We start from the raw sequence: 72,089 nt of genomic DNA on the forward strand, positions 1-72,089 counted from the left end.
GGGATCTGGAAGGCCATGCATCTGGAAACTGCCTAGAGATGATGCGATCATTAGTGAAGGTTTCACGCAGCATATCTTTCACGTGGCGAGCGTCATGTGGTGTTGCCCCATCTTGCATGAAAATGTATTGTGTGTTCACAGTTCCGTTCTTGCAAAGCTGTAATCAAGTGTTGCACAAGGAGGTCCCTATAACGTGCAGATGTCACTGTACACCTAACAGGCCCCCGAGGTGTCATCTCCTCAAACAAAAAAGGACCAAGAATGAAGGAGCTAGTGAACCCACACCAAGCAGTCACGTAAACTGAGTGCAATGGTTGTTCCTGCACAACATGTGGACGAGTGGAACCCCATATGCGACAGTTCTGAGTATTCACTGCACCGTCCAGAGTAAAATGCACCTCGTCAGTCCACAGAATATTGTCCGGCCACATGTCATCTACTTCCATGCGTGCCAAAAACCGATGGGCAAACTCACGGCGTTGGAATATCTTGGGGTTTCAATTGGTGCACAGTTTGAATCTTGTAGGGATACCAGTGTAAAATGCACGCCAAAACCTTGCGAACTGTTGACCAGGGGAGTGACATTTCACGTGCCACAGCTCTAGCACTGGTTGCAGAAGTTGAGGCATGTGCTGAACGGTCAGCTATAGCTACAGCAACATCGTCCACAACTTCCACGGGGATGGGCCGCCTTACTCTCCCTGGTGCAACACCCAATTCACATGTTTCCTCGAATTTCTTCATCATCTTCTTCAGCTCATTAATTGACATGGACCCTCTTCTCAGCCCTTTCTGTTGGCGATATTTCCGCAGTGCAGCGTTGCTATTGCTCCCATTCTGGTAAAACAACTTCACTAGCAGTGCACGGTCTTTCTTCGCAATAGCCATTGCTTTTTGCACGGAAAAAATCGAACTTTTTAATGTTCGGCGAACATTCACATCACTAAAGGAAAAAATACAACAAGCGTCACCAACAACAACCAGGGAGATCACACAATGGTTAGACAATGTCACCGACTTTGACGTCAGAGTTATGGAAAATTCCACGTTTTGACTGCTAAAAGTGGCATTTTTTTTACTCTGGTGGCGAGAATTGGAACTATTTTTTTTTTTTGCATAATTCGCGAGCGCATTGCTTCATTATCATATCTACGAAGTTTTAGACTGCTACTTTCATTACAGCCCGTGCTGTACCACTCTGAACACCGTCTCATTTAATTATAACCACCTGGTACAAGGGCCACCAGGTTATCATTAGAAAAAGCTTGTGAGAGCTATTTTCCCAGACACTTATACCCCCCCCCCAATTAGAATCATGGGCAATGTTTGCCAACCATTTGTTACACTCATGGGAGGGGTAGAAGTGCTTTATTTATAAAGAAACAACAATATTTAGGCTGACAGTAGCCATCTTGAATACCAAAAACCATGTGCTTCAAATCACATATTTATTAAATGTTTTATCTTTCATTGAAAATCAAAGATAACACTTACCCATAGGTAAAATAATGCCTAATTTACGAAAAGTAAATTCATTTGCAATTATCTGGCATAATTAATCCAGAAATGGTAAAAAAAAAAACACTTTTTGTTTACACTTTGCAAGCAATTGATAACTCTGCCATCTGGTGGGAGAAAGTGGAACTCCCACAGACAAGGAAAAGTCTCAGAGGACTCCAGCTGGCCAATGAGAAGCCTTCAACTCCGTGACGTCACAGAGGGGACTTTCAGATGGCCTATTGTGTGTTGAGCTTGGTGTGCAAGCTCACTTGGATTCCAGACCCACCTGAGAGCAGGTCAGATGTGAAGTTGCTGGTAAAATTCAGTGCGTTAACGGCCGCGTGTGCCAGTAACAAAGGATTCAGAAGGGAAACAGGGATCTAAGGTCCAGATATAGTAAATATGGACCTAAGTGTGTGTGACCAAGTGGGATATTGTGTCCAAGACAGCATCTAAGGATCCCAGTGCAAATTTCGGCAATGTATCGAGTTATGTGTCTCTCATCAAAAGTGAAAGTCCAGACCACATGGCGGCAAAACTGACGCCATAGCAGCATCCATGGAATATCAGTTAATATCCATGTTGTTTTCAGCCATCAATGCCAGAAAAGCCAGGAAAGCTCACCCATCACTCCCCAACTGCCTTTATCACTTCAAGGAAGTATGAATTTCCTATTTTGTAGTGGTGTATACCCCAAACTTGCCCATGTGTGGCTATTGAGTGTGAAATAGTGTGTGCGTGTGGCCCCCAGGTATGAAAGGTATATTATCCAGCATGGCTGGTATGTAAGTACAGAATCCTTTTGTATATCTCTTTTGTGTGTTGTATGTACAGTGAAATGTTCATGTTTGGTGGTGACTATGCCACAAGCGGTGTTCTTTATGAATAAATGTGTCGTTCAAAGGTGCCTGACCTGTTATCATTGCAGTGAATCATAAGACTATCAAAGACTCCTCTAGCTACCGTTTCTGAGATTTAGACTAAAGTTCGTCTGTTGCTTAACAGGTCTCTCAAGGGATACCTGTTATTATACGGAACACCACACCTGGAATAGGGTCTGCGTGTGGCCACGTACAGCGTGGCTATCTCTTTCTTTTCTCTTTCCTACTAAGTGTTGTTTTTGGTTAGTTTTAATGAAGTCTCCCTTCAACTAAGCAAAACCAACCAACCCATCAATAAGATAGTATAAAGTAAAAGAGAAAAGAACTTATATAAAGTAAAGTCAAAGTACACACAAAAAACAGTATATTTATATTGGATATATTATATATTCAAAACCACCCCCTTATACTGGATTGGCCGCTTTCCCGCTCCCCAGCATTAGGATTGGCCGCCGTAACAGTAAAAAATACCTTTAGGGGGAACGAATTTCAACAGTGGAATATGCTCACCCTTGGAAAAATTGGAAATATCTTAGAAGGGGGAACGAATACCTCACTGCAAAATACGGTCCTCCCTGGGAAACTAAAAGAAACATTTAGCATGGGGGAACGAATTTAACCAGTGAAATAAAGTCCTCCTTGGATATAAATTTGAAAAAGAACTTTGAAGAGCAGATTAATATCACACCGTGAAATATGGTCCCACTTGGGAATAAAGTAGAAAAATCTTAGAAGGGAATCGAATATGACACGGAAATATGGTCCTCTTCGAAACAAAATTACGCATTTAATATGGTAAACGAGTTACATCAGTGAAAAATGGTCCCCCTTGGAAAGATGTCGAAATATCTTGGAAGGAGGATCGAATATCACACCGTGAAACATGGTCCCCTGCGAATCGTAATGGAACAGTTTACAAGGGGAACAAATGTCAACAGGTCAACAGTGATATATGTATTTCCTTTCAAACAAAGTTGAAAGATCTTAGAAGTGGAAACAAATATCACACCTTGAAACATGGTCCACCTGTGAAATGTAATTAGACAGAAATTAAATCAGTAGATAAGGTTGCAATTTTTCGGTAACGTCCAGGTTATTTCTTGGAATTCGCAGTATGAACGTAAACACAGGATCTGCCATAAATTAACGTGCATCGAGGTGATACTAGTTTTCCCCGAGAAGCTCTTTCGAAGTTTGATTGTCAAGAGGAACCATATTTTACAGTGTGATATCCGTTTCTCCTTCTAAGTTTTTCTAATTTATTTCCAAGGGGGACCATATTTCAATTGGTGAAATTTGTTCCTCCTTGGAAACGGTATAATTACGTATCGCAGGGGGACCACTTTCGCAGTGTAATATTTGTTCCTCTTCTAAGATTTTTGACTTCTTTCGAAGGGGATCATATTTCACAGGTGAAATTCGTTCCCCCTAGTGAATTCTTAATTTTGTTTCGCAGGGGGACCATATTTTACAGTGTGATATTCGTTACCCCTTAGGTCTATCGACTTTATTATTTCGATGGTTGACCATATTTCAGGCGGTAATATTAGTTCCCGCCGATAAACTCTTTCCAAATTTGTCTTGCACGGGGGTTATATTTCACGGTGTAATTAGTTTTTTTTTTTTTTTATATAATTCCAAGGGAACCTTATTTCACTGGTTAAATTCGTTCCCCCTGCTATATATTTATTTTAGTTTCCCAGGGAGGACCATGTTTAGCAGTAAGGTATTCGTCCCCCTTCTAAGATATTTCGAATTTTTGCAAGGAGATCTTATTTCATGGTGTGATATTGAATTCGTTCCCCCATCTATCATCTTTCGACTTCTTTCCAAGGGGACCATAGTTCACTCGTGTAATTCTTTTTCCTCTCAGTAAATGCTGAATTTTGTTTTGCTGGGGACTATATTTCAAAGTGATATTCATTCCCCTACTAAGATCATTACCCTTTATTTCCAATTGAGACCATATTTTACGAGGTGATATTAGTTTGCTCTTGATAACTTCTTTCTAAGTTTAGTTTGCACGGGAGACCATATTCGATCTCCCATCTAAGTTTTTTCTTCAAATTTATTTCCAAAGGGAATCTTATTTCTCTGGTTATATTCGTTCCTCCCGTGTTAATGTTCATTTTTAATTCCCATGGGGATCCCAATCCACTGTGTGATATTCATTGCCCCCTAGTATGATTACTTTTGTTTCGCAGGTGGGACCATTCTCAATTGGTTGCTTAATGTCAATGATTTTCTTAGGGGACGGTATTTTCTGGGGGCCGACAAAATATTCGTTCCCCCTTGCGAATGAAAACAAGTCTCTGCCCAAGTAGTGAAAGTTTGAGAGGGTAAGTGAGTGCAAGGAGGGGTAACACAGCAGCAGGTTCCAACTGTTTGAAGCAGAGCAAATTTCGTTGCCCCTCCTACTCACTTTCTTCCTATCTCTTTCGTTATGTGTGACATTGAATTCACAGAATCCTGAAGCAGATTGTACAAACAACGGTGTCGTTAAGAACGCATTGTATTTTGTAAACGTTTTTCACAAATGTCAACTTACTTGGTACCTGCAATGAAAATGGTTGTAGAAGCACTGGTGCTAGCTGCATAGAGAATGTTCACTCAAAAATCTAAAAAAAGAGGCAGGCTCTAGACGTTTGCAGTTTGCAACATTGAATTTTAGTTTTATTAACATTGATAGAAAGTTACCATCATTTTTGGTTTTAGCTCACTTTAAACATTTTCTCTATTTAAATAATCATTGTTAATACGTATCATTAAAGTTATAAATATATTATTTTCCAAACATGTAGAATTATCATGGCTATTCAATGGTCCTGGTATAAGAAAATTAAACAAATTTGAAACCATTATTAATTTTCGAACACTGTAGTATTCGAATCCTTGTGAGAATTGAATGCACATAAGAACCAATCTGTCTCCTGTTTAACAGTGTTCGTCTATAAGTGACAGTGCCTTTGTCTGTCGGGAGATAGGGTCTACCGTGAGTTTATTTTTTCCCGTTACTTTAGGGTTTTAGACCATAATATTGGAACTCTACAATAGTACTTTTAGCTGTAGACGCAACACTACCATAGCATTGTTGGTTACATCTAATATCTCCTGTATTTCGCCGATTACGCGCCGGAGTGGTTATTACATCACGCTAAGACATCAGAGCTCCCGGGTTCAAATTCCGGTCTGTGCATGCGTAATCTATGTGAATGTCCCTACATCAATTTCATAATATCATCACTCTTCTTCATAGTCGCAATTAACCCAAAGTGGAAGAAAAGGAACCTAATTCAATCAATGCAACTGCATTTCGCACCCTCTCTGTTTTCCACATTTTCGGATGTGATCTTCACCTCAAAATATATCCTGGGTACGGGCCTGGAGCACACAGTATTGTCAAAGCCAACCTTTTATATAACCCTATCCCTACAACGATGTTGAGGCTACAAAGCTCCTACAAAGACGGAATATTTAGAAGTTGTTTGAAAGTTCTGTAATCTTGTTTGAAATTCTCGTCTTGCTGACTTGACCTTGGTATTTTGAAAATACTATTTTCCTTGTTGACCTGACCTGGCCAAGAATCTTCCTTTTCTTTCACCAGGCACAAATTATTGCATATTGCCTGTATTTAGAAGTACACACCTACTTACACACATTTCAAACCGCTTAGTTGGCTTATTAACCATTGAGCATAAATCGTATTAAAAGAGAAAATCCTACAGACCTACTATCTGACTGAAACATCAACTGAGGGGTGCGGCCGAATAAGGGCTGCCACGTCACAAATATGTATGCAGATGCTCGGGACTTGTTTGAATTTTCCATTATACGAGGCGGTGCAATTAAAAGTTGTGTTGAACTCAACTTAGCGACAACTCGGGTGAATTTTCTGAATCATTTCACTTGTCATTTTGCTGTTCTTAAATAGTTGTCCATGGGTACTGATTGGAACATGGAATGCCTATAGCACATCGTTTGTAGATTGTTTACGAACTACTAATGAGGAAAATATCATAATATATTAAAAACTGATGTAAGTTTTGTTATTCATTTTACAGTCCTAGTTCGATAGTAGTTCTATTTAGATAATTCATGTTCCACCAAATTTATATCTTATTGTTATTTCCTCAAATACGTTTGGTTTCCTGAGATAGGGACAGAATTAGGCCACTTAAATGCTGTTTGAAGAAGCGTAGTCATGCTCCTTGTCACCCGATAAAAGGACAGCCTCTTTTTTATTGCAGTTATACTTCTCATCGAGGCAGGTATATAGAAATATATTTCGGGATGGGTCCGAGCCAATTTTTTTATATGTAATAATAAAGTTTAATAAATCCGTTGTCAATGTGTCTAATACGGCAATTAAGGCAATTAAGTTTCAAATAAGAGTTTGTAAACCAAGTTACTACTTACATTTTGGATTTCTTCTTAAAATTATCAAATACGTGTAGTTTTAATGTTTTTCTATTCCTCGTTCTCCTTTCTCAGACCTGAGATCAACAACATCCAACCACTACAATTCACTGCTATATACTGAACACAGACGATTCATTCATTTTCTCATTCTCGCATTCTTCCTCCATTCTCGCAACTAATTATAAAAATAAACCACGCGTTTCCCATAACTGACTGTATATTTGGAAAACGAAATACTGAGATTGAGTAAAACGCCCATTTCAGAACAGAATTCTGCGTAATTTCCCACAGACTCCTCAAATAATTTATGAAATTTCCATCACACCAATAATATTTTGTTACAAATGAAATCGTGTTTAATGTTATACATCGGGCCTCTTATAAGGGAAGCACGACTTAGAAGGGGGAGCGGGTCCCCGGCTTTCTGCCTCAGCTTTGAGCAGAGAGTGGGTGAAATGTGATACTGACTGATCGATTTGCTGGGGTGTCTGAGGCCTATCATGAAGATCGAGAAGATAATTCACATTCCCTCTGAATTTATCCCAAAATTTGTCTCTTATATTAGAAGGGGTGTTACTAGTTGAGTAAGGGTACGTTTGGAGACTTGGAACATGAAAGGATCGTGGTCTTAATCCAAGGCAGATATTACGTACTGGTCTGTGAGGAGTGGCACCACTTTACTCATGACTACGTCTAGCACGTAAGGCCTGCCACCGGTCTTCGGATAGTGAGTGGGTTCCCGGTGTGCTTGTATAGTTAAGGTGGATCGAAGTATGTAGTCATGCAGTAGGTGACCTGCATTATTAGGATACCGTGAATGCCAGGATGTATGCTTAGCATTGAGATCTCCGGCAAGAACCACTTTATTGCCTAGTTTACTTATGTTGTCATAATCATCGGGTACAAGTCCATCAGCAGGATATCTATATCCAGCCAAGAGAATGAGTGAATCTCCGGGAGTTAGAATGCGCACAGCTTGCGCTTCTAGACCGTACAAAGGTTGTACAGTGTCTCTCAAAAGTTTTAGGACAACGACATTTTAAACTAGGCAACCCAATTTACACAAGGTGTTGGTGGGTTGCGAGTAGAGTTAGGCTCAATTTCAGGGTTGCCACATGCACAATAAATATTTATAAAATACGCGAAAGAAATAAAAACAAGTATTAGTGTATAAAAAGTATTAAAAATATCAATATTATATCGCAAGTGACAAAATTCTTTCTGAAAGAAAAATAATAGGTTTTATAACATTTCATCGCTGACGAGTCTACAGAAAGGAGAAGAGGTGAGAGATAACGAGAGGTGACAAATGACAGGAGAAAGAGAAAGCGAGAGGAGAAGAGGAAAAGTAGAGGAGAGAATAAAGAGAGGATAGACGAGGAGAGGAGATGTAGTGAGAAGAATGGAAAAATATTCTAGGAGAGATGAGGAAAATGGAGCAAAGAAGAGAAAAGAGAAGGAAAACGAGATGAGAGAAGAGTGGAGAGTAGAGTAAAGGAGAGAAAAAGAGAAGAACGAAAAGAAGAGGAGAAAAGTGCGTGGAGTCGGAAATCTAAGACAGGAAAGGAGATACGAGGAGTGGAGATGAGTGGGATGGAGGTAAGATGCGAGAAAAGTAGGGAAGGCGATATGAGATAAAAGCAGAGCAGAAGGAGGGGAGAGAAGAAGGAGAAGGAGAAGAGAAGAACAGAAGGGACTGAAGAGAAGAGGTAGTTGCAGAAAATATCGTCTCAGCGTCAAGAATTGATGCATTGGTCAAATTATCGACATGAAACATTCAATAACATTTTGAAATGTATTGGAGAATGTATTAAATCGGTGCGGAATGCCTTTTAGCTTAGTTCAGAGCAAGGTAAAATCTTCCATGTAAGATCTTTGATTTTACCTGCGATTATACCACTAAAAACATGAATGTAATTTTAATATTTATAAGAATTATCCAATTTTTGTCCAATTCTCGGTTCGTTGAAATGGAGATTTTGTAATCGTTAATTCCAAACTGAATCATTTCGTTTCACACGGGGTGAACAATGAACACAATGGAATAGGTCTAAAACTTACGAAAATTTTCTGTCACCGGAACGGTTTGAACCTACGACCATCAGATTGACACTCCTGAACGTTAAACACTACACTACAAGCTTTCGCTCCTGAAAGTAAGTAGAAGGAGCTGACCAATGTGAAATGTAGATGCAACTCTCCTCCTACATGTAATGTGCAAACAATACTTGTTTGTAAGAAAGAAAACGAAGATAGTACGACTCGGAGAAAATATTTAATGGAGAATTGCACATGATGAGAACTTTTCATTCGATATTTGCGGAGGTATCCTTGCATTGAACTCGAGTGGGAAAAGGGGTAAAATTAGTATGTCCTGAATTGCCACAAATATAAATAGTTATTTCATTAATATTTGTCAATGTCTTTGAAGCAGTACACAATTATCGTTAAAGTATTATAATTCACGATCTTATACTTGAAAATATCCCTTTGAACGTGTGTCAATTCATTTATTTGTTTATTTTTTTTTTAAATTCCATTTGCAGAACAATTTAGCTACTATACCCTGCTATTACAATTAATGTTACCATGCTCTTGTTTATAATAAAAGGAGAATTAAAAAAAGAACACCTCCTAAGGAGGATCGAACCTGGGACCACAATCAATGCTTTCAAGAACTCTAACCAATACACTACGCCCTTTGCTTCCCTTGGAGAAATAGTTCTTAATTATTCTGTCGCGTCAATATTGTAAACGTTATCCTGCAAAAAGAAGTTCAATACTCTGATATAGCTCTGTACTTCTAGAATTACTCTATACACATGCATTTGAAAATTAACTCTGAATTTATTTCTTCGTTGTTAGTATATCTAAGCTTGTGAATATATTTTATTTGTAATTTTGTAACGGTTACATGAACATCTAGGAAATAGTTCCTTATAATAACCTCAGGTTGACCAAGTTGCCAATACAAACAAATGGAATACAGATTGTCTTCGAGCTTACATTGTTAAAAAGGAGCGGGTACGCGTATTACTATCCCAATACTTATTCAATAAGGTTTCTTGGTTGTCAGAAATTATCACTTAAACTATTGCATGTTGAGCTAGTGCCCACCTAGCCGCCTCTGATGAACTCTATCATTCTTTAGATTCTCTTTAAAATTCGACTCTGGTCACTCGTAACTTGCTGGGTGCATCGAAGGACAATGTTTTGCGATAAGAAGCGGCCTTGAATAGCGTGAGTGAGTCACTTGAACGCGAGCAAGCTACGCTACCAAGGTTGTCTGCCTTTGAAAACCAAGTCATTTTTTTTTCACCGTTTCCGAACGCGATTGCTATTGTAGAAGTATATATTCTCACAAAAGAGCAAGAAAGAAAATTAGACCAATGTTCTCCCGTCGTTTGAAACCAAATATTATCTATTAAACGAAAAGTTCACGATTGTCAATAAACCTATCTGAGCATAAGGTGGACGTAAATTATAAATTTAATACAAAGATTCTCCAAAATTTCTCTCCCACTGTCTACGTCACTAACGTCAGGCCAGTATCCAGGGGGGCATGGGGGCCATGCCCCCTTCGAACCCATAAATATTTAAATGTGAACCTATTAGTGTTGCCCACGAGACGAGACTTTGGCCTGTCTTGTCTCGTGGAGCCTCGTGGAAATGCTGTCTCGTCTCGAAAATATTCGTTTGTCTTATGACACATGGTCAATCTCGTCTCGTCTCGAATTTTTAAAAGCCTGTCCCGTCTCGTCCCGTGGGCTACACTAGAACCTATCAATATCTACGAAAATAACATCGTCGATTTTAGAAATGTGTAAACATTTCAATTTTGTTCTTACATAAATGAATCTGTTTCTTGCGCAAAAGTCTTCAGGCTGCATATTGGATGGTTTTAGTTTTATAATGCAAGGCTAGCAGACGTCCGATTCACCGATTTAGTCAGGACAGTGCGCTACTTTCAATCCATGACCCGACTTTTTCGAACTGCAATCGTGAGATGCGAGAATGTCTCTTTGTTATTGTTGTTTTCTTAACTCACAATTAGACATGTTCTTTATTGTAATAATAATTCCTAGTACGCAACATTTAATTTATAAATATATTATTTTCTAAACATAGAATTATCATGACTTTTGAATCGCGCTCGCACTATTTGAACTATTTTGTAATATCTGTCTCTCTCTCTCTCTTATCTATATCTATACACACACACACACACACACACACACACACACACACATTAGGGTCTGGCCACTCCCTCAAAGAAATCCTGCCTACTGGCCTGGTCTACGTCAATGACAGAAACGCAAGCAATACTTTTATTTATATTTAACCCAATGAAAGGAATGTGGAAGAATTTAAAAGAAATAAGAAAGAGCGGAACAACTGTTGCTCTACTATAAAAATTGTTGTCCTTCGAGGAAGAAAAATAAGAAGGATTTACTCCAGCACCTTAACACAGTGTCCCACGAGTCTCTCTTGACTAATACTGTCAAGTGTGAGGAATAAAATTTTCCGCCTGTTTACGTCTAACGTTGCGCAGATTTGGTAGTTCGCAAACGGTGTAATTATTTCGTGTTACCTTACGCAACAGCAAATACAAGGGTCGTTCAAGGTTGACCGGGATTTTCGTACGTAAAAAATCGATGAATAGCCGGATCATGAAGAAACGTGCGGGTGACGTAATGTATTCCTTCGCGAGTAATTAGCGCCCGGCATGACGTATTTCGCGCATGCGCGGCAGTTGCAGCGAACATGACGGCAAGCAGTGTGTCTGTGGCTGTGGAGCAGCGGTTTGTAATCAAATTTCTCGTGAAGGAGGAAGTGAAACCAGCTGAGATTTTCAGACGATTGCAAGCACAGTATCGTGAACAAACGATGTCGCGGACAAGAGTGTACGAATGGTGTGAGCAGTTTCGCGAAGGACGGGAGCTGGTGACAAATGAAGCGCATGGACACATTCGCCCGACTGCAGTCACACCAGTGAATATCGCACGTGTTGAGCAAATGATTCTTGAGAACCGGCGAGTAACAGTGCGGGATATTGCTGCCGAGGTGAATATCAGTGTCGGGAGTGTTGAGACAATCATTCACGACCACTTACGCTTCCGCAAAATCTGTGCAAGGTGGGTTCCCCGCCAGGTGGACACGCAGGACGGTCTGTGAACAGCTTCTGAATCGGTTTCGAGCAGAAGGTGATGAATTGTTGCAATCCATCATCACGTGTGATGAAGCATGGTTGCACAATTCAACCCCAGAGACCAAAAGACGCAGCATGGAGTGGCGGCATAGAGGTTCCCCGCCCCCCAAGAAAAGCAAAACGCAGCCGTCCGCTGGAAAGATCATGGCAAGTGTCTTCTGGGACATGAAGGGCGTTATCCATGTGGATTTTCTGGACAAAGGGAGCACGATTAATGCCCAGTATTACTCCACATTGTTGAGTGGTGCTGTACGAAAGTCATTCGCAAGAAAAGACCTGGGATGTTGTCTGGAAATGTCATTCTTCTCCATGACAATGCCCGCCCTCACACGGCCAATGTGACAACAACAACAACTCTGGCCGACATGCGCTGGGAAGTTCTGCCCCATCCCCCCTACATTCCGGATTTAGCCCCCAGTGATTATCATTTGTTTGCACCCCTTAAAAACCATCTGGGAGGGAAGAAATTCACGACAGACGAAGCACTGCGGAGCGATGTCCTCCAGTGGCTACGACAACAACCAAGTTCTTTCTACGCCAAAGGAATTCGGGAGCTGCCAGAACGATGGCAACGGTGCCTCTGCGTGCACAGAGAATACTTTGAAAAACTGACATAGTTTGGTGTTTCTTCTGCTACCTATTTCCTCTGCAGAAATAAAAGTCCCGGTCAACCTTGAACGACCCTTGCACATTTCATAAGACTGTTCTCAACACCAGACTTGCGTCAGTAAACAAGCATTTCGTCTGTTGTAGTATCACAGGAAAAGAACATCGTCCTGCAATGTTCAAGCCTCTAGATATTTTTCATTAATAATGTCTAATCACAATAATAAGTTAGAAGAAATAACTCGCATTTTCACAACTACCAATATTCTAGTTTTTCTTCATCACTTCGAAAATTATTTCTCGAAGATATCTGCTATACTACAAAAAAGCAATCCAAAATTAAAGTAAAAGTTCAACCACATGTATACCCAACTTCATTTACAATATTGGAGAGACAGAATACTTAAAAATTGTTGTTTCAATCGAAAGTAAGGGCGTGATGTAGTGGTTAGAGTTCTTGAAAGCATTGATTGTGGTCCCAGGTTCGATCCTCCTTAGGAGGTGTTCTTTTTTTAATTCTCCTTTTATTATAAACAAGAGCATGGTAACATTAATTGTAATAGCAGGGTATAGTAGCTAAATTGTTCTGCAAATGGAATTTAAAAAAAAAAAGATAAATGAATTGACACACGTTCAAAGGGATATTTTCAAGTATAAGATCGTGAATTATAATACTTTAACGATAATTGTGTACTGCTTCAAAGACATTGACAAATATTAATGAAATAACTATTTATATTTGTGGCAATTCAGGACATACTAATTTTACCCCTTTTCCCACTCGAGTTCAATGCAAGGATACCTCCGCAAATATCGAATGAAAAGTTCTCATCATGTGCAATTCTCCATTAAATATTTTCTCCGAGTCGTACTACCTTCGTTTTCTTTCTTACAAACAAGTATTGTTTGCACATTACATGTAGGAGGAGAGTTGCATCTACATTTCACATTGGTCAGCTCCTTCTACTTACTTTCAGGAGCGAAAGCTTGTAGTGTAGTGTTTAACGTTCAGGAGTGTCAATCTGATGGTCGTAGGTTCAAACCCTTCCGGTGGCAGAAAATTTTCGTAAGTTTTAGACCTATCCCATTGTGTTCATTGTTCACCCCGTGTGAAACGAAATGATTCAGTTTGGAATTAACGATGGGGGAGGGGAAATATTAAATTACAAAATCTCCATTTCAACGAACCGAGAATTGGACAAAAATTGGATAATTCTTATAAATATTAAAATTACATTCATGTTTTTAGTGGTATAATCGCAGGTAAAATCAAAGATCTTACATGGAAGATTTTACCTTGCTCTGAACTAAGCTAAAAGGCATTCCGCACCGATTTAATACATTCTCCAATACATTTCAAAATGTTATTGAATGTTTCATGTCGATAATTTGACCAATGCATCAATTCTTGACGCTGAGACGATATTTTCTGCAACTACCTCTTCTCTTCAGTCCCTTCTGTTCTTCTCTTCTCCTTCTCCTTCTTCTCTCCCCTCCTTCTGCTCTGCTTTTATCTCATATCGCCTTCCCTACTTTTCTCGCATGTTATCTCCATCCCACTCATCTCCACTCCTCGTATCTCCTTTCCTGTCTTAGATTTCCGACTCCACGCACTTTTCTCCTCTTCTTTTCGTTCTTCTCTTTTTCTCTCCTTTACTCTACTCTCCACTCTTCTCTTTTCTCTTCTTTGCTCCATTTTCCTCATCTCTCCTAGAATATTTTTCCATTCTCCTCACTACATCTCCTCTCCTCGTCTATCCTCTCTTTATTCTCTCCTCTACTTTTCCTCCTCTCCTCTCGCTTTCTCTTTCTCCTGTCATTTGTCACCTCTCGTTTTCTCTCACCTCTTCTCCTTTCTGTAGACTCGTCAGCGATGAAATGTTATAAAACCTATTATTTTTCTTTCAGAAAGAATTTTGTCACTTGCGATATAATATTGATATTTTTAATACTTTTTATACACTAATACTTGTTTTTATTTCTTTCGCGTATTTTATAAATATTTATTGTGCATGTGGCAACCCTGAAATTGAGCCTAACTCTACACGCAACCCACCAACACCTTGTGTAAATTGGGTTGCCTAGTTTAAAATGTCGTTGTCCTAAAACTTTTGAGAGACACTGTACATGTACTTGCTGCGATGGAAAGTCCCTTTTTACTACTAATAATAATCCGCCCCTCAGCCATCCAATTCTATCCAGTCGTTATGAGATAGTTGGGCAATTTCCAGCCTTTGACTGTGTGGGAGAAGTGTGTTTCACTGATCAGTGCAACGTCTACTTTGTTATGTTGAAGAAAGTGGATGAGGGTATGTCTCTGCCCTCTTAACCCATCTGCGTTCCACGCCATGATGGTAAGTGAGTGGTGAATTTTCGACTGACTAGAAACAGCCATCGTCAATCATTTCTGCAATTGTATCGATATATGAGGCTGCTTTTGTGGCTGTGTCCGTAGCAGAGGTAAGACGAGCAATACATTATTTAACATGTGGTATTATTTTAATTAGATTCATTCCTTTGAAGAACTCAAAAATGAGTTTAATGTCTGAGGCTGATGTGTCATCCCGAGTGGATTCTGATATATTTGTTGTTTAGGGGGCCTCTTTGGTGATGGTTTTGGTTGGGGTGTGTCTGGACGGAGAGGCTGCCCCTGCGTATGTTGGCGAGGTTTGTTGTGAAGAAGTGGTTTCTGCAGAACTTGCCGGTGTTTGTTGAGAAGTGATGATTGAGGGAGATTTTTGGGTCTTTTTGTTGGTGGAAGTTTGAGCGTCTGTGTAGGCTTTGAACAATGGACATACTCTGAAGTTTGCTGGGTGATCACCCTGGCAGTTGGCACATTTGGATGGGGTAGTGTTGTCTGTTTTGAGACAAGCCGTTGTGAAGTGTCCCTGTCCGCATTTGAGGCAGCGGGGCAGTGCTTTACATTGGGTTTGGCCATGTTTCATTTGCTGACAACGATAACACTGTAGTGTGGTGGGTGGTTTGTATACCTGTACTTTAATTCTGTAGTCAAGAAGATATTTTTCTTTGTATATTTCGTGAGTAGTGGAGTTTCTTGAAAGCGACAGCAGAAAGAGTGGCATCAACACTCGTTCATTTGAGTCCTTCTTTCTGCGAGACATTTGGTGAACTGATATAGGTGTATAGTTCTTGTCTTTCAGGTCCTGCTCCAGGTCGCCCAGACAGGTATCGATGGGTAATTTTCGTATTACCACCTTCACAGGCCGTTCACTGCGAATGATGCCGGTGGCATATTCTAGTTTGGTCTGGTCGCAAAATGCATTTATTTTATCATAATCTGCCCTGGTTGATACTTGGAAGGTGACCTTCTCTCTATTGTGCTGTACGTGAGGAGTTTGACTAAGCGTCTTGCTTAAAGTAGAGGTGAAGGCGTAAGTTTCCTTAATTCCGAACACGGAAATAGGTGGAGGTCTAAGGACTTTCTTAGGTTGAGTTGTTTGAGATGGTTGCGTTACCTCTTCTTGGGGGATCTCCATGTAACCTGAGAGATCTTGTGCCAGGGGCACAAATGTGTTTGAAGTTGGGACGTCAGTTGATAACTGCATGTTTATTTGTAGTTTTGTTGGATGTCTCCCTTCATATAGTTGGGCGAGACTGTCCAAGTCCGTAAGTGACCTTTGGCGGCGATGCCGGCCAAAAAGTGTAAATTCTGCTGAAGGTTGGTTGGAAGATTCCCCGAATGTGAGGGCTGACTTATCTGTGGTGGGTGTAGGTTGCGATGATGCAACGCCTTGTTTTCTCAAGGGAACCAGAAAATTTTCTGGTCGGTAAGTGAAACGCGTACACTGTGTCATTTTGCCTGCTGAAGTGGCTTTGAGGTGCTCCATACCTCTAAAGGGAAAGTTCTTGTGTCTGGTTGACATTGCAGTAGTTCGTAGACGTTATAAAAGAGGTCTAGGAACCTGCGTTTCTATGTCTCCACTCCGAGGGGTGGGACAAGAAAGAACATTCAACGCCCTCCTATCTCTTATAGAGACCAGTTCGAATGAGTGCCACTGCAGAGCAAAAGTGTTTCCTTTGAAGATTATTTTTGGCGGTATCCAAGACTTCACCGCACTCGTAGAAAGGGTCGATTTGAACTATCAACCCAAAAATTGAAATGGTAGTCAGATATTCCTACAGTACCGCTACGTGCCTCTGATTGACCCTGAATGCCTTGAGCGTGCAAAGCCTGCCGATGTGTGTGCTACACCGTTCACAGTAATGAACCCCGATAAATCATAGCAGAGTTAGAATAATCTGTATCTCAAAAGTTGTAAAGCGGGGTAGGTGTGCAATGTGAATGAATAGTCTATAGAGACTCTGCGTGAGATCTTATGTGTGTGTAGGGATAGTGTCCGAATTGTGTATCCTGGTCCCTTTGTTGTTTGTGATTTTTGTAGTTTGTATTTTTGTACAATTTGTTCACTGTCTTTTAGTGTTTATGTTGTGTTCTGTGGGTAAATGTATGACATGTGGATGCGTTGGTGTAGTGCGGCCATCTATTGTTTTTGGAAAAAGTTTCTTACTAATGGTGTCCATATTGGTCTGATCTCTAGGCTGGTTTGGCTGATCGGTTCTGTTGTTGTTGTCATATGCGATGCTTCCTTGACTTTTCTGCTGTAGCCATTTTTTTTACCTGTTTATTATCTGTGTTTTATCCCATTGTATTCTGTGGCTGTTTTCCCAGGCGTGGGTCACTAGTTTGGATCTTTCAAAGTATCCCAGCCTGAGGTTTGTTTTGTGTTCCTCCACCCTCGCTTCAAGTGTTCTGCATGTTTCCCCAATGTATTCCCTCCCGCATTCACATCGGATGCTGTAGATTACGTTTTTTTTATATCGGGTGTGTGGGGTCTAGTGTGGACCAGGTTGGATCGGAGTGTGTTTCTGGAGTGGAATGTAGTTCTGGTGTTATATTTATTGGTTATTTCTTAGTTTCTTTCTGATATTCCTTTTATGTGTGGTGTCTGGATCATGGCCAGTGTTTTTTTTTTGGGGGGTAGTTGGTCTGTTGATTCTTCTGTCTATATTATGGGGTTTATTATTTTGTGTGGGTAGTTATTGGTTTTGAGGTCTTTGTAGAGTGATTTCGTTTCATTGGTAAGGTCCTGTTCGGTTTTACATATGGTTTTTGCTAGGTGCACGAGTGTTTTTACTATGCCGGTATTTATGGACTCGGGGTGGTTGGAGAGGAAGTTTAGATAATGTCATGTATGGGTAGCTTTTCTGTACACTTTTGTGGAAAGGGTGTGGTCTTGCCTTGTAACTAGTATATCTAGGTAGGGTATAGTTCTCTTTTCCCACTTCCATGGTGAATTGGATTGTGGGTCTTAGGCTGTTTAGGTGTTGCAGAAAGATGGGCAACGTGTGTTACCCATGTGACCAGACAACTAAACTGTATTCCAAGTACCTGAACCAGGTGGACGGTTTGAGGTGGTGTGTGGTTAAAGCTATTTCTTCGAAATGTTCCATATAGATAATGCTGACTATTGGAGATAGATGTGATCCCATGGCCATGCCTTCTTTCTGTTGATGGAATATGTCGTCTATTTGGAAGTATGTAGAGGTCAAGCAGAGGTTGAGCATTTCCATTATTTGATTGGGTTTTAGATTTCCTAGTGTGTTTCAATTCCCCCCCCGATTGTTTCAATATAAAATTTTGGGTGCTTCAGCACTATGGCTATTTTGCACCCGTCACATTATACGGGGTCCAGCCCCTTATCGTTACACATAACAACTGTAACGTTGCAGAACTAAAATCTTAAAACCTTCTGACTTTCGTTAAAAACTGAGGCTGTAAAGGGGCACTCAGCACACACACACAAAGACAAAAAACAGGACAACACAAACAAAATTATACTGGTCATGGGGCCAATCGTCAGAGCCTCGTTAGTCTGCAGTCCAGGGTGTACTACGTGGAAGTGAGGTTGACTATTGGGTGCACTACGTGGAAGGAGCACCCCTTACACCTAGATTTCCTAGTGTGATGTAATGTTCTAGGAGTCTCCCCTGTATGATTTGCAATGTTTCATTTATTGGTACGTTGGTGAACAGGCTATGTCAAAGCTGACCAGAATTTATTGTCCAGTGAGTTGTATAATAAACACAGAACATTTCATTCAACGTATCCAAGGTATGCAACTAGACGTAGACGTAGTCATGAGTAAAGTGTTGCCACTCCTCACAGACCCGTACGTAATCAATGCCTTGGATTAAGACCACGATCCTTTCATGTTCCAAGTCCCCAAAAGTACCCTTACTCAACTAGTACCATCCCTTCTAAGATACGAGACAAATTTTGGGATAAATTCAGAGGGAATGTGAACTCTCTTCTCGATCATCATGATAGGCCTCAGACACCCCAGCAAATCGATCAGTCAGCATCACATTTCACCCACTCTCTGCTCAAAGCTGAGGTAGGAAGCACAGACGAAACACAGCTACACCGATCGACACAAAAGACAGGCAGTATTCGTCTCCAAATGTACATCAGTTAAAACGGTGGGCGAGGCGAAGGTGGCAACACACATGGAGTCCCACATATAAAACTCTCTGGAACTCTCTTTGGTCCAAGGTGAAAACCCTTATTCAAAAAGTCTCATATATAAACTATCAGGGCAGGGTTTACCGGATTGTTATGTCCGACTCCTCCAATTTTACCTGAGCAAACGCAGTTTCTTTGTGTCCTTCTCAGGGGCAACGTCCCAAACCCGGCTTATATTAGCAGGTTTACCTCACGGAGCAGTACTTTTTCCACTTTTGCACTTTATATACAGCAGATGTCCCAACTTCAGAGAGATGTTTCCAAGCCACGTACGCTAACGATACCGCATTATTTTCAGCCAGTCGTCGAAGAGCCTTATGCTACCGCTATCTCCAACAACAATCGATGAGTTCCAAGCGTGGGGTCGCAAATGGCGTCTGAAGGTGAACGCCGCGAAAAATGTATGTGTAATTCACACAAAAAGAAGAAAGTATGAACTCAGACATCTTTCATACCACGGACAAGCAGTGCAACATGAAGACAAAGTCAAATTATGTAGGGTCACCCTAGATCGAGGACTCACGTTTGCCTCTCACATCCAAGATGTAGCCAACAAAGGACTACGAAAAGTCTTGGCACTTTTCGTTATGTTTACATGTCCGGAACTCACACTACAGACGAGGCTACATCTACTCCAGATGTACATCATTCCAACTTGGACTTACGCGGGCCCAGCCTGACAGCATGACGCCTATTAACATATTAAGCGTTTAGAACGGGTGCAAAGCAAAGCAGATCGGATCATCTCAAGCCATGACCAAGCACCCAAGGTTTAGAGGATCTGGAATTAACTCCAGTGATCCAGCAGCTTCGAGACGCTCACCAAAAATTCTGGCAAATACTTCCGAGACATACAAATCCGGAAATTGAACTTATGGGAACAGAGATCCCTTCAGACACACATATGCAATGTTATGGCCATGAAACACAATTTCCATATGAAGCATTCCTTGTGTTGCGACAGTTGCACACACAAGATACACGTATAGCCACAGGCACTTTTCATTAATTCCACACACACTTCATTTATACAATTATCATAGAGTCAAGGGCTAAAACAGCTCGACACTCAACTTCAAAACGTCAGATTTATGCCATGCCATGCCATGCCATCCCATGCCATGCCATGTCGCTTTACGTCAACATGCAATCCGGGGCGGTCCAGTCCCTGGAGATCAAAGTGGAAACCTAACGGTGCCACACGAAGCCTTGATCGTGATCTTTACAAAGTGGAGCCTGGTCCACTGATAATCTTTTTGTATGTGGAGTTCCCTGTGACCGAAAGACGTGGTGGAGCCTAAGCCACCAAGAATAATCCCCGAAGGCAACTATCTATGTGATATAAGAGACTACACGCTACCCTGTAGACGGAGGCAGATTCAGCCTCCGAAACGTAGGTAAATCTCTTTAAAAAATAACAGTGGTTAAAAGTTCAAAACTAGAATTAATGAGCACTAGTTCTGTATAAGAAATTTAAATATATAAATATTCCAACGGACCAAATTGTATCTGTCGTGTATTGATTAAATAATGTTCTAATAGCAAGATATATATCTGATAATAATAAATAATATAATTAAACTAATACATCCAATAAAGCTATTGTAATTAATATTAACTAACCAGCACAAAATTCTTTTCACCTTCTGTACTCAGCATTTGATTTTTTTCTTTGTATAGTTCCTTAAAAAGACAAGACAATTTATCTCAATCTTGTTTATTCCAAGTATTTAGGTGCATTGATCTTCTTAGTTCTTGCAGGTTTTTCCATCAGATGTATTCTCCAGAATCCAGTCAAGGTAATAAGGGACGCTCACGTAAATACCTGGATACTCTTCCTGAGCACAACCTTCACCCCACGATACAATTCCTGAGAAGAGAAAATGGCCTTTTATTTAAAGAATCCTTGTTCAATCCTTGACTTTTTATAATTAGGTAATTTAACTACATTATATAGAAACACGCACACAATCATTGAAAAACTTAATATGCTGAACAAGGCAGAAATTTATTTTATTTTAAAACAATACTGAAGTTAAGTTGAGTTGAGACCAGTTGAGACCAGTATCGGACTGCAGAAAAAATATTTTGGAACCCTTGGAAAATATATTAAAGAAAATTATTGAAATGTTAGTAACACAGCAAGAAAGAAGAGCAGTGAGGATCAGTGAACAAGTGGTGGACCTCATAAAAGGACTTAAGTTGAATGAGATGAAGACGACAATGTTTAGCTTAGACGTGAAAAGTATATGCCCAAGCATCAGGATGGGACAAGTTTTGGACATTGTTAAAAAGGGAATGGAACAAGAAATTATATGAGAATGGGATAGTGAAAGGGTAGTGAAGGCGCTGGAAACCATTCGGAATAACGGTTATAGTAAAATGGGGGATAAAATAATGTTCATGAGCGAAATACTGAATATAGGCTCTAGCCTAAGCCCAGCATTGGCTGAATTGGTTATGAATGAATGGGAAAAGAAAGTGGTCGAAAAAGGAGGTGACAAAAAAATTCTGTTTTGCAGATATGTGGACGATTGTTTTGGCATATGGAAGGGAACGAAGAGGCACCTCGACATATTTGCCAAAGAAATACGAGATGAAGAAAGAGGGATATTGTTGGAACTCGAAATAGAAGACGACCAAGATAAGCTCCCTACATATATTGATGAAAAGGAAGAGAGGACAAAAAATTGAAACCGTTTGGCATCAGAAGTAGTGTGTGCAGGGGTATTCTGCCACAAAAGAAGTGATGTAAGGGAGGTGACAAAAATAAAGTTTATAATGGAGGACAGAATAAAGAAAATATGAACGCAAGAATGTGAAAAAAGAAAGAAAAATAAATAGCCTATGGAAACAGCTGGAAAATAATGGCTACGAGAACGAGGATAGACTGAACATAAATAGAAGAAGGAAGAAAAGTGGCAGGAGAGAAGAGGAAAAGAAAGAAAAAGAGAAAAAAAAGATAGGTGATTTTGAATAAGGAGTATGGGTAAGACCACAGAAACGATATGCAAAGTGCTTAGGAAAACGGGCATTAAAACTTACAGGAAGGGAGGGCAAAGCATCTTTATTTTATTTTATTTTATTTTATTTATTCAAAGTTTCAGATACGGCACTTTTAAGGCCATTTTACACTGAAAACTCTAACAAATAACAAGAACAAGTCAAGATGGTTTAAGGTAAAAACAAGAAAAGTTAAATATAAACATAAGGCATAAACAAGGAAACAAACAAAGATTTACATATTCATTTTTAGGGAAGATCGGAAAATGCTTTCAAGGGCAAAAATGTCTATGTGTGTGGGTAGTTTATTGTAGAACTGGGGCAGCCTGTGGAATAGAGTGCGCTGTATAAGGGAAAGCCTAGCGGTGGAGGTGTGGAACAATTCAGTGTTTCGGGTGGATCGAGAGGGAACTCTGAAGTTGAATTCTGTAAGAAGAAATTCAGATCTTAATTTCCCATTGATGATTTTTTATAGAAAAATTTCATATCGGCCATATCGCGTCGGGTCTGCAGTAACTGAATGTTCAAAGTAGTCAGGATGTCAGGTTTCTGAAGATGTCGCAAAGAAGGAATTCTATGACGAACAATGGCGGTAAAGAAGCTGAGGACGGAATCCATGCTAGAAAGATTTGCATTGGAAGCCATGGCCCAGACTGGAGGACAGTATTCGAGAATCGGAGAAATGAATGACTTGAAAAACAGGCTAAGAGAAGTTGGAGTATCAATTTCAGTGAATCTGTAGAGGAGGCCTAAGAGGCGCATTGCACTTTTAGTTGTAGCTGCGGTGTGTTCCTTAAAGTTCAGTTTCATCTTAAGAATAGCGGAGAATGCAAACAAGGGAAAAGGAAAACAGAGAAGAGGAAGGGATTATCTACGAAGTGAAGTGTAAAAAATGTCAGTGTGTACATAGGAGAAACGGAAAAGAAGCTGAAAGACAGGTTGAAACAACATAGGGATGATGTACGACTTAAGAGAGAGAGAAATACGATATTCAAACACGAGAGGAACAGGACATGACATAGATTGGTATGAGGCTATTCATATAGGAAGAGAGAAGAGAGTAATAGTGAGAAAATAAAAGGAGGCCAAAGAAATAGAGAAGAAAGGAGAAGAAGGCACAATGAACTGGAATGGGGGACTGAAGATAAACAAAGAATGGACGAAGGTGTTAGAACGAGTGGATAGGACAAGAGCAAAAGAGAGAAGAGGGAAGAGGAATGAAGAAAGAAAAGGAAAAAGAGCGTGAGATAAAGGGTCCAACCACTTTCCAGATGAAAGGAAAAAATGTTTAGCTAAATCGCCTGACAGGTGAAAGTACAGTTAACAACGTCACCTGCTGGAATGTTCCAGATAAAACAACTTGTAATAATCTTGTGTCAGGAGGGGAGTAATTTTTGTGTATATAAACCTTCCTGTTTTGTACCTTGTTTTATTTGTACTTGGTACTGAGTTTTAAGAAGACCATGCTAGAATGTTGAAACGTTACGTTTAGTTTATGTTTTAAAGTAAAATAAATTTCCGCCTTCGTCAGCATATTGAGTTTTTGATATCAGGGAAACAAGGTTTAATAGTGTTATAATTACAGAATCATTGCACCCACCCACACTTATCATGACGTGTATGCATACACACACGCACGTGTCACATTTATTATACCCCAAAATACATTAAATTTATATTTTAGCTAAAAACTATTGTTTGCTTGTTTACTGCAGATTAGGTAAGCGAGGAAGACCGCTGAGACACATGTGCAACCTTACTGGCGTCTTCAATCCTCACAACTTACTAACGTAATTTTCAAGTACTGGTTTACTTTTTCTTCTTCTTCCTTTAACATAATCATTATTTTGGCATTTTGTTCGGACATTTTTGGATATGATTGAGACAGTTTGTAGTTGTAATCAGAATAGCATTTGATGTAATTGATTCGGCGGATTAGGAAATATAGAATACAAAATGGACAAATGTTTAGGCATGGAGAGCTTGTGATGTCATTTTACGAAATAAGGAATATTTCTTGAGTGTCGTGCACAAAAGTTTCGTTACGGTAAAAGGCTTTTGGAAATATATATAATACTTGAGAAATTCATTTTTACAATTTTCCAAATTATAAGAATCCCGAGTAAATTTAAGTATAATACATCACATTTTGCTCTTCATATTAAAATGTGAGCTGAATTTTCGTTCTAGATATAAACTGAGACAATAACAAAAATTGAAAAACTTCTTGTATTTATATGAGGACTAGAAAACTTGTACTTCATACAATTTCATTATATTTAAATGTGAATTTTTTGTTTAGATTATTACCCTTTATGTCATGGTAAAATTGCAATAACCGAGACAATATAACGAAATTCTTACCTACGACATACATTTCCTGGTCTTTTTTTAACATTGCCGGTCCTCCGCTATCACCCTGAAAAATTTAGAGAAGTGGCAAATATATATCTGCTGTGTCGATAATATTTAAGAACAATGAATTTCGAAAAGTTTTAGATAAAACAAATATGCCGAAGACCTTCCAGAGCGGCTTTTCTTTTGGTAAGCGCACTGAGTCCGGTCACTACTTTTAGTGCGTGGTAGCTAGAAGAAGTCACAGTTAAAATAGTTGTGAACACCATTATAAATATACCGATGTAACCCTACGTTGGTTGCGCACGGTCTCTAGTTCCGGGTGTGTGGTTTTTACTTCGCACTTTATTAATTGTTATTTTGTCAACTTTGTCTAGCTGAGTTTCTAACCTTCTTCTTTTACAGCACTATTCTGTTTTCAGTGTTAGCTCTTCGAGTCGCTAGAGGGGTTCGTTTAAGCCCCTTGCTGTCAGACAGCAAGTCTATGCTATATTATAGGCAGAGCGTATAGAAGAGAAAGTGTTCACACTTCGGTTTCTTCCCCAGTAGACCTAGTGCCCCGGTTCTAAGCCCTCATTTGGGGCTCGAATCATCATGTGGGGCTCGTCGTAGTTTTTTATGATGTATATTTTGAGGACAGAGTTGGCAACACTGTGGGCTCTTACTGTAGCTTTTTATGAGGGGGGTCTATTGCCCTCTGTTTACATCTGGTAATACTGCCGTAGATTTTTTGACAGTGTTGTTAATCTACTGGGTTTTTCACTGTAAATTTTTATTAAAGGACCTGAGAGGCCCATGTATCTTTTATGTTTGGCAATACTGTTGGGGGCACAGAGTTGGCAACACTGTGGGTTTTTACTGTAGCTTTTTATGAGGGGGGTCTATTGCCCTCTGTTTACATCTGGCAACACTGCCGTAGATTTTTTGACAGTGTTGTTAACCTACTGGGTTTTTCACTGTAAATTTTCATTAAAGGGCCTGAGGGTCCATGTACTTTTTATGTTTGGCAACACTGTTGGGGGCCTAGTGTTGGCGACCTGTGGGTTTTTACTGTAGCCTTTTATGAGGGGGACCTATTGTCCTTTTTTATATTTGGCAACTGTATTGGATGTTTTTTGTTTGAGGCTTGGGTTTTGCCAACCCATCCGAAGAAAATTCCACTATATGATTTTTCACTGGCTAAGCTAACCTACAAATAGGAATTGGCAACACCGACGAGCATCAAATGATGATTCGAGCCTCAAATAATAATTCGAGCCTCGTCGGTGTTGCCTACCCACTCTACAAAAATTCTACTATATGATCTTTCACAGGCTAAGCTAACCTACAAATAGGAGTTGGCAGCACTGACTTATAAACCCACTGGGTCCTCTTGGCATGTTTTTTCATGATGTGTTGCTAGGCTATTGAGCATCTTGGCGTATACAATGTATATATTTTGAGAGGGGGGTTATGGTTTTTTATTCTGTACGAATACTGGGAGCTTGACAGTGACAACCAACAGAGTAGGTAAACCTACATCCAGGAACTGGCAACACTAGTTTCTGACAGTGAATTTGAAATAAAATATTAAACAAAATACATGAGTAAACACTGTGGGTACAAATAGTACCAGTGTTGTGCCCCCAACTCCAACTGGGCAACTGGGGGAAATAATTGTACAACAATTTGTACCTAATTGTACAATACTTGTACCTAATTGTACAACATACATATACACAGACATAAAAGAGAGAGCCTTCCCGCAACTTACTTCATGTACAATTTATATGATTTTACAACTGTGAAAAGAAAGCATATGTGTTCTGTATGCACACATTTATTCTTATTTTTCGAAGTTGAATGAAAGCACATGTTTTTACGTTCTCGTAATACTAACCTTGCTCCACTGATTTTAAATTGCTTCCATCCGCTTTTTTTTTTCTGTGTTATTTCCGTATGCACGCAACATTCGCTTTCAATAGTATAATGAAACACAGAAGGAATGTTAGTATAGCAGGCTCCAAGTTTACAATTTATTAAATTAAACAATAATTTATGTAAGAATATACTTGTACTTACCAGACACAGAATAATAAAAGCACATGTGAATGTTTGCGTGTGTTTATGTTATATGACGACTGAGTAAAAAATAATGTTGACTCCCCGAAAGATAAAGTTCCTAGTTCGACATCAGATGCATGCAAATTTTATGTTTTGCTCTCCAAAATCTTGATTTTATGTTTGTGCTATTTGTCATACAGCAGAGGAGGAGGAGGAGGGAGAGGGAGGGGAGGGGGTACTATCAGCGCCATCTATTAGCAAACAATAGAAATAAAAAGTAGGTCAAACTTTTTCAACACCCAAACATTTTGAATGTTTTCGCTTAGTAATACGATCTAGCTGAAGACGTTTAAAAGAGTACTCTTAGTCGACGAAGCTAATTGCTAGGGCCCTTATATTACTAAAATATTCTTTAATTTACATATTTCTCATACCGCCATATGTTGTTCTATTTGACTTCTTCCAAAAAAATGCTAATTAGCGAGAGTTAATTAAGCAAGGCAAGTAAAAGAAGCAAAATAGGACAACATATGTGCCGGCGTGAAAATATGTAAAAAATTCGATTCAGAGGTGGATCGAATTAAAGTTAGGGGATATTTTGCATTTTTTCCCTATAATGTACAAAACATTTACCGTACATAATCTTTTCCATTTACAACAGTATAAAATAAGAGGAATGTGTGACAATATCCATATTAATTAGGAAGGTATGTTGTATGCTAGGTTAGCTAATTGTGTCTTCTACAGCTTCACTGTATAGAGGGAAGATGGAAAAAGAGAGCTCTACGGAAACTGACGCTCTTAACAATATTGTACGTCCGTGAAAATTATATATAAATAAGACTTAAGCGTATTATCTGCTTTCATGTGAAATTTTACCAACCTGTGAGCTGTAGTGTTTAGGTGACAAGCGACCTGCTCAAATATGATACTGTTGACAATATTGTACGTCCGTGAAAATTATATATAAATAAGACTTAAGCGTATTATCTGCTTTCATGTCAGATTTTGCCAACCTGTGAGCTGTAGTGTTTAGGTGACAAGCGACCTGCTCAAATATGATACTGTTGACAATATTGTACGCCCGTGAAAATTATATATAAATAAGACTTAAGCGTATTATCTGCTTTCATGTCAGATTTTGCCAACCTGTGAGCTGTAGTGTTTAGGTGACAAGCGACCTGCTCAAATATGATACTGTTGACAATATTGTACGCCCGTGAAAATTATATATAAATAAGACTTAAGCGTATTATCTGCTTTCATGTCAGATTTTGCCAACCTGTGAGCTGTAGTGTTTAGGTGACAAGCGACCTGCTCAAATATGATACTGTTGACAATATTGTACGCCCGTGAAAATTATATATAAATAAGTCTTAAGCGTATTATCTACTTTCATGTCAGATTTTGCCAACCTGTGAGCTGTAGTGTTTAGGTGACAAGCGACCTGCTCAAATATGATACTGTTGACAATATTGTTCGTATATTGTATTGTATAGGAGACTAGAAGCATATAATTTGGCGAAAAAAAAAACCCAAGTAAGGTCATAGAGAATAGTTAAAAAAAAAGTGAACAATTATATTTTGCATTGCACAGCATTGGATATTAAATAACATACCCCCAAAAAATCTCTGCATTATGCGTTCTGTAAAAAATTGCCCTACGTGCCAAACTGCTGTGTCAAGTAAACATTTTCAAAGGCACTGTCGTACTTGTGTGCCGGGAAAACAAATATGTGCGACCAAACTGTGCTCTAAGTGTGGAAAAAATATTTCTATTGCCAACTTCAAGCGACACCAGCTTACTTGCAAGAGCACTGGAACATCTCTACCGCAACCTTCCAAGCGAAAGGTAGAAGTAACCTCCCTCGATGCATCGCCACCTGCCAAACGCGTCAAGCTGGCGAAGAAAGCAGACCGATTTGCGTTTGAGCATTTATTAGAAGACTTTAACATAACATCAGACAGCTTCTGCGATGTGCGTAGTTTTCTGGAGAGCGAGCGAGCTAAGATAATATCCATCCTCAACGATGCATTGGCTACACACTCCACTAAATTCTATGCTGTGCTATGCTGCAAATATAAGAAACCGTCTGATGAAATATATAAATTCTTCCATGCCACAAAAGCAAAAACACTGCATCAGGCAGATGTCACTGACCTCGACAGCATCTACGACAAGTTTGTCGAGGAGCTTGTGGCAAAGCACGAGGAGCATCAGGCTGAAGGCTCGGGCGGTTCGCTGTGTGGCGACCCCCACAAACTTCGTCTGAAACTTAACAAATTCCTGCCACTGGCAGGGTCTAGCTATATTGCCCTGCCACCCGAGGTTGAAGCAAGAAAAGCTGTTCTCAATATTCAGAACAAAGACACCAAATGCTTCCTCTGGTCGGTGCTGGCAGCATTGCACCCTGTTCACTGGAAAAACCACTCGTACCGTGTTAACCACTACACGCAGTATGAGTCGGAACTGGAGGATGCAATGGCCGGGATTGCCTACCCTGTAGAAGTCTCGCATATTCGCAAGTTTGAGGTTCGTGTTCGTGACTTGTTGGGCCTACAATTAGCCATCAATGTTTACGGTCTCACCGAGAACAAAAATAAGGTCCACCCCATACGGGTGAGCAACGTGAGCAACAACAACGAGGTACGAGAAATCAACCTCCTGCTCATCAAGGACGAGACACAACACCACTACACCCTCATTCGCTCGCTCTCTCGGCTTGTTTCGACCCAACGGAGCAGTGATAGTCACCACGTCGAGGTGTGTCGCAGGTGCTTGTCTACATTTCATAATCGAGAACAGCAGGATTACCGGCGCATCAGAGGTCCCAACATTGCTGCTGAGAAGCTAGCTCGCCACATGTTCTACTGTGGTACCAACAAGCCTGCACGAACTATCCTGCCCGAACCTGGTGCAGTAGAGTGTTTTCGCATGCACAGTGCTGTGGTGAAGCATCCTGCCTATATTGTAGCAGACTTCGAGGCCTTTCTTCAACCTCTGTCTAACTGCCATCCCAACCCCGAAACATCCTCTACTATTCCTTTCCAAATCCACGAGGCCTCGAGTTACTCCTATGTTGTGGTGTGGCGAGACCAACATATTGCCTCCGAGCCCTATGTGTATCGCGGTCCCGACCCGGTCAAACACTTCCTGGTGAGAATGCAACAGGAAGGCATCAAGATAGGGAAGGTGCTGTTGGCCCCCAAGCCCATGCTGCCTCTGTCTCCGGAAGACAAGCATCAGCACGAAATGGCTCTAAATTGTCCTGTTTGCAACTCAGTCTTCAATGATGATAACAAAAAGGTCCACCACCATGACCATTATGGGACCGGAAGCTACATTGGCCCGTGGTGCAACAGGTGTAACTTGAGAGCCAGGGACCCGCGCTTCATACCGGTCTTTTTTCACAATGGCTCGGGATATGATTTCCATCACTTGGTCACACATCTAGGGTACGACAATGCGAGAATCAATGTCCTGGCACAGAACGAGGAGCGTTATATTAGCATCAGCAAGTGGGTGCCGATCCCCGACTCAAGCAGCAGCATCGAGCTTCGGTTCCTCGACTCTCTGAGGTTCCTCCAGGCAAGCCTCGATGCTCTTGCTGGGAAGCTCAGAGACGACCAACTAGCCATTACCACATCAAGTTTCCCGAACTTAGATGTCACACTCATCAGACGTAAAGGGGTCTACCCCTACGAATACGTCACAGACCCTTCCAAGTTCGAAGAAGAGTTGCTGCCTCCCCAGGATAAGTTCTACAGCCAGCTGAGAGGTTCAGGTATTACCGACGAGGAGTACAAGCATGCTCAGTCTATGTGGGTCGAGTTGGGTTGCCGAACTTTCGGTGATTAACACGATGCATACCTGAAGCTTGATGTGACGCTTCTTGCCGATGTGTTCCAGGCGTTTCGGGCGACTGCGTAAAACATTTACAACCTGGACCCTGTATATTTTTACAGCCTTCCTGGACTGGCATGGTCGGCCATGCTCCTGCTGACTAAAGTTAAACTTTCACTTATCTTCGATGTTGATATCATGCTTTTCATCGAGAGAGCTATCCGGGGCGGCATGGTCCAAGTGTCGCAACGCTTCGCACACGCCAACAATCACCACATGGCCACTGGTTACGACCCCTCCCAACCATCAAGCTACATCATGTACACTGATGTGAATAATCTTTACGGGAACTCCATGATGCAGCCACTCCCAACAGGACAGTTTGAGTGGGCTGATCCTTTATACCACGACATCGAAAAAGAGTGCGACGAGTTTGGGTTTTTTGCCGAGGTGGACCTTGACTTCCCCGAGAAGCTGCAGGATACATTCTGTGACCTTTCGCCTGCTCCGGAATTCAAGTGTCCACCTGGCTCGGATCAACCGAAGCTCGTCATGGACTTTTGAGCCCAAAAAGCGTTATGTGCTACACTACCGGAACCTCCAGTGGTTAATGAAGCAAGGGGTCTCGGTCAAAGCAGTTTACCGCGTGCTCTTGTTCAGGCAGTCTCCATGGTTGAAGCCGTACATCGAACTGAACACCAAACATCGCACTACTGCCACTTCGGAACTTGATCGCGATTTTTTCAAATTAATGAACAATGCGGTATTTGGGAAGACCATGGAGAATGTGCGAAATCGCGTTGATGTGAGGTTGGTGACGAAGAAAACACAGTGTCGTCGACTTGTTGCAAGCCCGCTGTTCAGGTCTCGAACAATTTACAACGAACAGATGTCTCTGATTCACATGAACCGGGGCGAGGTGCTACTCAACAAGCCCATCTATGTGGGAGCTGCAGTTTTGGATCTGAGCAAGTTGTGCATGTTCGAGACATATTACGACATACTACGTGCACACTACAACCACAATATCTCGCTCCTCTACACAGACACAGACAGCTTGGTGTACCATGTTCGCACGGCCGATGCGTATGGTGATATAGCCAAAGTTCCAGCTCTTGTCAAGCTCTTCGACACATCGGGCTATCCCCAGCTAAACCGGTATGGAATTCTGCCCCGGAACAAAAAAATACCCGGCAAACTCAAGGACGAGAAAGACGGGGATGTGATTGTGGAGTTTGCTTGACTTCGTGCCAAAGCCTATGCGATCCGGGCTGAGGGTTCTGTAACAAAAAAGGCAAAGGGTGTAAGCAGGCAAGTGGTTCGGGAGCACCTCAAGTTTGAGGATTACCTCGAGTGCCTCAGAACAAAATCGCCCATTCTACAAAAAGAGCATCGTATCCAAAGCGTCGATCATGTGCTTACAACTAATATTGTCAGGAAAGTTGCTCTGGATGCACACGACGACAAGAGGTGTATTCTTGAATGTGGGGTCCATACACTTCCGTGGGGCCACTATCGCCTCCAAACTAGTAAGGCCTGCCCAGAGTGTAACAAAAAGTAATAGGCAATGCGAAAAAAAACAATTTTAATTTACTTCCACTTCCTCGATTACATGCATGCATGGCACAGCAAAATTAAACTTCTGGAAACTGCTAATTGCAATTTGTACTTATATATATAAAATTCCACATTTCTTATTGTGTGCTATTTTTTTTTTATTTATTTAAAACTGTTCAGTCACTCTTTCATTCTTGACGTCATACACAAATGTTTTCTCTGCAATAAGAATGACACTGCACAGAGTATCTGCAGGCAAGGCATCGTGGAACTCGCATACAATCTTGATGTTGGTACGATCGTTGACCACCACCTGCTTTCTTTTCGTGGTGTTGATGACGAACATCGGCCTGCGTGTTTTGAATTCGCTGGGCGCGTAGTACACGTCCACGCTTCCCTCGGTCACGCTTTGTAAGCCGTGTAAGCTTCGTAAAGTTTGAGGTAATCGTCTTTGGTCATGTCGAGGTTGTAATTCTCGCGCGGGAACACTTCGTTCCTACCGTTCTTCAGATAAACATTCTTGATCTTGCAGTCGTCGAACTTGCTGGAATCTTTTTCCTGATTCTTATCGCACCCGGTCTGAAAAAGCACTACGACGAAATCTGGCATGTCGAACTGTATGTTGTTGAACTGTGTCGTCACGTCGAATTCCATGTGACTTCCCGACGCCATCTTCTGCACGCACTGGTAACCGTGAAAGTGAATCGGCACCTGCGGACTTTTCAAGATCTCCGCTTTGTACTTGAGGGCGTAGTTCGTTTCGTATTCCACCACCGGCATTCTCAATTCCCTGCTCCGGATGACGCATTTCGCTGCTTCGGGTAAAGTGTTGGCTATCGGCGTGGTGCCGTCCGGACCCAAAGTAGCGTATCGCATTAGTGCGTCGTTGTCGTTGGCCGCTCTTCGAAACGTGATCCTCAGTCCTCCCTTCCACATGATCTCCTTGTAGTCCGAGAAGAAACCGGGCAGCAGACGCATGGGAAAGAGCACCGTGTGACTTCTCGTCGATATTTTGGTCCCGGCTTCGAATCCTCCGGCCTGGTAGTACGCTGCGTCCGTTTTGGATAATTTCAATGTTCCCACTGCCGTCGACGTGATGCCTGGATAATCTATTCTGTCGATGACGGTGTTGTGTTTCCTCACCTCCACCTGCGAGAACAGGTGAGGCACGAAGTTGTCCACGAGTATCAAGTTTGCTGCTGCAGGAAACGCGTCTCCGCTTTCCTTCTTCACCACGTCGAATTGAAGGTAGAGGTCCGCTCTGTGAGGATGAATGAACCCGTCGCCTACGTCCACGTCGTATTCGATCTCCCTGTTCGCTTCGTTCAGATTGGCGAACGTGCGACGGTTGGGAGGGAAAGATTGCAATTCGTAACTTTCGATTTGCTCCATTCTCACTATGTATGGTTATTTATTATACGTTGATCTCCACGATGGCCGTCGTAGTGGCACCTGCGAAATCCACCACGTCTCCTTTCTCGTTCGTCACCACCAACTCTATGTCGTCTATGCGGTTGCGACATACTGGAAAATAGATCGGCGAAGAGGGCGTGTAGATGATCGGTTCCATGAACTCGGAACTTGGTTTGAAAGTGGCTATGATTCCCGTCTGCTTGTGACTTCCTAATAATCCGTCCGAAGATTTCGTGATCATACCTTCCGCCACGTTACAGTGTACGTTCAGAGTCTCTATGGCCAAGAATTTAGGAATGTTGGTTGCTACGTGCTTGATGCCAGCTTCGAGTTTGGTGTTGCTCTCGAAACCTAAAAGTTCTCCCATGGTGCCCAGGTCCACGGTCTCCGTCGCGGATAGGATTTCCACTCTGTGCGTGACCGAATTTTGAGAAAGGTATGTGCCTTTGGGTAATTGAGCTTGCAAAGTGGAAAGATTGTATTGTCCTGGCGTGACGACGATGTGTTCGCTTCCGACGTTAATTTTGTTGTTGTGCTGCGTGACGTTAGGTATGAGGTACATGCTGTAGAATGCACGCAGAGCCACGGATTTAGGATAGACGATGTCGTCGTGCAGCGTGAGTTTCAAGATCGAAGATTCGCTCGTGAGATGGAACACGCCCATTGTCGTGATGCTGTTTCAGGTTCCACAGTGCTTTCTGGAAATCTTCGACCGTAGGGTTATTTATTTTAGAGAGAAACGCGAGCACGGAGAGACAGAGATGACCGCAGTTCACGTCTCCGAAATCTTGAATGCGTTCGTCGTTGTAGTATATAGAGGTTTTGTTCGTTTTCAGGTAATGGACTAAATTTGTAGGTGCAACACCTCCGAAAGAATCGAAAACGAATGCTTTGTTATTGTCATCGTTTTTGTGGTAACATATCCAATGCGTGCCTGGATTTTTTTGATTGTCCAAGTTGACTACTCCACATTCTCTTCTTTTGACGGTTGAAGGTAACGAGTCGGACATGAAAACTCCTCTGAAGTGTTTGATTCGTAACGGTTCGATCAGAGATTCAATGTCTCGGTTGGTGAGTGCTGCTGTTTCTTTTTTTTAAACTTTCTCATCACGCCGTTTCCTCCTTTCTTCTCCATGGCCAGGTTGTGACGTTTCTGTTCTTCCAACTCGGCCTTGTTCTTCTTCGAGTCTATGACGGTTTTCGCGATGGCGGCACTTCCGCCGGCCAAACTTCCAACGGCCCCCAATGCTGCCAGGATGGCCGGGATGCTGAATATGAAACCTCCGATCTTTTGCTGTTTCCGCGAACGCTGCAATCTTTTCAATTGAGGTGTGCTGATCAGCAATTTCATTCCGTGTCCTTTCGACAAGCAAGAACGTTTCTTCTCACGTTGTTTCTTGGTGAGTAACCCATCGAGGGCACCTAGATTTTTTAGATTCGAATATGGTATCTGGTACACGACACCCTTGGGCTTCATGTTGATGCTCTATGTGTTATTTTTTCACGGTATGTTATTTATATATAAATGTTCTGAGATTTTTTTTCAATGGATGTTATTTTATATATACTCCGCGTAGCCCCGTTACACAAATTCTATTACATGCTTTGTTTTCTTACCAAGAAGTTCCTTTGTCCTCTTGTACACGATTCGAGTTTTGTTCTCGATTAAGATAGCTAGCTTCTCGTCGGATAACATGATAGCGTATCGATCTGGTAAAAATAGACTGTATTGTCCGTTGAGCAACAGACACACCTTGGGACCATACTGGGTAGAAACGATTGAACCGGAAGTTATTGTGTAAGGTTTGTCGACTTCCAATTCCTGAATTTTTACATACTCGACTGACAAATTTAGCATTTGTTTTAATGCTTGGAGGTCACTCATTTTTTCAGTTGTCATATCGAAGAAGAGAAATTTTCAGTGTGTGTGTTAGAGAAATTTAATTTTTTTTTCACGATGTGTGTTATTTATATATACCGAAGATTATTTTTTTTTCACGATGTGTGTTATTTGTATATATTTTTTTTCACGATTTGTATCGAAGATTTTTTTAACAGAGGAAGAAAGTTCGTGCTTCGGAGAACGCGATGATGTGCGTGATGATTTCTTCAGTTTCCTGTTTGGACTTACGCCAATCATCAGTATACCGTCTTCTCCCCTGCCTCGCCTCGTGCAGTTCGTCCAACCTCTCGTTCAATTTCTTCCCCGCGGCCGACAGAAGAGTGTCGAGATCACAGCACCTCATTCCACTGATCTCCCGAAGACGGTCCTTGAGAACTATTTCACAAGGGATGCGAAATGCCGGCATCGTTTTAGCTATGATCACAAGTTTATTAACATCTCCGTTAACTACCTTTTTGAATATTTTAGATAGTAGTTCGTGCGGCAAATCAGTTATGCAAGCCATGTTGTTTTTTTTACTGTATGTTATTTATATACCCCACCCCAATTTTTGTTTTGTGTTCATGGCGATGGTGGTACCCAGTGCGGCGACCCGTTCACCCAACGATGCGTCTCTGCTCACGAACCTTTCGAAAGCTGCGTGCTCTAACTTTCTGTCTGCTTCGTGACGTGCATCCAGATCCGTCTGCGTGGTGTTGTAGGCGATGTCGTGATCTTTGCATGTCGCGTCCAACGGATTCACACCCTTGTCTCCTCTCTCCAATCTTTTCTCGAGTTTGGTACCCGGTCCGCAGTACTGGTAGCCAGGTAGATGCATCTCGAAAGGTAACTTGTTGATGATGTCGTTCACGAGTCCCTTTCCTTCGGCCACGTTCCAGAATTTCGGAGGCAGCGTGTTGATGATTTTGATCAGGTAACCTATGCCCTTGTCGTCGTTCACGATGAAGTTGGAAAGTTTCGTGCTGATCATGTCCACGATGCCAACCTTCTCGTTGTAGAAATTACGATTGCCTGCATTCTCTTCACCGGCTATCACCAACAATCGGTCCACGAGTTTCCTAACGTCGTCCACCCAAACGAATTCTTTGGGTAACGTGTTGTAGCGTTTGACGCCGCTGCCTGTTTTGACCTGGTTCCAAATCGGTTTGATGAGATTCCTGTACTTCTCGCCGCTGCTCGATTTCACCCTATTCTGCGAGGCGTCGTTGTTCTGGTACAAGGCATCCGTCATGATCAGAATTTCCTTGTAACTTTGGTAATCTTCGTCGGTGTAATCTTTCGGCTGCTTTTTGGCGACGAGTTCCCACAGTCCCACCGTACCGGGATACCTGTTCCAACTATCCTTGTCGCCTAAATTGACTTTAATGTCGTTGCCTTCGAAGGTCACCTTCGATTTCCCAATCTTCCACACCACACCACCGCCTTCGTTGGTTTCCATGCTAGGATACAATCCGAACACTTCATCCTTGTCGAATTTCCCCGTACTTAGGTAGTCTCGTGCCAAAGGTCCCAACTCGATCTTATCCGAAGACGACGTGCTACCAATGGCTCGACGTCGTGCCGGTGCATTCTTCAGTTCGAACGGCGTCGAAGGAATGCTCGAAATGGGCGTGGGTACGGCATAACTTTTAGCTGCGAGCGGTACGAGTTCGTTGATCAAATTTTTATTTTGTTCCGTGACACTTTTAATTTCTTTACCTAGACCGCTGATGGCATCGATCACAGGTTGATCCTGACGTTTCTTCTCTTCGTAGAATCCGCGATTCTCGGATTTCCAACCTTTGAAGCGTTTCGCGAGGTAATCGCGGAGCTTGAGATTTTCCTCTTCGATTTTTCGTTTCGTCATGACGTTATTTATACACGTCGTTTCTCACAACGTTGCAACGTTTAGAAAGTCGTTGATTTTGTTTCTGTATTTTCCGTCGTTGGGTTTCCTCGTCATGTCGATCGTCGTGAATCCGAAATCGTCACCGTTCCAGCAAGTAGAGCAGCAGCGTTCCGAAAATTGATTGTAGTTCATGTCTCCGCCTACGTAGTCATCGTACGCGTGCTTGAGGTTGGTGTGATCTTGACGAAACAAACATATGAAATTAGCGTTGTCGCGTACTAACTGTTTTGGAATTTTGGAAAACGTTTGAGCTAGGTAGAAGCAATCCATTCCTTTGTGACGACCTTGCGTGAAAAAGTTGCGAATTTCATTTTGATTTTCCAGGATGGCGTCGTCGAACACAACGACTGAATTTTCACGGCAATCGTCGAGTGGTTTTATTTCCGAGGCAAACGTTGCAATGTCCAGACCATCGTACAGTTTCATCAGTTGCTGGTATTTGGGTTGCTCCAAACTTTTCGAGAACACGTACAGGTGCCTGTTCTTCCAATCTAACCAATTCGGTGCGAGGAGAAAATTGTCCACGAGCAGTGTCGTTTTCCCACACCCCGAAGGACCTACGATCAGACAGCGGATGCTGTCGGGAAGCAACTCACCGTTATTTTTTTTTCTCGTTTGACTTTCCGGATCCGGTAGACGGTTCACCACGTTCCACGTACTCACAAGATCACTTCGTTCGCGTCGATCCAACTCTTTTCCGGAAGTCCCAGCCATTTGACAAACAGTTTGTCACCTTTCCTACGCAATACTTTCTCGATGAGGTACGTGTCGGGGTGTTTCGTTTTAGAGAGTTCCTCTTCGTAAAATCTTCCTTTCAAAATCTCGCCGCTACTATCTTTTATTATATACGTGTGTCGGTTTCCAGGTAAAACTCGAACCACCGTAAAGAGTTCCGTGCTCCAATTTTTTGTGAATCCCTTCTCGAAGGTGCGTTTGAATTTGCTGATCCTCACCTGGTGTCCAATTTTGTATTTAGCTTTTTTTGTCGTGGGTGTGTACTTTGGACAGTAAACTGTAGAAATTAAACGCTGCTCGTCAGATTTCGTAACGTCAGCTGGCTTCATGCCTATCGTTCTGTGTACCGTATCATTATAGGTGTCGACGAGTTCCGACAGGATGTCGACCCATTTGTAATTTCCCCGAAGCGTGAATCGTTTCCACATGTGTGTTTTCAAGGTTCGATTGAATCTTTCCACGATGCTGGCTTTGATGTGACTGAAGGTCGAATAATGTTGAATCTTGTGTTTTTGAATAAACTTTTGGAATACGGCGTTGTAAAATTATTTACCGTTGTCTGTTTGCAGAAACCGTGGTTGTCTGCCGCCGCTTTCGCGAAAAATTAATTTGAATGCTTCCGTGACGCATGTTCCCGTTTTCGCCTTCAAAGGTAGAGCCCATGCGAATTTCGAAAACGTGTCTATGACGGTGAGGAGGTACTTGTTGCCCTTGTTCAATTTATGTACATTTTTCAAATTGCCACTGCTCATCTCCACGAGGTCACTTTGCCAGAGGTCGTCGATGCCCTTGGTTACCACAGCCAAACGTTCGTAGTTACGGCGTGCAGGTTTATGCAATTCTTCGACGATGGCTTGCCTAGACATTTTTTTAGAGATTACGTTTCAAAATAAGCACAAGCGTGATGGGATTCAAAGAGGGTGGCACTTCGCTCGTGTTTTGAATGATCAGCTTATCGCCCCACTCACGTCGAAAACGGTAAGATCTTCGTCTTCGTGTATTTCATATATGTTGCGCGTTTCGTTCCAACGTGCCAGAGGAATGTTTCCTGCTTTCTGGACACCACGATTCGATATTAAGGTCATGGTGGGAACGCTAGCTTTTCTGCCGTGAGACCAGTACGAAAATTCGTTTATCTCAATTGTGCCATCGAGGAGAAACTTGTAGTACGGATGATAAGGATGTAACATGTACAGTTTGTTACCTTCGACGAACGTGGAGATTCTCTGTTGATTGGGAACGCTGTTGATTTCGATGGCTTGCAAGGTGAACAATTTGGCGAATTTAGTGTCGACGCCGAGCAGATTACTGTGAACGTGTCCGAGTTTATTTTCGATGGGCAGCAAATGCTCGACTATGGTATCCGTTACGGCAGAAAACGACGGTTTGATTTTCACTTCCACGTTCAACTGCTTGTAGTTTTCGTTGAGTTCTTGCAACTTGGCACCGAAAGAGGCCAGCGTCGATTCCTGCGTGGATTCCAGTATTCCAATTTGATCTCTGATGTTGACGACAATGTTCTGAAGGTTCTCGACTTGATTCAATTTCGAGCTCTTCTCGGTAAGATCGTTCACGATGCTTCGCATCTCTGTAAACTGCGTGTGAAGGTCGGCGACGCTCTGCGAAGTGGGCAGCGTCGACACCAGCGAACTAATTTCGTCTCGAATCTGTTCCACGTTCGCCGTTTCCGTTTCCAGTCGTTTCAGCATTCGAGATATGTTTCTTTTCAAAGCGTGCAATTCTTTGGAGGTGGGGAGATTGGCCACCCTACTCTCGAGATCGCTCAATGAGCTTTTGATGTCGCTCGAATCGGATAGTGCCGTCACCGCCGTTTTCAATTTTTCCAAATCTTCGCTCGAAGGCACGCTCGTCCGTAACGATTCCAAGTCACCCTGTATGTTGTCGAGTACGTGATGAAAATGAGCGAGATTCGTTTCGACGTTCAAATTTTCTAAATATTCGATCTTCTGCTGAACCGTGCTTAACGTGTCTTGAATGCTCGTCAACGCTCTTGCTTCAGCGTGAATATTTTTAATTTCTTCGTTGATCAATTCCAAGGACGCCTGAAGCGTAGCGATGGTGGTTTGAATGTGTTCGAAATCTCGATACGCCTCCAATTGAATTTTTATGTTCGCGACGCTTTTACCGATGACCTGCAGTTCGTCCGACGATGGTAGGTTCGTCATTGTATCTTCCAAAGTCTGCAACTTGGATTTAATTTCTTCCAACGTGCTGGTGAATTCTTCTTGTAATTTGGAAACGACGACATATAAGCGTTCTGCGTCTATATCGTTCACGACGGTTTGAAGTTCGGAGAAATTCTTTTCTATTGCGGAAGTTCGTTCTTCGATTTCGAGTTTCAATTTTTCCAAATCTTCATTTTTCGATTGAAATTGCTGTAATTTGGCCAAATCATTTTGAAGCGAATCCACGCTCAACTGTATATTTTGAACGTTGTCGTAAGAAGGTACGTCGACATAATTTTTTATCAGCATCTTCAGTTCGGAATCGATTTTCAGAATGGGGTCGAGACATTGCGTTTGGAGCGTAGCGATTTCCGACTCTAAACTTTTGTTTAAGGTCTCCTGCAAAGCAATCAAATCGGTCCTCAACTTCTTAACTCGAATATCCAACATGAGAATCTCTTCTGCGTGGTCTACACGCTTGGTGTTGCCGAAAATGTCGTTAGGCATTTTTGGTTAACGGTTATTTATAATAGGATAAACGATTCGTAATTCTACAAAGAGAGGAATGAGTTTGTCGTAATCTCCGAGAAGTTCCATGTAAAAATAATCTCCTGCAGAAACATCGTACGTAATGTTAGAAAGCATCTTGTCGTGCTTGATTCGAAAAATATTCTTGCCGGTAGAAATTTTGATTTCGCCTGCGTTTTCCGGATTCACGGTGATTTGAAGTTTCCCGTCGATCGGAATTTCGTAGAAATGTAAATTGTTATTAAAAACATAAAACATCTTGCCCACATCGTCATTCAGTTTCGTCCAAATGCTGTTGAGATGAACAATCAGTAAACCATTGAGTTTAGATAACACGGAAGGTAAGAGGTTATTGAAATTTGGCGGTGCAGTCTCCATGTTGATCTGTTTGCGGAAGCCAAAAAGATTCATTGTCCTTGTTAGTTATTTAAGAATACGGTCAAATTTTTTTTTTTTTGTAATGACAGGCAAAGTTTTTTTTGTTTGCTTGCGTCACAATACAGGCGCGCGCGCGCGCGTGTGTGTGCGACACATTGTTCCCGAAAGAGGTTTACAAAAGTCACGATATATAAACATTTGGTCCCACAGTTGGAAAATTACGATAAGGTGCATTCATCCTTCAAGGATGAGAGAGTGCATTTGTTACAATACACGCGCGCGTACACTCACACACACACAAAAAGCTAAAAAAATTATACACCGTGAAAGGCTACAACGAGTTGGAAACACTGCTAGTAGGAAACACTGCTAGTAAAATTAACATACACCGTGAAAGGTTTTAAAATATTATATAGTAGAATTTTTGTAGAGTGGGTAGGCAACACCGACGAGGCTCGAATTATTATTTGAGGCTCGAATCATCATTTGATGCTCGTCGGTGTTGCCAATTCCTATTTGTAGGTTAGCTTAGCCAGTGAAAAATCATATGGTGGAATTTTCTTCGGATGGGTTGGCAAAACCCAAGCCTCAAACAAAAGACATCCAATACAGTTGCCAAATATAAAAAAAGGACAATAGGTCCCCCTCATAAAAGGCTACAATAAAAACCCACAGGTCGCCAACACTAGGCCCCCAACAGTGTTGCCAAACATAAAAAGTACATGGACCCCTCAGGCCCTTTAATGAAAATTTACAGTGAAAAACCCAGTAGGTTAACAACACTGTCAAAAAATCTACGGCAGTGTTGCCAGATGTAAACAGAGGGCAATAGACCCCCCTCATAAAAAGCTACAGTAAAAACCCACAGTGTTGCCAACTCTGTGCCCCCAACAGTATTGCCAAACATAAAAGATACATGGGCCTCTCAGGTCCTTTAATAAAAATTTACAGTGAAAAACCCAGTAGGTTAACAACACTGTCAAAAAATCTACGGCAGTGTTGCCAGATGTAAACAGAGGGCAATAGACCCCCCTCATAAAAAGCTACAGTAAGAGCCCACAGTGTTGCCAACTCTGTCCTCAAAATATACATCATAAAAGGCTACGACGAGCCCCACATGATGATTCGAGCCCCAAATGAGGGCTTAGAACCGGGGCACTAGGTCTACTTTCCCCTAAGCCAAGTGAATAGAGCGGTGCCCCACCGAAACACTGGCAGCACCTTCGCTTGCGACGAGCGTCTTCTGCTTGCAGTGCGGCCGCGCTTTATGTAGAGCGTTGTGTTTTGTTGTGCTAGAATAACATTGTGTACTTTTATTAATGACAACGTTGTTACGTTATTAAGTTTAGTGTCGTTAGATTTGTGTTTGATCCGTTGTGACTAGTTTGTGTTGTGTACAACGCATTATTATTGTGTTTGAGACAGCAGAGAGCGAAAACTACAAGATGTTTCGTACGCGGCTGTAGATCTGGATATGACCGCTGTTCTTCAGGTAGTAGGCATTTTTTTAGGCCACATAAAAACAATAATGGTTTCTCAAAATGGGAGAGTGCCATCCCTAGAAAAAATATAAAAACTAAGTCATAATTGCTATGTGTGTGATATTCATGTTTCCACTGACCTTTTAGTGAAAGTGGATTCGTTCATAGTGGATGGCGAGACAGTAGAAATTCCACGACAAAGGTGGAAATTAAAACCAGAAGCAGTTCCTCATGTATTTTCTAATCTGCCCAAATACCTCTCTAAGACAGTTAAGAAGCGAAAATCTCCCATGAGAAGGCAATCCTTGCGGACAGATGATAATGAAGTAAGTACTCGTGGCAATGTATCATTAAACTTATCAGTAGTAGAGGATGATTTGCTTCACACTGCATTGCTAAAGAAAAAACTTAAGAATCAGAATCGCAATTTAATTAGAACGCAGATTAGACTAAAGGTCGTACAGGCTAAAATAAATTTGCTTGAAAAAGGCGTTAAAGATGCTAAATTAAAGACAACGGTCACACAGTCAAAACAGTTCGCGTTTCTTAGCAAAAATAAAAAAATGTAATTGATACAATCTTAAAGAAATGCCAACTGAAAAGTAAGACAGGAATGAGATACAGTTCTAAGTTTATACTGGATTCTGTTCTTTTAAAAATTAAGTCACCAAGGGGTATATACACTCTTTGCATCACGATTTGCTACCTTTGCCTTCTGAAGCTCACTTGAGAAAATTGGTGAAGGGTCTTGAATGTCCTTATGGCGTAAATTCCCATGCCATCGACGCTATAACACATTTTTTTAGTGAAAAGAATGAGAATGAGCGTAGCGGAATGCTGATTTTTGATGAAGTTAAACTTAGGGAAGGAATTCAGTTTAACTCGAATTCCTTAAAAATAGACGGCTTTGTTGATTTGGGAAATCTTACTCTAGACGAAAGCAAGAATCAATTAGGAAATCGTGCTCTAGTTTTTATGTTTGTTCCTTTTTTGTATAATTGGAATCAACCCATAGAAGTACAGATGGGGGACAAAATAATACGAACACCTGTGAATGTAGAGAAAATCTTTATTAATAGGGGGTTGGACCACCCTGTGACTGAAGTACACTTTGTATGCGACGTGGGATGGACGCATAGAGGTCATGCACAATGTTTAAGGGAATATGGAGCCATTCTTCCTCCAGAGCAGTCTCCAATTCCGAAAGTGTGGCTGGAGGCGGACTTCAAGCACGAAGTTTGGACTCCAAATATCCCTACGAATGTTCTATAATGTTCAGGTCAGGAGACTGTGGGGGCCATTCAAGATGTCCTACTTCATCGTCATGTTCTTCAAACCATGTTTGGACAGACCCAGCAGTGTGGATAGGAGCGTTGTCGTCTTGAAAAAGCGGTCGGTCCCCAGGAAATAAAGTCTGGACAAAAGGATGGAGATGATCCCCCAGAATGCTGCGATAGTAACTGGCATTGATCTTCCCATGCAGAAAAACAAGTGGTCCCACACCATGCCAAGATATCGCGCCCCATACCATAATGGACCCACCTCCATGCTTCACAGTCGGCAAGAGGAAGTCAGGATGAAATGCATCTCGAGGCGTTCTCCACACATAAACGCGCCCCGTGGTTTGAAATAACGTGAATGTTGATTCATCAGACCAGATGACTTGTTGCCACTGCTGTGGGGACCAACTTCTGTGAGCTCTGCACCATTGGCGTCGCTTGACAGCATTACGTGATGTCACCAATGGCTTACGAATTGCCACTCGGCCATGAATGTTTGCAGCATGGAGTTCCCTTTTGACAGTTTTGGTTGAAATGGGGTCCTGGAGATGCCTGTTCATTTCAGATGTTATCTCGGATAACGATTGCTTGTGCTTTCGGGCCACTATGGGCTTCAACACCCTCCTATCCCGAGCAGCAAGCTTTGTCTTTCGTCCACTGTTGTGCTTTGAAGACGCCATCTTACCTTGTGTTGTGTACGCTGTCATAACGGCTGATACTGTGCTCCTTGCACACCCAACAAGCTTTGAGGTTTCAGTCACTGTGGCTCCAGCTGAACGTGCTCCAACAATCATGCCTCTTTGGAACTCTGTCAGGTCTAACATTGCAGTGTCTCTTGAGAGCGTATGATAGACGAATGCACCACCAATGACTGCTGTTGGCAAACTAATACCTTCCCCTTCCCAGCCACTAGGTGGCAGACTTAAGTGCCAGGTGGTGCTGCTGTACTGCCGGTGTGAAATGTGGCATACTTTTTCACAGGTGTTCGTATTATTTTGTCCCCCATCTGTATATGCTAGCAGGAATGCCACCCCTGGTGACATTCTCACAAAAATACTTACCCAGGTTATCATACATTTGGAAAAAGCAGGGATCAGAATTATTGGTTTTACATTTGACGGTAGCCAATCTAACAAAATGTTATGGAAATGCTTAGGAATTTCCGGAAACAGAAAAAATCTTAAGTGCTCTATACCCAATCCAGCTGACTCTAGTTGAAAGCTTTGGACATTTTCAGACGCACCAAATACATTTAAATGCATGAGGAATAACTTCCATGATAAAGTGCAAGTGTACTTGAATGGTGATATTGTTGATTATTCATTTTACAGAAAAGTGTATGAACATGATTCATCTACTGAATTTTCCGGTATGAAAGCTTGCTACAAAGTGACCTCTGCTCATTTGGATCCTAATTCATTCCAACGAATGAATGTAAGACTCACACTGCAGCTGTCCAGCAGATCTGTGGCTAATGGAATAACATTTTATCGGAGTATTAATGCAGAGGGGTTAAAAGGCAGCGAAACAACGGAAAATTTCACAAGGGACCTGAACTGCCTGGTTGACGCATTAAAATCATTCACTCCTGCACAGGCACTATATAAAGGATCAGAAGCACATACAACTTTAATAAAATGGAATGCTGTCCTTAGAGATAATAGAAATTCCTTGGCTTCAGAAAAAACGCTAGAATCCTTAAGAGTGACTTTAGAAAGTACTTTAGAAGTATCCGAATATTTGTGGAAGAACAATTAGAAGTACGTCTTGACAGAAATATTTAATCAAGGTCCCCTAGAACGCCATTTTGGTATATTGCTGTCGTTCACTTGTGATGATCATCCCTCCACTGTGGATTTTCTGTACTTACATATGCTGCAATCAATTTACGTACCACAAAACTTGCCTTATTGATGTATTTTGTTAATCAAATGCGAACTCTGGCAAGAGCAACCGAAAATAAAAACCTTTCGGTGAAGAAGCAAGCTGAAAATAAAATAAGGGAAAAAAATTATATTGTTGAAGATGAAATTCAAATACAGGACTGGGAAAACAACATACCGAACTTAAATGAACAAAGTGTTGGTAAAGAATACTTGGTGTATCATTTGGCAGGATACATAGTGCGGTATATTTCAAAAGTGACGGATTGTAAACTGTGTACAACCTTTCTGCACGGGGAACCAACTAATGTACCTGTCTCACTTACGCTAATCCAAGACTATGGTTCGGGCGGCGGCTGTAAATACCTTACCTATGCATCGAAAAGTGTTTATGATGTGCTGTTACGAATGGAAGAAGTTGTAGCAGAAAAATTATCATGTGTTAATAGTTTATGACGTGATATATTTTTTGAGTATTTGGACAATTTAAATATAATTGCTGTAAAAACTTCGCAATTAGGATGCTGTGAAGATCATGTGCTGCGTACGCTACCTAAACTCGTATTTCACTATCTGTAATGTCGATTTTTCTTCCGCACCAAGGAGATAAGAAAGGAATTAAGTGCCTCGAAAACAGCAAAATCATCTCGGAAATTCTCCAAACTATCCAGCTGCTGAGCTCTTCTCCAAACGTAAGTAACATGCATTTTTGTTTCTTATGTAGTTAATTATGTAAGCAACGCGAGCATCTTCCGCGCCGTCTCAAACGTCACCACTGCCATCTAGGCGGTGGACCACGGCAACTCAGGGAGTGCGCACACTATTCCTTCTATACGCTCTGCTATAGGTGTACCTAGTAGTTTTTAATGATAATCCGGACTGCAATTCTGTGCCCGACTAACGAAGAGTGCCTTCTTATATTAGGTACATGTAAAAATTCTACCCATTTTTGGTGTGCAGATAGAAGTTCGCACAACACAATCGTAACGCATATAGGCTGTTCACAATCGCCATCGCAATCGATGATCTCTTGCCATGTTGCTGATAGGAGATGAATCCCTCACTTACAAAAGTCCTGAGGTTTGCTGTAGAAGAACTGTTGTAAGGCAGTTTTCACAGTCTCCATCTCATCAAAGATTTTCCGAGTAAAGGAGTTCTGCAACGCGCGATACAGGCGGTAGTCTGTAGGGGCAAAGTCAGGAGAATAGGGCGAGTTAGGTAAAACGGCGTTATCATGGTGGATGATCACTTCTTGGCGATTGACGAGGCCTCTTCGATCGCAATTCTGCCCGCAGTCTGTCCAACTGTTCACAGTAGAAGGTGGTTTTAAAGGTTTGATTAGGTTGCAGGACCTCCCAGTGAATTACTCCTTTGACATACTACTACACACTGAACAACACCTTCTTGGGATGATGTTCTGCTTTGGACGTCGATTACGGTAGTTCAGAAACGCTGCACACAGTCCTGCGACGCTTTAGTTCTCGTACATAATCCACTTCATCGGCCGATACAATGCGTGGCAAGAACTGGTACCGGGAAGCGAGGAGAGACAGGTCACAACTGTTTGATTTGCACTCGGCTGATGTGGAACTCATCGATCGAACTTTGTGGTGAAACCCAACGCTTTCAGCCGTATTTGGACTGTTGTCCTGTGTACCTGGACTGTGTCCGCTATCCGCTTCAGATGGCTTCAGGTTGTTTCTTATGGCTTGGTCAAGATCCTCTTCGGAAAACATTGCTGGACGACTGTACCGTGGTTGATCTTGACAGCTTCTGTCTCCTTCCCTGAAGTTTCATAACCAGCGATGACATGCGCTATCGTAACTGCATAGGCACCATACACTTGCCGAATGTTGCGGCAGGCTGTCGTGTAGCACTGCCTTCATGGAACTCAAAATGTAAACAGTATCTGACGTGTTCCTTATTGGTCTCCATTTCAGCAATACGCTACTCTGTCCATTAAGAGCTCCTCGTCCACACTCACTGCCTGTTGCTGCTCTAAGGTTCTTCCGATTAGGTGACCGCAGGTTCATGCACTGACAGCCCCAACTATGAGGTTGGTACTCTCCTAAACGATGATCTGTCAAAAACGGTTAGAACTTTTTCCCGTACGTAATAGTTTAGAGAAATTCATTTTATTTTGTTTTATAGAATCTCAATTGTTGCAAGGAAAGATCTAATCGCAGTGATTGGGGGTTTGGCGTTTTAGACCTTTAATTGAACATATTTTAAGAACCCTGTCTCTGCCACCTTGCACGCCCATCGACGTAATGTTTCTATCGCGACCCACGAAGGTTTCTTGAAGAGCAATTGTTTACATAGTTTTACTGGAGGGGATGGTATTGGGACAGACTGGTTGATTGGAGATTTTCTACCTACTGTAAGGTCTGGCACTGTTTTGCATATGTGTTGTAAAATCCAAAATGTGTGCATTAATTACAATTATCTGAAAAAAATATATGAGGCTCTGGAAGTCCCTACATCACTCGCAAGGCCATTTGGATAAGTAAGATTTACAGACACCTTGAATCCTCTCCTGTAGAAAGACAGTAAAGTTAGTCCTTCACTGAAGTCTTTTCATATCCCAGGTCTCTAAAACCCTATATTTCACACCCACCACATCTTTCAGCACATGTGGAAATTGCTCCTTGTTGTACCTAACTACTTACTACCTGGTCTTGTGTTGCAAAATGTGTTAATGTTTGCTTTGTTTCATTCTATTATTGCAATGCCCATGATCGACCTTTTGACAACCCGTAAATGTGTTCTTGTGTGTGTCTTAAAATGCCATAATGTTTGTTGCATTTCATTCCAACTGTAGAAATTGATGCATCAGATTATGAGAAAAACATACGATATGCCCTCAAGCGCTTCAGGGGCCAATCGTGCCCTTCCCATAGCCAATTTGTCCACCCTTAGTTCAGAACCCGGTGTGTTGTCTTGTAAGTAAAAATGATGATGATTGTTTAAATAGAAAATTTGTTTTTTTGTGGGGCATCACTTAACTGACTGTTCTACGACTTTCAATGATAATCTTCAAAAAATTCGTGACAGAGTCTATGAATTCACCAAGTTGTCAGCTATCCAATAATGTCCTTGAAAAAACTCAAGGTGTAGACAACACTACTTGACAAGAAAGACTTTACCACCTTAATGTTTTATGTACTGACATCTCGAAAATATTAGATAATTTTTTTCGACTAGAAGAAGAAGACTGCATATGCACTAGGACCAGAAGCTTCACTCACACTGGTGTAGACAAACTTCACATTCAATGCTCTATTCCACAAACCAAATTTTAAATTTCTATATATATACCATGGAAAATACGAAGGTAATACATTGTTATATTAATAGAAAGTATGGATTACCTGTCTGTAGAGGTGAATAATAAGATTGAGAAGAGCATCTTCTTACCGAACACGAATCCCTCCCAGGTATCCCAAGAGCACAGAAATTATCCTCTTCCAGATCCTCCGTTGTGTAGTTGGAATCGAGCAAACACTTCTCTACGTTCTTCGACGTCACCTGCGCTTTCAACAAGATGTTGCTGACCTCACCGTCGTCCGCAATTCCCCATCCGGCCACGTACAGAGACAAGGAATGGATGTCTTGATCTTGACAAAATAACACATAAATTAAAAAATAAACCCTATGCCATACTCCTTTGTAAGGGATAAATGTATTACAACTGTTATTAATTCGTTTTCGAACCTTACTTAAAATATATTTTACAATGGAAATACACTTACGTAATTGTATAGTTATTGAATACATTTGTAATCATTAAAACTTTTGAATGCCAGGTCTGATTTTCAATGTGTAGGCCTAACACCGGGCGTATTCTAAAAGGGGGAAATATCCCGCAAGGTTTTGAATCAATTATTTCTTGGTTTGATTGAAGGAATGATTTGGTTTGTTTTACTTAGCTTCTTTAGCACTTTTATCTAATAGCGAAGATGGGGATGAGTGATGACATGATGAAATTGATGAATGCACGTTCAATTACACCCATTCCCAGGTAGGGATTCGAATCCGAGACCCCCTCCAATCGTAGTGTGATGTGCTAACTTCTCTGGCAAGGAGGCAGGCTTTAAATAAATAAATAAATAAATAAATAAATAAGATTCATATCTCGGAGAGTACGAAAGCTAAAGTTACAAATTTCAGCTCGATTTGTTTACTACTGTATAGATAAGCCTATGTTCGAAATCAATCATATTCATTTATCAAGTAAAAGAAGATGCGGAAGAAGAAGAAGATTGATGATGATTATGATGAAAAAGAAGAAAGTAAAAAAGTTATTATTATTATTATTATTATTATTATTAAATTTGAACATCGCCGGGTCACAATTATACAATGCAAGGACATGTGGGTTCAAACCGGTACTTATTGCCTGATATGATGTGAGATGATACACCTCAAAGCTCATGTAACACACAAAACATGCATCTCGGAACATTACCTCAGTCACAGTATACTCCATGTGACCCGGCGTTATTGACCCCAACAAATTTGTGACAGAGATGTCACATCCGGGGTTTAACGGTTTGCAGAAGAGATCAATTCTAATTTTTGTTTTTGTTTCATTGGAAGCTTTGTACCTCTCGAAATAAATCGTGTATCACAACGAAGATGTAAGAGATGAAAAAACTCATGCAATGGTTATGCTAAGATTTGACCCTAAGAGCCCTGGGTTCGTAGCGTGAGGGAAGGTCAAAAATTTACGTGTTTATATTGGTGGTATGCAACCATGTAACTGTATTTCAAAATGCTTAGCATTGCCTTTATCGTCATAATTTTGTAAAAGTTAAATGTTACAAGCAGATAACATGTGAATACGTTAATCATGGACTTCGTCCTAAAGGTACATTACCTTACTAAGTTAGCCGTTATTCTTACATAAATACAGTGATGCTATATAATTTATCTAATGACTTTTTTCGGTTATGAACAGACGATTATTCGTAATAAAAATAATGTTTTGCTATCTGATTTTATTCAAGTGTCAATTTATGACAACAACTCAATTAAAACTATGGATACTAATTTTGTCACAGAGAATATGTAGGGGAGAGTTGCCGAAATTGGACCGTTTGGTACTATTTTGCTTCTGCATCAAAAAAAGACACATAAAAGGAACGCAATTGTAGGTATGAGAAGCACAAACTATTAGCTTTCACTACATATATGTATTTCAACAAAAAATGCAGGAACCAATATAATAGGGTACATAAACGAAAGTAGTGACATCGGTTAATTATACGCAACTGGTTTCCTTACTTGGACCACAGGTTGCTTAGGTTGGACCGCTCACAAAGGCATTTACGTATGTATGATGGTCTACGGTATCTAGACACCTGCAGCATTCACTGCACACACCATTGTGGTATTTACTCCACATTCGCCACTTGTAGCAGCACCTACCTGTGATTTTCCTTTCTTTGCTACATTTTTTGTGGACATTTCTGGACTGTGTTGAAACCTGACTCATCCAAGTTGAATATTCGGTCAGCTGTAAAACCAAACAAACCATAACTTCTACTACACTCGTTCAAGCCATAATCCCCATTATTGTATGCTGCTATAGCCATTTGCAAGTCCATCTCTGTCCACAGCCCATACTTTCCCCGGTCCAATTTCGGGAAACACGTGGTGGTCCAACTTAGGCAATTATACCGCGTTAATAAAAATATGACGCTACACGAACATACGCAAATAAACTATAGTTTTACCACATGAAGTTAGTGGTTAATGAATGGAACTTTTATAATATACTACAGGACGTTTGATTACTTACCCCTAGTCTACACAAGAGCTTAAGATTCGAAGCACAATAATTGCATCACTAACAATGGAAACACAATAACAGCACTCCTACTTCGTCGAACGTTGATTGATTGATTGATTTAGTTTATTTTACTTCGCGTTTTGTGCCTCTTGGCTAATTTGCGAAGATGGGGATGAGTGATAAAATGGTGAAATTGATGAATTAACATTCACAAACAACCAAGCCCGAGCAGGATTCGAACCCGAGACCCTTGGCGTCTCAGCGCGATATGCTAACCACTCAGCCACAGGGTCCGGCACTTCGTCGAACGTCTCCAGTTGACTGCCGATTCAGTCATTTGTACATGGCAATGACGCCAACCAGTTGTGGCAACTCACATTTTTTTCAAATTCTCGTCTATAGGAAAAAACAAAGGCTGTCCAACTTAGGCAATGGTCCAGTTTCGGCAACTCTCCCCTATGCATCTATTGGGTTAACTTTATGGCTCTTATAAATTGCTGATAACTGGCATATTTACATAAAGAGCTAGTAGAATCCGATGTACCTAAAAGGATTCTCTTTCGACTTTCACACACAGAAACGAACCTTTAGATGGAAGACATATTGGAGCGATATCTCCGGAAAAGTCAACTGGTTCGTACAGAAGAATAAGTCCAATGTCATGTGAGTCGTGAGTCGTTGCTTGTTTGTAATCCGGATGAATAATTATCTTCTCAACTTCCTTTATTACAACATTGTCTCCTAGATCAAACTGATCGTGGGCGCCGATGACGACATCTACATCCTCAGCTCTTCGGCTGGAAGAGAAAGCAACAGACTTGAAATGCACAGAAACGCTTCACCTTATTTACTTTCAGTGCAAGTGCACAAATGAAAATAGTTGCAGATTGCCCACATCAGCAACTAAGCTCACACAATTCATTTTGAACAAAACATAGTAACTATTATACTTAATACTGTGAAACATCTGACATGGAAGCATGCACGTCTTATTTCAGAAAGGGTTCCGAACAAAGTATATCTCATGTAATAATAATAATAATAATAATAATTAACGCGATAATAACATTCATATCATAATCATTATTATTTTTATTATTTTATTATTTCAGGAACAGGTAGAAAGGTCGTTGCAGAATACAGATTTGAAAACACGTATTCAATAATTTTAGCTTATGTCTAGGTATGATCACCAAAATTTATGTTTATAAAAGGTCACCTACCAAAGACTAATAAATAAAAATGTTTAATGGTAATTTATTGAATAACAAATGAGGCTGTTAGGTCCAGCTGATTGACTGTTAAATCCATGATCATTGATTTTATGTGTTTTATTACTAGTGCTGGTAAGCATACATTTTCTCAGCCACTGTCAAAGCAAAGCTGTATAATGCCAAAGCCGTATAATCTCAGTAACAAACACTCCTTCATGTGTTAATGATAGCACAGTATTGGTTGTCAAATTACACTAATCTATAGTGGTTGTCGTATTTTATCTTTCAGGGCCTTCCCCTATGGCGTAATGGTAAGGTAGTCGCCTTGGAAGTAACGGATATCGGACTCGATACCCGATGGAGACGCATTGCACAGGACAGGACAGGACAGTTTATTTTGGTTATTGATGTTAGGATTATCGTTTGGATAAAATCTGGCTCCAAGCAGACTTTCCTGGAATGACGTGGTGATGATAGTCTGACAGTTCTGGACATCCGCAACTGTTGCTGGAGTCCGGTCTGTTTGTTGGTCCTAAGAAGGGCTGGCTTTTATGTGGTCCTAAGTGGTTCGGATCTTAAATCATGGGTCCAGTCCCGATTAGACTTTCTGTGCGTGAAGTGAACTTAAAAGAAACAACTCAGTATATCTCCTTGTCCTATTAATTTTTACAGTTTGAAATTTTTGTTCAAATGACTGGATGTTCTTCGATTAGTCTTTCAATAATTATATTAACATTTTAATTCTGAGAATTTTTTCCTTAAAATGACTCACTCGCTTAAGCAATGTCCGGCCGTGAGAACGTATCTGTCGTTGATGAGAGAACCTCCGCAGTCGAATTCCTTCTGGAGTCGAATTGCAACGAGCCACGGGAATTCGCCGGCCACGGCTGAAACTCCTCCACGGATTCTTGGTTTGTTTGGAAGGCTGCAATCTTCAGACAAAGACATACCAACAGCACACACGATATTTGAGATTAATTTAACTGGATTACTTGAACCTTATTTGTTAAAATATATCCTTTTAATAAAGTAGCGATACTACTATGTTAAATCAATGCAGAATTTGATTTAAAAAAATAAATTTTTGCAATTAGAAAATTCGAATTTTTCATATTATAATATATTTCTTAGTATTTAAAAATACGTCGTAAGTATAAGATTAAAAAAAAACTAGTGTTTGCAAAAGTATCTCAATCAAATAAGATATTTTTTCCTACAAAGTATTAGGGTAAAATTTAGGTGATTTCTTTAGAGATGTGTGTTCAAAATATTAGTCAGTGTAATAAAAGTGAGATAATAGTTTGAGAAAAGTCAAGGGCGAACATTAGAAACTAAAACATCATATCTTCTAAAATTATGTTATAGTGAATATCCTACTTTCCTTTGGAGTGAAACATAACAAAATTATGTAAGAGTACTCAAACATTGAAATATGTACAGAACGGGTTTCTTAAACATGCCAAAAAATGAAGAAAGCCCATTTCATAAAATTTAACAGACATTGTTATTGAATAAAATTAAAAATACTTATGTAAATACTTATTGAGTAAATGTAATTTTGAAACTTAGGCATTCAAAATTTCACCCAATCACCATCTATATGTAATAGCTAATACATATGTATACACACATGAAATTAATAGTACACTTAAGCTACTATTTTACAATTACTTTACCAACGATAAGATAATGCGGTCTTTCACTATTTGAGAGAATTTAGTTGGTTGATTTACCTAATCATTGTAGCATTAAGTTAATACTAACAGCATACAGAAGGAAAGTGAATAGAAAGCAAAATATTGTCAGAAGTTACTCCAAGCCCTTCTTTTAATACACCACATTCTCCTGAAGAAAAATCAAGGAAAAAAGATTATCAAGTATGATCGACTATGAGACACGATAAATAAATATATTGTAAATTGAGTGTCTGTGGCAGCATTCAAAAAAAATATTACAGGTCAAAGAACACTTAAATATCTAACCGTAAAACAGTTTAAATAATCTGTCAAAATGTATAATATACGTCTATATGCAAGTGTTTTTTTCACCAGAAAATAAAACCGTCTTCAAAAATTTAATATATGCGATTTGACTGTGGACGCATGCACTAAAGAACCTAATTATGACTATATCTGTTATAAAAACCTTTGTTAGTTGTATCCATTTGTCAATTTATCGTGTGACACAGAAACAAAACGGAATCTGCACATTTAGAATTGTATTAATTAAAAACCTTAAAGTTGCTGGCCAAGGTAGTTTATTAAGCACTTTACATGTATCGTTGCTTTGTTTAGTTCTTCGTCTTAGGAAGATCCTGATAGAGGGTAGAAACGTTACATGTAAAGTGTTTTTAAATCTTAATAAACCGCCTTGGTCAGAAACTACATGGTTCTTAGATATGTATGTGCACAATAGCATTGATGCGGTGCATGATTGAATCTAAGAGCAAATGTTCATAGAAAATATGTAAACGAATAAGAAAATAATTCTTACGACATGATAATTCTTCAGCAATTGCGACCTGAAATAAAGGATTGATTATATTTTAATAAAATATAAAATCGAAACAAAAGTATTCTTTATTACAAGTTGCAAGGGGAAGGTCAACAATGGACTGTCCGGTGGAGGTATATTGCAGAGTGTTTCGATTTCCACTTTAAACTGTATTTCCAGTACCTATTATTTTATATGAACTTGGGTATTTGGCAATTCAATTACATTTTTGTACACCTTTCTTGGCCGCAAGGTGTTTAGCAAAATGTTTACGATCTTTATCACCATAATGGACAGAGACCACAGTGTGTGACACCAAAATGTTCTATCAACATAAGGTCGACACGAAAATGCCTGGAACCAAAATTTCAGAGACACCGTTGGAACCTAATGCCTGACTAAAGGCCAAAAATTACGAATGAAATGGTACATATTCCTACAGGGACGTTACAATTGCAAGCAGAAGGGGCCAATGTTTGAGAAGATATCTTGCTTGTCCTCCGGAAACATATTTCCACTCTAGAAAATGTCCAGCTTACACATATGTGAACAAGTGTTTTATTCCGCAGAAAAATTATGAAATTCGTTTGGTAATGTAATCAAATAAGATGAAACGTTAGTGTCAATTTAAAGGTAGGTGTTGTTGCAGAGACCAAAGTTGAGTAACAGATTAATGGTGGTTATTGTATCTTTCTCTACTAATATAGCTCTAGAAATATCCCAAAGATCATAGGAAATCTCATGAGAAAAATATGGTGTCTAGTAGTTACTTAGTTTTTCCTGCTCTAATGACATTAAGAAATTATCTATAATCAACTAGAAAAATAAATCTAAATTTAACAATCTTAACCCTAGAACACTAACCTTATCTTCTATTATTATTGTTTTAAGAAAATAATTAACTAAAATTTGATATATTGGTATGCTTATTCATAATTTAGTTACATAATACATAGTAATATCATTAACTAATATTTATTTATGGCAATAATAATAATAATAAATATATGGAAAAGAGAACAATTGTCTTGTTGTCATCTAATGCCCCGAAGCATATCTGGAAGTGGGTGCCACTCCAACGCCGTAGGGAGGAGCAACCAAAAAAAGTTGAGGAGTGAGAAAATTGAACTCATTGTTAGTGTTCTAGGGTTAAATAGCTTAATATATGGAGTCTGTTTCTATGTGTCAGAGCAGAGAAAAATTTCTCTTGAAGTACTGTTCAGGAAACGATAAACAAAGTTACCTCTGTATGACAAAGTTACCATGCTATCGACTGTTCATGGGAAATTCATTTTGATATACAATGCCATCAATCTGATTGGTTAAACAGTCATACTTTACACTGCATCGAATGCAATTTTATGGAATATTTGTAATTGGCTATTAAATTTCATGTAGTCACATGTTTTGCAATGTTTTGATTCAATAGTAAAAATCGTATTATAGAAAGTACATACCAGTGGTAAAATGGTTGTTACAAATGTGAAACTAACTGTCAGATTCATTTTCTCTACAATTCTGGTATTGTCTATTTCAAAATGAACTCACTTCCACTGCACGTGCAGACGAATATAACAATAGATTCTTGGTTAGGCTTGAGTGTGAAATCGTAAGGTAGCAAATGAGATTAACGTTGAATCTTTGGAAGATTTTATTGTCTTGGTGCAAAGATTTCATTTGATCCAAATAATTGATGAAGAAAAGATAAACGCTTATAAAACGTAAGTGCGAGTATCATTGTTTTACTTGAAAGGTAGCAAAATTCCTCATCAACTGATAGCTTAACAGAAAATCACAAATCCTGTGTGCTCTACTTTGTAACAACTTTAGCAGAAATTTGTGTCGTAAATTTAAGTTTCATTTACTGTTGCGTTTATATGTTTGTAGCATTTCGTCTTGTACTTGGATGTGCAGTTTAGTTTATCAACAGATGTGCATAGATTGCAAACGCAAAACATTTACCCTTGAAATACCAAGCAAACAACACCCACGCGATACCAATGATATTTTTCCTTGTTTCGCGTTAGCCCACTGGTTCGTTTTCGCACCATTGTTCATGTTGAATTATAAAAGCTACTAGCCGACAATTAGGGTTTTATTGTTGAAGCTGTTTTGTTGATAAACTTGTTCTTTTCATTGCAGTTAACGGTCAAATACTGCATTGAACTCTTTCCTCTTGTGTTGTAGCAATCTTAATGCGGCACAATTGAAGTCATTCTATCAACATGGCAGAATGCAGCGCACCCAGAAAAGAAAGGTAAAGATATTTTTAGTGATTGTTTCAATTTTTTGATGAATTGGGTAAAACTAATGATGAGGGAATGCTCTAAAAAAAGGTAAAGTGCTCACCTGTGCATAGCACCACGCCATGAAGGCGTATAGGGTGTGGACGGAATGCTCTACACGTTTATGATTTTGCATTACAATCATTTCACCCAGTGTCTGTAAAATAAGCTGTAAAAAAAGGGTGTTTCGTTTTTTCACCAGTGGACACATACAGTGTCAAATATAGAAAAATACTTACTTTGTTTCCTAACGTCTCGTTCTTTATTTGTAGGTCTCGGAAAATATCGGTGGCCGAATAGCGGACATTTTAGAAGATGAAGAGATGCATTCTGGTTTGGTGTACATAACTCCCCAGAAGTTTGTCCAGAGTCTGATGCAGACAGTGGTGAAGAAGATGGAGGAGGCACATACAATAATCTGTCAGGAAAGCAACTTCGAGCTTTTGCAGAAGCTATCGTGATAAGTCATGGTGAGGAAGTAAGAATTGTTTCACAGGAAATGGACAGTGTTGAAGACGATGGAAATCAACATTTAAAGAAAAAACGATAGTGTATAAAAAGTGCTTCTGTCCGTAAGTGGTGTAAAAGTGATTTGTGTGAAAATAATGCCTTCTTACATTTGCAGGAAATTTTGTTTCTCCTTTCGATTCAGATAATGTCAGCAAAAAGAGTCCAAATGAGTTATTTGAATTGTTTTTTGATCAAGAGGTCATTCTTCACATCAAGAAGGAGAGTGAAAGATATGCTAATCAAAAGGGTAATAGCAAATACTCTGTGGAATGTTCGGAAATTCAAATTGTGTTAGCCATTTTGATTATCAGTGGTTATGTGCCAGTTCCAAGAAAAAGAATGTTTTGGGAAATATCAGCAGACACTAGAAATGAAGCAGTTAGTAGTGCAATGAGTAGAAATCGATTTGAAGGAATTCTACGATTTCTACATCTTGCAGATAACAATAATCTCGAACAAAATAACAAACTTAGCAAAGTTAATCCTTATCTTGTTTCACTGCATGAGAGATTTCACAAATTCTACCCCTGGAAATCCAACCTATCATATGACGAATCCATGATTCCGTACTATGGACGCCATAGTTGCAACAGTTTTTACGAGGAAAGCCAATTCGTTTTCGTTATAAGGCATGGTGCTTCAATCTCAAATTAGGCTATTTGTCTGATTTCAGCATTTATCAGGTTCAACCAGTGAATATGCTCAACAAGCGGAACTTGGTGTTGGAGGATCAATAGTGAAAATGTTTGTTGACAAACTGCCTATAGCGACAAATGGAGATGCTTTGCCTTTTCACATACGCGTGTTTATTGATAAATTTTGCACGTCCTTACACTTGCTAGAAGTGCTGAAAGAACAAGGTGTTGGATGTATAGGAACGATCAGAACAAATCGAGTAGGAAATTGTCCCCTAAATCTCCAGAAGAACGTTGAACGTGGAAAATTTGTACGTTCTGTTGAAAAGGAACATGAAGTCATTGTGTGCCAATGGAATGATAATAAAGTTGTTACCATTGCGTCAAATTGTGCTCGTGTTCACCCTGTATATAATGCAAGTCGATGGTCGCAGAAGGAGAAAAATAAAATTATTATATCTCAACCGAACATGATCCGACTCTACAACGAATATATGGGTGGAACAGACAGGATGGACCAGGACATAGCGCAATACAGAGCCTCAATACGAATGAAGAAATGGTGGTGGCCGCTGTTTATGTTTGGACTGGAAACAAGCTTGCACAATTCGTGGCAACTTCACAAAGTTGCGAATGGGAACTTAGACTATCTTAGTTTCATTCGCCGGGTGGCTCCTACATACATGGCTCAATTCAAGAAGGTTGCATTACCAGGACGCCCAAGCATCAGTGGTGTACAAGTACAATGAAAATACGCAACTTTTATTCAAGTGACAGCCAATTATATTTTGCTGAGGAATGTAAAAAAAAAGGTAAAAAGGTAAAGTGTTCCCCTGTGCATAGCACCACGCCATGAAGGCGTATAGGGGGTGTGGGGGTAACGCCCCACACTTTCTTGATCCGGTCGTGAGTGGGGGTGATGTGATCAGCATCACGCCCCTGACCGCCTTTACCCCCCAGGGTTTCCCCCAGGTACCCATGTTATTCGACGCTGGGTGGGCGCCGGGGCCGCTTTCACCGTTAGAAAAGTTCCCGGATTTGAACCGGCCGGGGATCGAACCCGGGACCTTGAGCATGGTAGTCAGACGCGTTACCGACTGAGCCACCCGGAATGAGGAATGTAAACATTTAAAAAATTATATTTTCACCAAAGCAAAAGAGTTGAGCCCCTTCCCTTTTTGGGAGATGGGAATGGCTTTTTTGTCGGTGTATTTTGAGATATTTACTAGTAACCTTTTTTTTAAATTACTCATCCGGATTAATGTGTTTGCATGCCGTGTGTTATGAATAAGCTTTCGTACATGAGTCATGACTTACCAACAAACAGATTTCCTCTCTGCATCTGAAAGCTGAAAAAAGGTTCCTGGACCGTATTAAAATTGATGCGGGAAAAAAGGTTCCTGGACCGAAACTGGTTGCTACCTGATTGAGCTGCACTATACCTATAGAATTGGCAAATCTACGGCCAGTGAGGTTGTCAGAACAGTTTGTCGTGCAATATGGGACACTCTACAGAGCCAGTGCTTTCTTCACCTCAACCAACGGAAGAGAGGAGGAAGAATATTGCAAACGGCTTCGAAAATCATACTAATTTTCCACACTGAAGCATGTACGTGTGCATAAGCCAAAGATGAGTTGTACTACAACTACTGAAAGCTCTGCGAAGTTTGTTAACCAAGTACAGCAAATTTCATTCTTCACACCGAATATCCCAAATACATGGCCTCTTTTTCACTTCCATAATAAATACTTCTGTGTCTAATTTATCTATATCTAGATCACCCATCTTCACTTGCAAAAACAATGTTTATCAGAAACACAACGCTAGAACTCAGCACCACGTGGTGTGAAACAATGCACAAAGGGCGTGACGTGATCATTCAGCCCAGCAGACGTTCCGCTCGTGTGGACGATACCATAAGACGCAATAGAAATAGCAGTCAGCCCAGTCTTCGTTCCGAACTTTGTCCGCTATGGACGATGCTTACGGAATGCGGCAAACGTTCAGCATCCGCAGGCTAGTCAGTCCGTGTGGCCGATCCTATTACTTCCTTCAGCCATAACAACCAATGCTTAAAAAGTGCTGAAACGTTAAGCACTCTTTAAGCATTCTTTCCGCCCGTGTGGACCGGGGCTTATACGTTTTTTTGCACGGTTTCAAAACTCCTCTGCGCACTGAATAACTTTACGTTTAAATGCTGCATCGTATGAGTGGCGATTTTACTTCTCCATATTTATCCTGTTACCGGTATCTTACTACAAGTTCGTCCCGTCAACGAAACCTGATTACCGGTATGTACTGCAAAACATCAAGATTCTATCTCCTGCGCTATCGTGATTACGAAACTGATAACGATTGAATTACTATTTGTTGTAAAATGTTCATTGTTGTCCTAACACAGCAAATTTAAAGGGGGGAAATTTCGTTGAGCATGTTCTTATCAGGAAAACGAAATGTTGATTGTTGTATTGCAGCTACCGGCAATTTTAAGGAAAGTTAAGGAAAAAAATCACTCTTTTTAATTACCGGTATTAGGGACTGCAGTAGATTCTACGTTGTATAGGTACATTCAATAAATAACCGGAAATATATTTTTTTTTACAGAATCTATTATTCGAATTGAATACAACACATGATAATTATTCAACGTAGTCCCCCTCAAGTTCAATGCACCTGCGCAAGCTCTCCACAAGCTTCCCAATTCCACGTGCAAAGAATTATTTTGGACATGTCCGTAATCAGTCATGCACTGCTGCCTGGACGTCTTCATCATCCTCGAACCTTGAGCCACTAATAGCGTCTTAAAGTGGGCCAAAGATGTGATAATCTGAAGGTGCCGTGACAATACGGTGAAGAAATGTCTCCCCTTCAGCCTCGTACTGTCGAAAAAGCTCCCCGCACACATCCATTCGCCTGTCTTTCATTTCTGGTGTCAAATGTTTTGGAACCCACCTCGCACACACTTTCTTGAACATCAGTACGTCATGAACAATATGGTGGTCTGATCCGACACTAACGTTCATCTTTGATGCAATCTCACTCACCGTAATACACCTGATTTCCTGTATCAACTCGTCAAATCTCGCAATGTTGTTCTCCGTGACTGCAGAGACAGAGCGTCCTGGACGTGGCGAATCTTGAACACTTGTTACAACCTGTTTGAACTTCTCTACTCACTCGTACACTTGTGCTCGACTCAAACAGCTTTCACCATATTGCACTGCCATTCGACGGTGAATTTCGATGGGTTTCAACCCTTCAGCTAACAGAAATCTAATGACACTTCGCTGCTCCAAGTTGGTACAAACCTGTAAGGGTGCCGCCATCTTGTTTAACTGATTCCCAGCACCCTGTTCGCGAGGCAGGCGTGCGAGGCCCATCTGTCAATAGTTCTAGGACGCCACCACAAAATAACAAAAAAACACCGAACGTGGTCGTATTTTCGATTTTTTATACAACTTTTCCGATTGAATGAACCTTGTAAAGAAGGAATCAAATGAAATGTACTTCCCTTTTCCTACCAATTCGGAAGCGAGTTGCAAACTCTTCATTGCTCCTGTATAGATAAGAAAGTGGGGAAGGGCAGTAGCAGACAAGGCCATCACGCAAACTTGTTTCTGGCAAGCTTTCTGTTGGAGTCTTGGCAATTTCTGGAAAGATGTTGTGTTCCTACACCCCCCCAACCCGCCTATCTCTCTCTCTCTCTCTCTCTCTCTCTCTCTTTTGTGTTTGTGTGTGCGTGTGTGTGTGCGCGTATTTTTATTGCATCGACTAATTGCTGTCATGACTAGGAATGTACCAGGTTAGCAATGGAGACATAATGAAGGATCAAAAATACCAAAATTCCTGACATGAGTAATTAGTAGTAGTAATGGTAAGATAAAGTTCCTCATTCGTATAGCACATTGCCATGAAGGCACATTGAGGGTATGTGGCAGTGGCAGTAGAGCCCCACATATTCTCAAGTTCGGCTATTTTGGAGGTCATATGATCAGCACCACGCTCCAGCCATCTTTACTCCCCAGGGATGTAATAGAAACGAGAAAATAAAAATGTTTTACATTCTGCATATGTGACAGTATTCTTTGGATATTGTGTTGGAAGTATCTGTTAACATCCTAACCCGCAATTCTGTTTAAGGATGAAACTAGTTGAAGGCCGCGAGTGTTCCTGAGAAGTAATGAACATATCACGTTATGAGCAATAGTTTAGCTCGCGTTTTTAGAAGAAGAAGAAAAAAAGGAGAATGATATCAGAGGCGTCTCGTGAACGCAAGCGGTGCATGCTGCGCATGCGTCAATTGTTGGAAAAATGACAGCTTGCTCTGCGACGACATTCATCAGCATTTCTACATTCTAATTTCTTCATATAGGAGAAGTATTTATTTTACACGAGAGCGCTGAACTAAGCTTATATTACATTTCTTGGATTTGAAGTGACGCACGCATCAATTGTGTGAAAATAATTATTACTTTCTTTCACTTAGATCCAAGAAATGTAATATAAGCTTAGTTTAGCACTCTCGTGTAAAATAAATATTTCTCCTATATGAAGAAATTAGAATGTAGAAATGCTGATGAATGTCGTCGCAGAGCAAGCTGTCCTTTTTCCCACAATTGACGCATGCGTTCACGAGACGCCTCTGAATGATATACAAATCAATTCTACAAATGCTTACGTCATTGTGACCATGGAGTGCATTTTGCAGGCTAACGAGGATCTGGCGTCTAGACACAAGGTCAGTATAATGGTCTGTGGGGTTTGGGCTGTGTCGTTTCTATCTACTTTTGAAATTGCCCTTCAATAAATTTCATCTTCATTCGAATCCGGGAACTTTAATGGCGAGATCACAGCATTGCTCAGTTCACACAAAATATGTGTATATGACGCACACACGCATTATGTGTCGTTATTTTTGTAGAATACCATACTATGTGTCACATTCCGTGTAATGTCTTACTCTAAAAATTAAAGCAAATGAGTAAAACTGTCTTTTCCAAATTTTCATATAACTTAGACATAGAAATATTATGTGTTTGTTTATACGATTTGCTTGAGTAACTTCGTTTTCTACCTCTTGAGATTAATGATGACTGGATATGAAAAGACACACGTGGCAGATTGTAACGTGCTTCGAAACCAGACGTCTTAAGTTCGAACCATGATCAAGTCATGGATATGTGTCTATCTTTTCCCTCCGGATTCCCCCTTTAAACTGTAGGTCTAGTCCCGATTAGCCTTACTGTTCTTAAAGTGGACTTAAAACATACAGTAAAGTCAATCAATCAATCTATGTTTTATCCATCACATCCATGCCGTCAGCTGCTCATTCATAATCATCGCCACGGATTAACAAAGAGAGAAAGAGGTCACGTAATATACCCTAAAGAGAAAAAAATAAGAACAAAGAAAAGGGAATGCACAGATCGTGCCGAGTCGAGGCTGTGTGTTGTTATTATAGCAAGAGATATTAACAAGGGCAGAAGCACGTTCAGTTATCAGGGTAGAACCATGTATCACACAATAGGTGAATTGTTGTTGGTTGACGTGAATTGTTAATGTGCCTAAATTCTTAAAATACTCTAATATCAGGTTTTCCGTTGCAATTATTATTTCAATTTTGAGAGCCTCCATGACCGAGTGCTTTGGTCTATGAAACCGGAAACCCTATGTTCGGTTGATTGACTGATTTGCTTTATTATAATTCGCTTCTTGTGCCACTTTTGTCTAAACGCGACGATGAGGATGGTCGATGAAATAATGAAATTGATGAAGGGACACTCACAATGAACACCGAATGAACACAATGTCAAGGCCGGTGTTTAAGCAAGCTGTGCTAACCACTCTGCCACGGAGACCGGAACCTTTTTAATGTATAGGAGAAATCGTTCTTTAACATCGAACTAAGAACAGTTAATATGCGTCACGTCGGAGATATTATATTTTAAATTTCGAACAATCAATGCAGATTTATTCTTCACCATTCTTTTGCCTACATAAAAACTTTTCACAATAAGATCAATTACACTGAGGACAACAACGTTAGAGTCTATGCTTTATGGAATGATTAAGCACACGATGATTACGGAAAATAATTTCACATGATTATAGTGATGCATTACATCAGTGAAACATTAATTTTCGGTCATGAGGAAAAATTGAAAAAGGCAGGGACACAATAATCGATTTATTTATTTTATTTCGCTTTTCTTTCACTTTTGGGTAATCACAAAGATGAGAATGAAAGGTGTGTTAAGATGAAATTTGTGAAAGGACAACTACAAACGTAGATAGATATGACACAGCCCAAACCCCACAGACCATTATACTGGCCTTGTGTCTAGACACCAGATCCTTGTTCGCATACAAAATGCACTCCACGGTCAAAATGACGTAAGCATTTGTAGAATTGATTTGTATATCATTCTTTTTTTTTTTTTCGAAAAACGCGAGGTAAAATATTGCACATTATGTGATATGTTCATTACTTCTCAGGAACAATCGCGGCCTTCAACTAGTTTCATCCTTAAATAAAATTGCGGGTAGGATGTTAACAGATACTTCCAACACAATATCCAAAGAATGCTGTCACATACGCAGAATGTAAAACATTTTTATTTTCTTATTTCTATTACAACCCTGGGGAGTAAAGACGGCTGGAGCGTGGTGCTGATCATATGACCTCCAAAATGGTCGAACTCGAGAATATGTGGGGCCCTACTGCCACTGCCACATTCCCTAAATGTGTCTTAATGGCCCTGTGCTATACGCACGAGGAACATTACCTTGCCATTACTACTAATTACTCATGTCAAGAATTTTGGTATTTTTGATCCTTCATTATGTCTCCATTGCTAACCTGGTTCATTCCCAGTCATGTCAGCAATTAGTCGATGCAATAAAAATACATCAAATTTAAAATGAAACAAGTGTCGGCACGCACACACACACACACACAAACACAAAAAGAGAGAGAGAGGCGGGTGGGGGGGGTGTAGAAACATAAAATCTTTCCATAAACTGCCAAGACTCCAACAGAAAGCTTGCCGGAAACAAGTTTGCGTGCTGGCCTTGTCTGCTACTGCCCTCCCCCACTTTCTTATCTATGCAGAAGCAATGAAGAGTTTCCAACTTACTTCTGAGTTGGTAGGAAAAGGGAAGTACATTTCATTTGATTTCTTCTGTACAAGCCGTACCCTTGTGGCCGAGTGGTTTATGCACTGTCAAAGGTATGGTACATGACAAAAATCCTCCTACTACGGAAGTTAGATATAAATAAACTTAAGAGTACAGTAAATTGGTTTATTTGGAAAGGTCATATATTGAGGGTAAAACATGTGTTACTTTGTTTGTCCTTTGCCGAGGGAGGAATGAATCTGGTGAATATAGAACTCAAATACGTATTCAAGCTGACACGCAGACATTGATGCAGCATCCACTCAGCCTCACAACTAAAGTTTTGAGAAGCGCTTTGCACTATATGTCACTAGAGGCTCCTATTGATATTAATAGACTGGTAGACACTTTATGGTATTTTAATGCAACATTAGTGGATATAAGTTATGCCCTATTACAATCTTCAATATTAACAATACCAGTGACATCGGAAATATATCGTAGACTATGTAAATTGGAACAACCAAAGTGTAAAATTATTGAGCAAAATCCCAGAATGAATTGGAGTGAAATTTGGAATAATATTCAGGCTCACCATCTTACATCACAAATCCGATCAGCATGGTATATAATTGTCCACCAAAAATTAATCACTGGAGAGAGGCTCTATGATCTTAAATTAATAAATACACCAATGTGTGCTAGATGTAATGTATCTGATAGTTTAGTCCATAGACTGAGTGAATGCCAAATAATACAAACATCATGGCTCCATATAAGAAAACTTGTGAGTACTATTTGCCGAACATCAGTGTATAACATCTCTGTAGACATTCTTTTATATCCAGCTTTTGCCTATTACCCAAAAACAGAACGTAAAAGTGTACAATGGCTCTTAGGACACTATGCCTATTTCCTATCGACATATCGGCAACCAGATTTTAATATACAATTTGTAAATTACCTGCATCAAGAATACCACATGATACCTCACTGTAAAATAAATAGATTGTATGCTAATTTTCTTACTGTAATGTTCACTTGCTCAATCAGTTGAAATGTAAACTGCAAATGTATGTAAAAAAAAAGTGGTTAGCACTCGCGCTGGGACGCCAAGGGTCCCGGGTTCGAATCCCGCTCGTGCTTGGTTGCTTGTGAATGTTCATTCATCAATTTCATCACTCATCCCCATCTTCGCAAATTAGCCAAGAGGCACAAAACGCGAAGTAGAATAATCAAAATCAATGAATCTATGTTGTACGTGCATGAAATACGTATATTGTAGTATATACATCGAATCGAAGACGCCATCCAATCTAAGGCGCACCTGAATTTTGGACGTCTAAAATCTGACAAAAACCTGCGCCTTAGATTGGATGGCGCCTTCGATTCGATGTATATACTACGGCATGTAATAATATGTAATATGTAATAAACACAGTCATTTATATTCATGTTGTTTACGTAGCTTTCATGATTTTGAATGATTAATTATTTTGAATGATACAATAGAAACAAACTGAGAGAGTATACAACACATTAAATGAAAATTTAGTTGACATACAACTTCTTTAATGCCCAAAACACTGCATTTACTTTTATTATTGAAATACAAATACCAACATTTTGGACCTGACACAAAAAAACTTTTTTTTTTTCATTGAAAATTTTCGATAAAAATTCGACATCGAAATGATGCATGGTAAGATTCACATTTGATCAAGTTATCACTCCAAAAAAAGTTTTCTTAATGTTATATCTTCCCCTTGATGTAGAACGTTTAATACAAATAAGAATAGAGCAATAAACTTCCACATAAAATATGCATTTTTTTAAAATCTCCTTTGAAATTCAATCACTTATCTCACAGTTTACTAATTTTTCATGTTTTTGTTTGTTGAAGCTCAAATATCCAGGTTCCCTGTCTTCTATCGAATATTCTTAACTTACACTGAAGTTCATGATATCGGCACAAACGTTTTTATTCAAGAATAACAGTTGTTGCTTCCATACTTTCTGGGAGACAGTAGCCTATGTCCTTTGATAATTTAAATAAGTTTTCCTCTACAGGCGATTTTATCAAATACTTATATATCAATGCATGTAGGATGATTCTTATTAGAAAACGTGGATGCAGCTACCAGTCATTTGTAGCAGCGTGTACTGTTTTGATCAGTCCACTGGTTTTCTTCCCTTCTTTGCCGTTATGCGCGTCCTTACTCCACAGATTCGCGAGACAGAGTGTAGTGAATTTTGTGTTTATACTTATTCCATTCATATCATATTTCGAGACAGTATTCCTTCTCTCGTCTTCACGTGATTGTGTTCTCTACCGGTGGTGGGAATCGAACCTACAAAGCCCATATCATTTCACTAAAAATCCGTTGGGCTAACCAACAACTTCCAAGGCAATATGTGTACGAGAAAGTTGCATTTAATGTGGAACACTGATATGCTTGATGGGTAATAGAAATGAACAAATATATTTTGTTGAATATAACGACACAAACATACATTGACAATACACACGTACATATACATATACAACAAAGTGGTTCTACATTTTATATTAAGATATGACTGTGGGCACATTCGACCATAATACCAATCTTATATTTGTGGTTTTTCATTTCTTTCAATTGATTCTATGCTTTCAAAATTAAGTTCAAACAAGAGATGAATACATCAACGTATTTTATTTCAATATATACAAATTGTTTAACACAATAGAAAATATGTGGCTTATTTATAATTAGTTTCAGCAATAATCGAGCGCAAATAGACATGCATCTTATATACTTATGTCAGAGAGAGTGACCATGTTATTGTTAAAGACGGTAATGTATACAGATAATTTTTAACACATAAAAAGGACTCAAGACTGTAAACATTTGTGTATACGTTCAAAACTAAAACCAACATAATCAAAAATCAAACTTTATGACATGCATGTTTTTTTATAAATAATAATTGTTTCTCACATTTATACATATAATATTCTCAAAAGAAGTAGTACTAATTGCTTGCTCCCATCAGGTGAATATTACTTATGTAAATACATATAACCAGAATATGTATCATGTTTGCCCATTTCCTTCCATTTATTCTGTGCTGAGACATTGCTGGATTTTTATTTTAAGACTGGCTTTGGTGATTGTTACGAATAGACGTGATGAGCCATTTGACCAATCTGCAGAAAATCATGTTTCCCCTGTAATTCATAATTAGTCTAGTCAAGTAATCGATACATCACATCAATTAAATATAACTCAATCACTAGGTAGACGTAGGAGTTCTTCCTGCTATCACCAGGTGTCAGACCAAGCAGACACTACGCCATTCTCTATCGGTGAAAACACGTAACACGTGAAGCACACGTGAGACTTTGTTCGTACGAAAACAACAGTATGTACACTTGTGTTCAGAGAAACTGGCACACTCGTTTGAGTTGAGTCAAATTTCGTGTCTCAGAGTACAGCCGAAGTAAGTGATCGGAAAGCAGCAGTGTTGCTTACTATCAAACATTGTAACCACATGCAGGGAATTTTGTGTCTGACTTAAAGAAACGGGCTAACGGAAAGATTGCAGCGTAAATATTAAATAACTGTGCACGTCTACAATCAAAGTAATGTAAATGTGCAAAATATATTTAAACAAAAAACGCATTTTCGACATTCGTGACGAAGTGGTTATCACAATGCGTTAGAATGCGAGGGCCCAAGGTTCGAATTTGGTCTGAGCATGGTTGTTCTTTTTGAGTCTCTCTTGATCGTCGTGAATAGCTAAAAATGGAAGAAAAGCAAGAGTAAATAACGAAAAGGAAAAAAACGCAATAAGAATAAGAGAGACGGAAACAGTGCTGTTGAAATTCCTGAAAATTATGCAAAAAAAAATCTTTCGGAAATAGTGTTAGTTATCCTAGCCTAGGAGAAGGCTTGAAGTAGCCTATAAATAAACTCCGTCCCCATACACTTTGGCAAACAGAATCGCAAAGTTTGCACTGAATATGCAATGGCCAAAATAATAGAAACCCGAAAGGAAGATGAGTTTATGTCACAGCCAGGGGTGCACATGAGAGGAGGTACCACCCTCCACATCAGTCATCCAGGCTATTAAAAATATGTCAATGGTTGTCCTCTCATTTAACTTTAACGGTAAATGGATTTTTTGTAAAATAAAAATTGTCGGAATTACTTTCCTTACACATGCACGTTGGTTTCGTAACGGAGGACAAAAATAGAATGGTGAATCTCGTAAAATCCTTACCGACTGAATGAATGCCTCCCTAGATTCCAGAATACTGACTCTTCATTTTGAAATAAATAGTTTAAAATAATATAATATATGAGCCGTTGGTTAATGAGATTCGTCGTCACATAGCACAATCCGCTATGTTAACGGAAGGTAGATCACGATGGTAATATAGGGTTGAAAACACAAACCTTCCACAAGAGCACAACTTCCCAACATCTTCATTAATTTTCATTCACAAGCTTCACTTGTATTCTGTCAGCAATGTGCACAGCATATAAACCCTTATCTGATAAAGCGTATTCCTTTCAAATGAATGTAATTAGCGAGAGGCGACATTAAAAGTTTAGAGCTGGATAGGGAAAGATACAATCTTACTGATAAATTTCCCGAATAGCTTGATTTCCTCACCGTGGCTTGTGTCCATGTTAACAAGACAGTGATCTCATTTCCACTTGTGGGAGTGAGAATAGTAATCAAATGAAGGTAAGTGAAACTAAGCTTAAACTAAAAACAAAAACAAAAAACTCTATAGCAAAACGGCCTTCTACCAGAGGAATAGGAAATAACTTTTCAAATAGTGCTCCAATTATTGGATTAAGTTCTCCTGTATTAAAGATGGGGAATGGTAATAGAAGTAAAGCAAGCGAAAAGGCAGCTCAAGAAAATAGTATTTAGAGTAATTTATTTATGTGGAAAATATGTATTATACAAAAGTGTGGATTATTTTAATACTATTAATAGCATTACATAGAAATATGAAAACATCAGTAATACGAGTAGCAAATATAAATATAAGTAATATACAAAATGAAACAAAGTTAAAATCACTACGTACTTTCTTGCATCAATAAAGTATAGATGTTGCGATGTTGCAAGAAGTAGGCCGAAATTCGCTAGATTGTAATCAAAATTACATAGAATATAATAATTATAATTCAAGTGGTACAGGAACTGCAATTTTAGTTCGTAAAAAACTATCATTTATTCAAGTACAAAAAGAATCCAGTGGAAGATTAATCATGGGGAAATTGGGAACTTTGACATTAATTAACGTTTATGACCGGTCGGGATCAAGATACCGGAATGAAAGAAGTATATTTTATACATATACAGTACCACAATACATTGCAGGTAGTGCAGGTTCAATGTATTTAGCAGGGGATTTTAATAGAACTGCAGGATAATCATGGAATAGGCCATAATGAGGGGAACAAAATACAACAAATAGTGTATAAATATTTGAAAAATAAATATTCAAACGAATATCAAAATAATAAGAAGGCTAGTCAATATTTTGACAAATAAATACCAATTTTCCAATCAGAAGAAATGGTTGGATTAATCCAATCATACACAAATGAAGAAGTGTATAAAGCAATAGTAGAGGGAGTACGGGGAACAGCACTTGGGGAAGATGGAATAGCGACTAATGCATGTAAAGTTTTATGGCCAACAATTGGTAATACTTTAAGAAAATGGGTTTATACAGTATTAAACAAAATAATTTAGTAAATTATGAGACAACAGGAATAATAATTTTAATACCAAAAAATAGTCAACCCAAGGAGATGAAAGATTACAGACCAATAACATTATTTAACACGGACTATAAAATACTGACTAGATGTGTAGCAAATCGATTAAAGTTGATTTTGACAAACCTGGCTACACCATATCAATATGGAGTAGTTGGAGAAAAAAAAATATGCCATTTATTGACACTATTACGAGATGAAATAATACAATCTCAAGACTCCCAACAAAATAAATAACTCGTAGCGATTGATTATATTCACAGTCATTTGATAGAGTGGTACAAAGGTTTTTGCTAAAAACAATACAAAAGATGGCTATTCATGGACAACTGTATAAAAATATTAAAACATTAGTGACAAATATAAGCTTAAAGGCAAAAATCAATGGGTTTTTAACTAATAAATGCACAGTCAACAGAGGACTTCCGCAAGGAAGCCCATTAAGCTTACCCCTTTTTGTAATGGCCTTGGCACCTTTCCTTCAACACTGTCGCACGACCGTGAATGATAACAATGCAGGAGCGGAATTTACGATTGGAGCTTATATCGATGATGTCACAGTCATATACAAAAATCAGGCAACGATTAAGAACTTAATGGAATGTATACGACAATA

The 72,089-nt window shown here is 40.0% G+C and overlaps 1 protein-coding gene across 1 annotated transcript; it reads right to left on the bottom strand.

Moving 5' to 3' along the window:
• Window positions 1-20,763: 20,763 nt before the first annotated feature.
• LOC146003587 (plasma kallikrein-like) lies at window positions 20,764-56,735 on the bottom strand. The gene is made up of 7 exons (XM_083141892.1): window positions 56,595-56,735; window positions 55,138-55,165; window positions 53,417-53,576; window positions 52,016-52,227; window positions 49,054-49,253; window positions 24,527-24,581; window positions 20,764-21,029 (listed from the first exon to the last, which is right to left on the bottom strand). The coding sequence occupies exons 1-7, from the start codon at window positions 56,640-56,642 to the stop codon at window positions 20,908-20,910; spliced, it is 825 nt and encodes a 274-aa protein (XP_082998018.1). The 5' UTR covers window positions 56,643-56,735; the 3' UTR covers window positions 20,764-20,907.
• Between the last annotated feature and the right edge of the window lie 15,354 nt (window positions 56,736-72,089).

This window comes from Lepisma saccharinum, chromosome 20 (genome assembly GCF_977018435.1).
Source record: "Lepisma saccharinum chromosome 20, izLepSacc3.1, whole genome shotgun sequence".
Classification (NCBI taxonomy): Eukaryota; Metazoa; Arthropoda; class Insecta; order Zygentoma; family Lepismatidae; genus Lepisma; species Lepisma saccharinum.

Bases quoted from the DNA above. Each gene is read 5' to 3' on its own strand.
- LOC146003587 (XM_083141892.1), bottom strand. From the start codon at position 56,642: ATGAATCTGACAGTTAGTTTCACATTTGTAACAACCATTTTACCACTG. The intron at 55,166-56,594 runs GTATGTACTTTC...CCTTTATTTCAG, and splicing joins TAACAACCATTTTACCACTG to GTCGCAATTGCTGAAGAATT. The intron at 53,577-55,137 runs GTAAGAATTATT...CTTTGTCTGAAG, and splicing joins TGCTGAAGAATTATCATGTC to ATTGCAGCCTTCCAAACAAA.